The sequence below is a fragment of the Salvelinus alpinus genome, chromosome 31, assembly GCF_045679555.1.
Source record: "Salvelinus alpinus chromosome 31, SLU_Salpinus.1, whole genome shotgun sequence".
In the NCBI taxonomy this organism is placed as follows: Eukaryota; Metazoa; Chordata; class Actinopteri; order Salmoniformes; family Salmonidae; genus Salvelinus; species Salvelinus alpinus.
Window position 1 is genome coordinate 42995626 of NC_092116.1, and position 64388 is coordinate 43060013.

The 64388-nt window shown below is 43.5% G+C and overlaps 1 protein-coding gene across 1 annotated transcript; it reads left to right on the plus strand.

The window, feature by feature from the left end:
• Positions 1–19609: 19609 nt before the first annotated feature.
• LOC139561624 (low affinity immunoglobulin gamma Fc region receptor III-A-like) lies at positions 19610–60077 on the plus strand. The gene is made up of 6 exons (XM_071378844.1): positions 19610–19760; positions 40151–40411; positions 40749–40991; positions 51357–51503; positions 58575–58616; positions 59434–60077. Exons 1-6 carry the CDS (start codon positions 19610–19612, stop codon positions 59454–59456), a joined length of 867 nt encoding a protein of 288 aa, XP_071234945.1. The 3' UTR covers positions 59457–60077.
• Positions 60078–64388: the final 4311 nt, after the last annotated feature.

Below are 64388 nucleotides of genomic sequence, written 5' to 3' on the forward strand. Positions count from 1 at the left end.
GTCTCCAACTTCAGAGATTTTTGCAATTCGTTCCAGTCGCAGGCAGCAGAGAACTGGAAGGAAAGGCGTCCAAATGAGGTTTTGGCTTTAGGGATGATCAGTGAGATACACCTGCTGGAGCGCGTGCTGCGGGTGGGTGTAGCCATCGTGACCAGTGAACTGAGATAAGGCGGCACTTTACCTAGCATAGCCTTGTAGATGACCTGGAGCCAGTGGGTCTGACGACGAACATGTAGTGAGGGCCAGCCGACTAGGGCATACAGGTCGCAGTGGTGGGTCGTATAAGGTGCTTTAGTAACAAAACGAATGGCACTGTGATAAACTGCATCCAGTTTGCTGAGTAGAGTATTGGAAGCTATTTTGTAGATGACATCGCCGAAGTCGAGGATCGGTAGGATAGTCAGTTTTACTAGGGTAAGTTTGGCGGCGTGAGTGAAGGAGGCTTTGTTGCGGAATAGAAAGCCGATTCTTGATTTGATTTTGGATTGGAGATGTTTGATATGAGTCTGGAAGGAGAGTTTGCAGTCTAGCCAGACACCTAGGTACTTATAGATGTCCACATATTCTAGGTCGGAACCGTCCAGGGTGGTGATGCTAGTCGGGCGTGCGGGTGCAGGCAGCGAACGGTTGAAAAGCATGCATTTGGTTTTACTAGCGTTTAAGAGCAGTTGGAGGCCACGGAAGGAGTGTTGTATGGCATTGAAGCTCGTTTGGAGGTTAGATAGCACAGTGTCCAAGGAAGGGCCGGAAGTATATAGAATGGTGTCGTCTGCGTAGAGGTGGATCAGGGAATCGCCCGCAGCAAGAGCAACATCATTGATGTATACAGAGAAAAGAGTCGGCCCGAGAATTGAACCCTGTGGTACCCCCATAGAGACTGCCAGAGGACCTGACAACATGCCCTCCGATTTGACACACTGAACTCTGTCTGCAAAGTAGTTGGTGAACCAGGCAAGGCAGTCATTAGAAAAACCGAGGCTACTGAGTCTGCCGATAAGAATATGGTGATTGACAGAGTCGAAAGCCTTGGCCAGGTCGATGAAGACGGCTGCACAGTAATGTCTTTTATCGATGGCGGTTATGATATCGTTTAGTACCTTGAGCGTGGCTGAGGTGCACCCGTGACCGGCTCGGAAACCGGATTGCACAGCGGAGAAGGTACGGTGGGATTCGAGATGGTCAGTGATCTGTTTGTTGACTTGGCTTTCGAAGACCTTAGATAGGCAGGGCAGGATGGATATAGGTCTGTAACAGTTTGGGTCCAGGGTGTCTCCCCCTTTGAAGAGGGGGATGACCGCGGCAGCTTTCCAATCCTTGGGGATCTCAGATGATACGAAGGAGAGGTTGAACAGGCTGGTAATAGGGGGTGCGACAATGGCGGCGGACAGTTTCAGAAATAGGGGGTCCAGATTGTCAAGCCCAGCTGATTTGTATGGGTCCAGGTTTTCCAGCTCTTTCAGAACATCTGCTATCTGGATTTGGGTAAAGGAGAAGCTGGGGAGGCTTGGGCGAGTAGCAGCGGGGGGGGCGGGGCTGTTGGCCAAGGTTGGAGTCGCAAGGAGGAAGGCATGGCCAGCCATTGAGAAATGCTTGTTGAAGTCTTCGATTATCACGGATTTATCGGTGGTGACCGTGTTACCTAGCCTCAGTGCAGTGGGCAGCTGGGAGGAGGTGCTCTTGTTCTCCATGGACTTTACAGTATCCCAGAACTTTTTGGAGTTAGAGCTACAGGATGCAAATTTCTGCTTGAAAAAGCTGGCCTTTGCTTTCCTGACTGACTGCGTGTATTGGTTCCTGACTTCCCTGAACAGTTGCATATCGCGGGGGCTCTTCGATGCTATTGCAGTTCGCCACAGGATGTTTTTGTGCTGGTCGAGGGCAGTCAGGTCTGGAGTGAACCAAGGGCTATATCTGTTCTTGGTTCTGCATTCTTTGAACGGAGCATGCTTGTCTAATATGGTGAGGAAGTAACTTTTAAAGAATGACCAGGCATCCTCAACTGACGGGATGAGGTCAATATCCTTCCAGGGTACCCGGGCCAGGTCGATTAGAAAGGCCTGCTCGCAGAAGTGTTTTAGGGAGCGTTTGACAGTGATGAGGGGTGGTCGTTTGACCGCGGACCCGTGGCGGATACAGGCAATGAGGCAGTGATCGCTGAGATCTTGATTGAAGACAGCAGAGGTGTATTTGGAGGGCAGGTTGGTCAGGATAATGTCTATTAGGGTGCCCATGTTTACGGATTTAGGGTTGTACCTGGTGGGTTCCTTGATGATTTGTGTGAGATTGAGGGCATCAAGCTTGGATTGTAGGACTGCCGGGGTGTTAAGCATATCCCAGTTTAGGTCACCTAACAGAACAAACTCTGAAGCTAGATGGGGAGTGATCAATTCACAGATGGTGTCCAGGGCACAGCTGGGAGCTGAGGGGGGTCGGTAGCAGGCGGCAACAGTGAGAGACTTATTTCTGGAGAGATTAATTTTTAAAATTAGAAGTTCGAACTGTTTGGGCATAGACCTGGAAAGTATGACAGAACTTTGCAGGCTATCTCTGCATTAGATTGCAACTCCTCCCCCTTTGGCAGTTCTATCTTGACGGAAAGTGTTATAGTTGGGTATGGAAATCCCAGAATTTTTGGTGGCCTTCCTAAGCCAGGATTCGGACACGGCAAGGACATCAGGGTTGGCAGAGTGTGCTAAAGCGGTGAGTAAGGCAAACTTAGGGAGGAGGCTTCTGATGTTGACATGCATGAGGCCAAGGCTTTTTCGATCACAGAAGTCAACAAATGAGGGTGACTGGGGACATGCAGGGCCTGGGTTTACCTCCACATCACCCGAGGAACAGAGGAGTAGTAGGATGAGGGTGCGGCTAAAGGCTATCAAAACTGGTCGCCTAGAGCGTTGGGGACAAAGAATAAAAGGAGCAGATTTATGGGCGTGGTAGAATAGATTCTGGGCATAATGTGCAGACAGGGGTATGGTGGGGCACGGGTACAGCGGAGGCAAGCCCAGGCACTGGGTGATGATAAGAGAGGTTGTATCTCTGGACATGCTGGTCTCAATGGGTGAGGTCACCGCATGTGTGGGGGGTGGGACAAAGGAGGTATCAGAGGTACGGAGAGTGGAACTACAGGGTCCAATTGCAAACCAAAACAATGATAATGATAACTAGCCTGAACAACAGTATGCAAGGCATATTGATATTTGAGAGAGACATACAATAAGGCATAAAGTGATTGCAGGTCTTGATTGGGAGAGCTAGCTAAAACAACAGGTAAGATAACAGCAGCAATAACAGGGTGCTAGTCTAACACAGCAACAACAGGTAAAAATGGCGACGACTAGGCAGAGAGGGTCGGATTAACTACACACAAATCCTGAGTTAAAGCACAGAGCCGACAGATAAAACACAAATAAACAGAATGGAGTACCGTGAATTAATGGACAGTCAAGCAGGCATCAGCTATGTAGCCGAGTGATCATAGTGTCCAGGGGGCAGCCGTAGATGGAGCAGGGAGGCCTCCACTAAGCTAGCACGCGGCGTTTAAAGTTAGTAGCCCGGGGGTTGGTCTGCTCAGACGGAGGGGGTCTGCTCAGACGTGGTCGTGTCGACAGAGAATCCAAGCCGGATGGCGGTGGCGAAAGAGAGGTTGTGAATTGTAGAATTGTGTTTGCTAACTGGTGCTAGCTTCGTGGCAGTGGCGCTAGCTGCGCTAGCTGCAAGCTAGCTGTGAGGATCAGAAGTAGTGGCTCAGGGATTACGGCAGGAATCCGGCGTTGTTGTCGAGAGACAGTCCGATGCTGGTAAATTGGTGAGTAATATCCAGGCTAATAACAGGGCTGGTGTCTGTGCAGAAGGTAAAAGCTACTAGCAGCGGCAAAAAAATGGCTAAATTAGCTTGTAGCTGATTTAGACCAGTTGTGATGGATTGGCAGGGCTCTGTGTCGGCAAAAAAAGGTCCAGTCCAATTGGCAAAAGAGGTATTGTAGCCCAAGAATTCGCTGGTAGACCTCTTCGGCTAGCCGGCAGATGGGCCTAGCTCGAGGCTAGCTCAAGGCTAACTGGTGCTTGCTTCGGGACAGAGGTGTTAGCCAGTAGTAGCCACTCGGTTGCAGCTAGCTAGCTGTGATGATACGGTGTAATTGTCCAGAGCTTGCGTCAGGAATCCGGTGATGTGGTAGAGAAAAAGCAGTCCTATATGCTCTGGGTTGATATCGCGCTTGCAGACTGGCAGGTATTGGCCCGAGCTGAGGCTGGCTGTGTCCGAGTTAAGGGTGAAGACCGCAGCAGTGGCTAACTGACTACTAGCTAGTAGCTAGTTATCTGGCTAGCTTCTGATTGGGGTTACGGTTCTAAAGTATAAAAAATAGCAGGTCCGTACCACATTGGGTGAGGCGGAATGTAGGAATGTATATTCAGTTCCTAGATGGAAAGTGAAATTAAAATATATACGAAATGTATACGAAAAATACGAGGACTATTTACACGGGACAAGACAAGACAAAAACACGTCCGACTGCTACGCCATCTTGGATTCGAAGATCCTCAAGGCCCTGGGGGATGTAGAGGGAACCTGGAATGGAGCATTTAGAAGATACTCAAGGCCCTGGGGGCTGTAGGGGGAACCTGGAATGGAGTATTTAGAAGATACTCAAGGCCCTGGGGGCTGTAGGGGAAACCTGGAATGGAACATTTAGAAGATACTCAAGGCCCTGGGGGCTGTAGGGGAAACCTGGAATGGAGTATTTAGAAGATACTCAAGGCCCTGGGGGCTGTAGGGGGAACCTGGAATGGAGCATTTAGAAGATACTCAAGGACCTGGGGGATGTAGGGGAAACCTGGAATGGAGTATTTAGAAGATACTCAAGTCCCTGTGGGCTGTTTCTATAGAGACCAACATTGGAAAATAAAGTAGATAATTACAATAATTGAATTCTACTCTCCTGTATATTTTCTATCTCTGTAACATGTAACGGTATAACATTATACTGAACATGTAACAATAATGCCTGAACCACAACACCTATCAGTTGATCTGTATAGACATGAAAAGTTAAGGCATTTACAATGTATCAACCATAATGCTATACAGTATATGACCAGTATATGACTGATGTTAAAGGACAGCTGCTGAATGAATAATACAACACCCATTATATTAAAACACATTCCAATCAGAATAATACATGTATCAGTTAATAGATCACATTTGATCAAATGCCACTATTGTTCCAGCAGGTGGAGCTACAATGTAACAACATACAGCATTGTGACTCACAGTTCTATATTAGAATTCCATGAGTTCCATTCTGATGGTTGTTATGGTGATCAGGTGATCTCAGCCTCACTCTTCTTCAACATGATCACCTGTTCAACACAGAAGTAGTTCATCAGTGTGGCCATGTATTTACTTATCCAATACAGAACCACTTAGAAATGTAAATCATAGCAGATGATTTACTAGTCAATACTGTGCTACTTAGAATCCTATCAAATTACTTCCAATGAGGCTCCTGCTTATGTCCAGTTCTCCCTTATCAATACCAGGGCTACTTACTAATGATCAATACCAGGGCTATTTACCAATTATCAATACCAGGGCTATTTACAATTTATGAATAGATAAATAGCCAAAGTAGGTGTTGACATTGGGGACGACCAGTGAAATACACCTGCTGGAGCGCGTGCTACAGGTGGGTGTTGTTATCGTGACCAGTGAGCTGAGATAGGGCGGAGCTTTATCTAGCAAAGACTTATAGATGACCTGTAGCCAGTGGGTTTGGTGATGAATATGAAGTGAGGGCCAGCCAACGAGAGCATACAGGTCGCGGTGGTGGGTGGTATATGAGGCTTTGTTGAAAAAACGGATGGCACTGTGATAGTCTGCATCCAGTTTGCTGAGTAGAGTGTTGGAGGCTATTTTGTAAATGACATCGCCGAAGTCGAGGATCGGTAGGATAGTCAGTTTTACGAGGGTATGTTTGGCGGCGTGAGTGAAGGAGGCTTTGTTGTGAAATAGAAAGCCGATTCTAGATTTCATTTTGGATTGGAGATGTTTAATATGAGTCTGGAAGGAGAGTTTACAGTTTAGCCAGAAACCTAGGTATTTGTAGTTGTCCACATATTCTAAGTCAAAACCGTCTGGAGTAGTGATGCTAGCTGGGCGGGTGCGGGCAGCGAACGGTTTATGAGCATGCATTTGGTTTTACTAGCATTTAAGAGCAGTTGGAGGCCAGGAAGGAGTGTTGTATGGCATTGAAGCTCATCTGGAGGTTAGTTAACTTCTTTGGGCTAGGGGGCAGTATTTTGACGTCCGGATGTGACGTCAAAACGTGCCCAAAGTAAACTGCCTAGGCCTAGAAGCTAAGATTTGCATATAATTGGTAGATTTGGATAGAAAACACTCTAAAGTTTCTAAAACTGTTAAAATTATGTCTGTGAGTATAACATAACATATTTGGCAGGCGAAACCCCAAGGACAACCATCCAGGAGTGTTTTGTTGTTGAGGTGTTTCTATGTGTATCTAGATGTATATATATATATATATATATATATATATATATATATAGATGCAGTTCCTATCGCTTCCACTGGATGTCAACAGTCTTTAGGAATTGGTTGATGTTTTTCTTTAGAGAAAGTACGGCAGCTCAGAATGAGGGTCCAGCCTAGTGCTCTCTAATGTTTTGATGCACGCTCCAGGTCACGCACGTCACATTGTTTTTATCCGGTATTGAACACCGTTTATCCCATCTTAAATTTTATCGATTATTTACGTTAAAAAATACCTAAAGTTGTATTAGGAAAGTTGTTTCAAATGTTTGGACAGCGTTTGCAGGGAACTTATTAGATATTTTGTAGTCATGCTGGGCGAGTTGGAACCGGTGTTTTTCTGAATCAAACACGCCAAATAAATGGACATTTTGGAGATATAACGATGGAATTAATCGAACAAAAGGACCATTTGTGATGTTTATGGGACATATTGGAGTGCCAACAGAAGAAGTTCTTCAAAGGTAAGGCATGAATTAAATCGTTATTTCTGACTTTTGTGTTGCGCCTGGCAAGTTGAAATCTGATTTTCATGTGTTGGTATGCTGGGCGCTGTCCTAAGATAATCGCATGGTTTGCTTTCGCCGTAAAGCCTTTTTGAAATCTGACACGGTGGCTAGATTAACAAGAAGTTAAGCTTCAATTTGGAGTGATGCACTTGTGAATGTATGAAAGTTAAATATTTTTAATATTTCTTTTTGAATTTGGCGCTCTGCCATTTCACCGGATGTTGTCAAATCGATCCCGTTAACGGGAGTTGAGCCCAAAGAAGTTAACACAGTGTCCAAAGAAGGGTCAGATGTATACAGAATGGTGTCGTCTGCGTAGAGGTGGATCAGGGAATCACCCGCAGCCAGTGCGACATCGTTGATATATACAGAGAAAAGAGTCGGCCTGAGATTTGAACTCTGTGGTACCCCCATAGAGACTGCCAGATGTCCGGACAACAGGCCCTCTGATTTGACACACTGAACTCTGTCTGAGAAGTAGTTGGTGAACCAGCCGAGGCAGTCATTTGAGAACCAAGGCTGTTGAGTCTGCCGGTAAGAATACGGTGATTGACAGAATTGAAAGCCATGGCCAGGTCGATGAAGACGGCTGCACAGTACAATATTTTATCGATGGCGGATATGATATCGTTTGTACCTTGAGCGTGGCTGAGGTGCACCCGTGACCAGCTCGGAAACCGTATTGCACAGCGGAGAAGGTACGGTGGGATTCGAAATGGTCAGTGATCTTTTTATTAACTTGGCTTTCGAAGACTTTAGAAAGGTAGGGCAGGATGGATATAGGTCTAAAACAGTTTGGGTCTAGAGTGTCACCCCGTTTGAAGAGGGGGATGACCGCGGCAGCTTTCCAATCTTTAGGGATCTCAGACGATACGAAAGAGAGGTTGTACAGACTTGTAATAGCGGTTGCAACAATGGCGGCGGATAATTTTAGAAAGAGAGGGTCCAGATTGTCTAGCCCAGCTGATTTGCACAGGTCCAGGTTTTGCAGCTCTTTCAGAACATCTGCTATCTGGATTTGGGTGAAGGAGAAGCTGAGGAGGCTTGGGCAAGTAGCTGCGGGGGGTACGTAGCTGTTGGCCGGGGTTGGGTAGCCAGGAGGAAAGCATGGCCAGCCGTAGATAAATGCTTATTGAAATTCTCGAATATCGTGGATTTATCAGTGGTGACAGTGTGACCTAGCCTCAGTGCAGTGGGCAGCTGGAAGGAGGTGCTCTTGCTCTCCATGGACTTTACAGTGTCCTCAAACTTTTTGGAGTTAAAACTACAGGATGCAAATATCTGTTTGAAAAAGCTAGCCTTTGCTTTTCTGACTGACTGCGTGTATTGGTTCCTGACTTCCCTGAACAGTTGCATATCTCGGGGACTATTCGTTGCAATTGCAGTCCGCCACAGGATGTTTTTGTGATGGTCAAGGGCAGTCAGGTCTGGAGTGAACCAAGGGCTATATCTGTTCTTAGTTCTACATTTTATGAAAGGGGCATGCTTATTTAAGATGGTGAGGAAATTACTTTGAAAGAACGACCAGGCATCCTCGACTGACAGGATGAGGTCAAAATCCTTCCAGGATACCCAGGCCAGGTCGATTAGAAAGGCCTGCTCGCAGAAGTGTTTTAGGGAGCATTTGACAGTGATGAGGGGTGGTCGTTTGACCGCGGACCAATAGCGGATGCAATGAGGCAGTGATCGCTGAGATCCTGATTGAAAACAGCAGAGGTGTATTTGCAGGGCAAGTTGGTCAGGATAATATCTATGAGGGTGCCCATGGTTACGGATTTAGGGTTGTACCTGGTGGGTTTCCTTGATAATTTGTGTGAGATTGAGGGCATCAAGCTTAGATTGTAGGATGGCCGGGATGTTAAGCATATCCCAGTTTAGGTCACCTAACAGAATGATCTCTGAAGATAGATGGGGGGTCAATCAATTCACATATGGTGTCCAGGGCACAGCTGGGAGCTGAGGGGGGTCTATAACAGGCGGCAACAGATTGATGGAAAGTGTTGTCGGGGGATAAACATAGAACATTATAAAATCCATGTACACAAACAACAAGTGAAATTGGCAAAAAACACACACGTTTCTTTCCACAGGGCCTACAGGAGCACCTAGATGTTCTGCACAGATTCTGCGAGACCTGGGCCCTGACAGCAAATCTCAGTAAGACCAAAATAATGGTGTTCTAAAAAAGGTCCAGTTCGCACTAATTCCCTCTAGACACCGTTATCCTGGAGCACACAAAAAACTATACCTACCTCAGCCTAAACATCACCACCACAGGTAACTTCCACAAAGCTGTGAACGATCTGAGACACAAGGCAAAAAGGGCCTTCTATGCCATCAAAAGGAACATAACATTTGACATACCAATTAGGATCTGGCTAAAGATACTTGAATCAGTTACAGAACCCATTGCCCATTATGGTTGTGAGGTATGGGGTTCGCTCACCAACCAAGAATTCACAGAATGGGACAAACACCACAATGGGATTGCATGCAGAATTCTGCAAAAAGTATCCTCTGTTTACAACGTAAAACACCAAATAATGCATGCAGAGCAGAATTAGGACGAGACCCGTTAATGATCAAAATCCAGAAAAGAGCCATTAAATTCTACAACCACCTAAAAAGGTAGAATATCAGAAGGGGAGGAGGACATTCATAAGTCAATGTATCTGTTAAACCATGTGGTGCTAGGTAGAATATCAGAAGGGGAGGAGGACAGAATGGAACGTTGTTTTCTTATGGGAACGTGTCTGTAACTATTCCTAAACCATGTGACGGGATGGAGTTATTAATTGGGGAACCAGTTAGTTATCTCATACAATGTCTGTACGCCAGTCACTCCCTACTTTTCTCATAGGGGGAAAGAGTTTGGCAGTGTTTTGAACCATTGTATTTCCCCTCTGAGGTTGCCCTTATCTTGACCTAGTATTTGACCTAAGGGGCTCACTGTCTGATTTTGAGTTTGTCCAGGTTTGGGAATATCTAGAAATGACAATTGATATATGCCATTGGATGAGGTAATGTTTTGGTAGACAGTGAAGTATCAAGCATGAGATTGAAACCTTGTCTTGGGAGATCAAACTGAACGATGATTTATAGCTGATGCTGTCTAGCGATAGGATACTCCTCTTTCGGGTAAAGGATTCTTTGTAAGTTGAGAGGGGTGTATCTTGGCTATAAATGAAACTAAGAATTGTTTTGTAAGCACTCTCAGAGAATTCATTTATAGACACTGAATTGATCTGAGAGTCAAAAAAGGGCTTTTGTGAAGCTCATATATAATTAAAGATGGACTTTATAATATAACTCTGACTTGGGTGTGGTTGGCTCTCTCTCTCTCTCTCTTTATTGAGTAATACAGGAAATTACCACGACACTTGAGACAAGTAAGAATTAACAGAGCAAACTAGAATGCTATTTGGTCCTAAACAGAGTGTACACAGTGGCAGAATACCTGACCACTGTGACTGACCCAAACTTAAGGAAAGCTTTAACTATGTACATTCTCAGTGAGCATAGCCTTGCTATTGAGAAAGGCCACCGTAGGCAGACATGGCTCTCAAGAGAAGACAGGCTATGTGCTCACTGCCCACAAAATGAGGTGGAAACTGAGCTGCACTTCCTAACCTCCTGCCAAATGTATGACCATATTAGAGACACATATTTCCTTCAGATTACACAGACCCACAAATAATTTGATACAACACTAGCTAATATGGGGAGAAGTTTGTCCATAACAAAGCGCTGCTCTACCTTCTTAACAGCACTATCTGTTATGCTGATGAATGAGGACCCAAAAGCGACGTAATAGTAACAGAGTCTTTATTCCAGTATTAAACAAATAATGATTCTCCTGGATATAATCAATGGTAATCCAAAACAGGAAACTGAAATCCTCTCGTCAATAGAGAGGAACGCCTGGAGACGCGACCACAGACTGCAGGTCGCTTCGGGAAGGCACTGGCCGTAGCTGACATTGACACCTGCTCACACGCAGCATCTGAAGAAGGCAAAGAACACGACAGGGCGAAACAAGGACACAGGAACAGCAAACATCAAACAAGAATCCGACAAGGACAGGAGCGGAAAACAGAGGGAGAAATAGGGACTCTAATCAGAGGGCAAAATAGGGGACAGGTGTGAAAGAGTAAATGAGGTCGTAGGGAGAATGAGAAACAGCTGGGAGCAGGAACGGAACGATAGAGAGAGAGAAAGAGAAAGAACCTAATAAGACCAGCAGAGGGAAGCACAGGGACAAGACATGATCAAAGACAAAACATGACAGTACCCCCCCACTCACCGAGCGCCTCCTGGCGCACTCGAGGAGGAACCCTGGCGGCAACGAAGGAAATCATCAATCAACGAACGGTCCAGCACGTCCCGAGATGGAACCCAACTCCTCTCCTCAGGACCGTAACCCTCCCAATCCACAAGGTACTGGTGACCACGTCCCCGAGAACGCATGTCCATGATCTTCCGTACCTTGTAAATAGGAGCGCCCTCGACAAGGACGGGGGGGGGGGGGGGGGAAGACGAACGGGGGCGCGAAGAAAAGGCTTGACACAGGAGACATGGAAGACAGGGTGGACGCGACGAAGATGTTGCGGAAGAAGCAGTCGCACAGCGACAGGATTGACGACCTGAGAGACACGGAACGGACCAATGAACCGCGGAGTCAACTTGCGAGAAGCTGTCGTAAGGGGAAGGTTACGAGTGGAAAGCCACACTCTCTGACCGCGACAATACCTAGGACTCTTAATCCTACGTTTATTGGCGGCTCTCACAGTCCTCCCCGCAGACGAAGGCAGATCGGTAATAAAGTCTAAGGCGATCTGAGACCATGGTCGAGAAGGAATGGGAAGCGGTCTAAGACGACCGGCAGGAGGAGAGTTACCTGACTTAGTCTGCGCGCAGTCCGAACAAGCAGCCACGAAACGGCGCGTGTCCCGCTCCTGAGTAGGCCACCAAAACCGCTGGCGAATAGAAGCAAGCGTACCCCGAACACCGGGGTGACCAGCTAACTTGGCAGAATGAGCCCACTGAAGAACAGCCAGACGAATAGAGACAGGAGCGAACAGAAGGTTACTAGGACAAGCGCGCGGCGACGCAGTGTGAGTGAGTGCTTGCTTTACCTGTCTCTCAATTTCACAGACAGTCAACCCGACAACACGCCCTTCAGGGAGAATCCCCTCGGGTTCCGATGACGACAATCGATGAGAAAAGTAAGCGCAAGGATGGACCTTATCGTCAGACTGGAAGCGCTGGGACAGAATGGCTCCCACGCCCACCTCTGAAGCGTCAACCTCGACAATGAATTGTTTAGTGACGTCAGGAGTAACAAGGATAGGGGCGGATGTAAAACGCTTCTTGAGGAGATCAAAAGCTCCCTGGGCGGTACCAGACCACTTAAAACAAGACTTGACAGAAGTCAGAGCTGTGAGAGGGGCAGCCACTTGACCGAAATTACGAATGAAACGCCGATAGAAATTAGCGAAACCGAGAAAGCGCTGTAACTCGACACGTGACTTAGGAACAGGCCAATCGCTGACATCCTGGACCTTAGCGGGATCCATCTGAATGCCTTCAGCAGACAGATAATCATCGAGAGCCTTACGTTCGGGAGCCGACAGAGAGAATAATCTACCCCGAAGAGAAGTGGTCCCCGGATGGAGATCAACACAACAATCATACGACCGGTGAGGAGGAAGAGAGTTGGCTCTGGACCGACTGAAGACCGTGCGTAGATCATGATATTCCTCCGGCACTCCTGTCTCATCACCAGGCTCCTCCTGAGTAGAGGGGACAGAAGAAACAGGAGGGATAGCAGACATTAAACACTTCACATGACAAGAAACGTTCCAGGAAAGGATAGAATTACTAGCCCAATTAATAGAAGGATTATGACATACTAGCCAGGGATAACCCAAAACAACAGGTGTAACAGGTGAACAAAAAATCAAAAAAGAAATGGTCTCACTGTGGTTACCAGATACAGTGAGGGTTAAAGGTAGTGTCTCATATCTGATACTGGGGAGAGGACTACCATCTAAGGCGAACATGGGTGTGATCCTCCCTAACTCTCTGAGAGGAATGTCATGTTTCCGAGCCCATGCTTCGTCCATAAAACAACCCTCAGCCCCAGAGTCTATCAAGGCACTGCAGGAAGCAGCCGACCCGGTCCAGCGTAGATGGACCGACAAGGTAGTACAGGATCTTGATGGAGAGACCTGAGTAGTAGCGCTCACCCGTAGCCCTCCGCTTACTGATGAGCTCTGGCCTTTAACTGGACATGACATGACAAAATGTCCAGCAGAACCGCAATAGAAGCAAAGGCGGTTGGTGATTCTCCGTTCCCTCTCCTTAGTCGAGATGTGAACACCTCCCAGCTGCATGGGCTCAGTCTCTGAACCGATGGAAGGAGATGGTCGAGATGCGGAGAAGGGAAACCCCGTTAACGCGAGCTCTCTTCCACGAGCTCGGTGACGAAGATCTACCCGTCGTTCTATGCGGATGGCGAGTGCAATCAAAGAGTCCACGCTGGAAGGAACCTCCCGGGAGAGAATCTCATCCTTAACCTCAGCGTGGAGTCCCTCCAGAAAACGGGCGAGCAACGCCGGCTCGTTCCAGTCACTGGATGCAGCAAGAGTACGAAACTCTATAGAGTAATCCGTTATGGATCGATCACCTTGACATAGGGAAGCCAGACCCCTGGAAGCCTCCTTCCCAAAAACTGAACGATCAAAGACCCGTATCATCTCCTCCTTAAAGTTCTGATAAACGTCAGAACACTCAGCCCTTGCCTCCCAGATAGCTGTGCCCCACTCCCGAGCCCGCCCAGTAAGGAGTGATATGACGTAAGCGATCCGAGCTCTCTCTCCAGAGTATGTGTTGGGCTGGAGAGAGAACACAATATCACACTGGGTGAGAAAGGAGCGACACTCAGTGGGCTGTCCAGAGTAACATGGTGGATTATTAACCCTGGGTTCCGGAGACTCGGAAGACCAGGAAGTAGCTTGTGGTACGAGACGAAGACTCTGAAACTGTCCTGAGAGATCGGAGACCTGAGCGGCCAGGGTCTCAACGGCATGACGAGCAGCAGACAATTCCTGCTCGTGTCTGCCGAGCATTGCTCCCTGGAACTTGACGGTAGTGTTGAGAGAATCCATAGTCGCTGGGTCCATTCTTGGTCGGATTCTTCTGTTATGCTGATGAATGAGGACCCAAAAGCGACGTAATAGTAACAGAGTCTTTATTCCAGTATTAAACAAATAATGATTCTCCTGGATATAATCAATGGTAATCCAAAACAGGAAACTGAAATCCTCTCGTCAATAGAGAGGAACGCCTGGAGACGCGACCACAGACTGCAGGTCGCTTCGGGAAGGCACTGGCCGTAGCTGACATTGACACCTGCTCACACGCAGCATCTGAAGAAGGCAAAGAACACGACAGGGCGAAACAAGGACACAGGAACAGCAAACATCAAACAAGAATCCGACAAGGACAGGAGCGGAAAACAGAGGGAGAAATAGGGACTCTAATCAGAGGGCAAAATAGGGGACAGGTGTGAAAGAGTAAATGAGGTCGTAGGGAGAATGAGAAACAGCTGGGAGCAGGAACGGAACGATAGAGAGAGAGAAAGAGAAAGAACCTAATAAGACCAGCAGAGGGAAGCACAGGGACAAGACATGATCAAAGACAAAACATGACACTATCAACAAGGCAGGTCCTAAATGCCCAATTTTTGTTGCACCTTGACTACTGTTCAGTAGTGTGGTAAGGTGCCACAAAAAGGGACTTCGGAGAATTGCAATTGGTTCAGAACAGGGCAGCATGGCTGGCCCTTTGATGTACACAGAGAGCTAACATTAATAATATGCATGTCAATCTGTCCTGGCTCAAAGTGGAGGAGAGATGGACTTCATCACTTCTTGCATTTATGAGAGGTATTGACATGTGGAATGCACCGAGCTGTCTGTTTGAACTACTGGCTCACAGCTTGTATGCCACAAGAGGTCTCTTCACAGTCCCCAAGTCCAGAACAGACTATGGGAGGTGCACAGTACTACAAAGAGCCATGACTACATGGATCTCTATTCCACATCAGGTAACTGATGCAAGCAGTAGAATCAGATTTAAAAAGCAGGTTAAAAACACCTCATGGAACAGCGGGACTGTGAAGCAACACAAACATAGGCACAGACACATGAATACACACACGATAACATACGCACTATACACACGTACACATGGAATTTGTACTGTAGATATGTGGTAGTGGTGGAGTAGGAGCCTGAGGGCACACAGTGTGTTGTGAAATCTGTGAATGTATTGTATTTTTTTTTATTGTATAAACAGCCTTAATTTGCCTGGACCCCAGGAAGAGTAGCTGCTGCCTTGGCAGGAACTAATGGGGATACATAATTAACCCCAGGAAGAGTAGCTGCTGCCTTGGCAGGAACTAATGGGGATCCATAATAAACCCCAGGAAGAGTAGCTGCTGCCTTGGCAGGAACTAATTGGGATCCATAATAAACCCCAGGAAGAGTAGCTGCTGCCTTGGTAGGAACTAATGGGGATCCATAATAAACCCCAGGAAGAGTAGCTGCTGCCTTGGCAGGAACTAATGGGGATCCATAATATCAAGTTTATTTTATATAGCCCTTCGTACATCAGCTAATATCTCGAAGTGCTGTACAGAAACCCAGCCTAAAACCCCAAACAGCAAGCAATGCAGGTGTAGAAGCACGGTGGCTGGGAAAAACTCCCTAGAAAGGCCAAAACCTAGGAAGAAACCTAGAGAGGAACCAGGCTATGAGGGGTGGCCAGTCCTCTTCTGGCTGTGCCGGGTGAAGATTATAACAGAACATGGCCAAGATGTTCAAAATGTTCATAAATGACCAGCATGGTCAAATAATAATCAGGAATAAATGTCAGTTGGCTTTTCATAGCCGATCATTAAGAGTTGAAAACAGCAGGTCTGGGACAAGTAGCACATCCGGTGGACAGGTCAGGGTTGCATAACCGCAGGCAGAACAGTTGAAACTGGAACAGCAGCAAGGCCAGGTGGACTGGGGACAGCAAGGAGTCATCATGCCCGATAGTCCTGACGCATGGTCCTAGGGCTCAGGTCCTCCGAGAGAGAGAAAGAAAGAGAGAAGGAGAGAATTAGAGAGAGCATACTTAAATTCACACAGGACACTGGATAAGACAGGAGAAGTACTCCAGATATAACCAACTGACCCTAGCCCCCCGACACATAAACTACTGCAGCATAAATACTGGAGGCTGAGACAGGAGGGGTCAGGAGACACTGTGGCCCCATCCGATGATACCCCCGGACAGGGCCAAATAGAAAGGATATAACGCCACCCACTTTGCCAAAGCACAGCCCACGCACCACTAGAGGGATATCTTCAACCACCAACTTACAATCCTGAGACAAGGCCGAGTATAGCCCACAAAGATCTCCACCACAGCACAAACCAAGGGGGGGGGGGTGCCAACCCAGACAGGAAGATCACGTCAGTAATTCAACCCACTCAAGTGACGCACCCCTCCTAGGGACGGCATGAAAGAGCACCAGTAAGTCAGTGACTCAGCCCCTGTAGTAGGGTTAGAGGCAGAGAATCCCAGTGGAGAGAGGGGAACCGGCCAGGCAGAGACAGCAAGGGCGGTTCGTTGCTCCAGAGCCTTTCCGTTCACCTTCACACTCCTGGGCCAGACTATACTCAATCATATGACCTACTGAAGAGATAAGTCTTCAGTAAAGACTTAAAGGTTGAGACCGAGTCTGCGTCTCTCACATGGGTAGGCAGACCATTCCATAAAAATGGAGATATATAGAAGAAAGCCCTGCCTCCAGCTGTTTGCTTAGAAATTCTAGGGACAATTAGGAGGCCTGCGTCTTGTGACCGTAGCGTACGTGTAGGTATGTACGGCAGGACCAACTCGGAAAGATAGGTAGGAGCAAGCCCATGTAACGCTTTATAGGTTAACAGTAAAACCTTGAAATCAGCCCTTGCCTTAACAGGAAGCCAGTGTAGGGAAGCTAGCACTGGAGTAATATGATCAAATTTCTTGGTTCTAGTCAGGATTCTAGCAGCCGTATTTAGCACTAACTGAAGTTTATTTAGTGCTTTATCCAGGTAGCCGGAAAGTAGAGCATTGCAGTAGTCTAACCTAGAAGTAACAAATGCATGGATTCATCTTTCTGCATCATTTTTGGACAGAAAATTTCAGATTTTTACAATGTTACGTAGATGGAAAAAAGCTGTCCTTGAAACAGTCTTGATATGTTCGTAAAAAGAGAGATCAGGGTCCAGAGTAACGCCGAGGTCCTTCACAGTTTTATTTGAGACGACTTTACAACCATCAAGATTAATTGTCAGATTTAACAGAAGATCTCTTTGTTTCTTGGGACCTAGAACTGCATCTCTGTTTTGTCCGAGTTTAAAAGTAAAACGTTTTCAGCCATCCACTTCCTCATGTCTGAAACACAGGCTTCTAGCGAGGGCAATTTTGGTGCTTCACCATGTTTCATTGAAATGTACTGTGTGTGATGCTGTAATGTAATGCTGTGTGTCATCCGCATAGCAGTGAAAGTTAACATTATGTTTTCGAGTAACATCCCCAGAGGTAAAATATATAGTGAAAACAATAGTGGTCCTAAAACGGAACCTTGAGGAACACCGAAATGTACAGTTGATTTGTCAGAGCACAGCTATCCTCGCCGTAAGGCGATCGTTCTCCTGTATATTATGAGTACAGCGACTGCAATTAGAAGACATCATGTTAATGTTACTACTTAGCTTCGGCTGTTGAAGGTGCTGACGAACCACGTCCAGATAAAGCGTCCAGAGTGAAAAAGTTGAATGAGGGAAAAAAGTTGTGAGGGAAAAACTAAAACTATAAACGGTAATTAAAAAGTAAAAGAAAAAAACGTAAAGTTGTCAGCTAGCAAAGTAAGGTTGGCAACAAAACGCACAGCAACAAAACGCACAGCAACACATCTGCAAGTTCAAGAGGAAGTGACTTCTGCAATACCAGGACATCAACCACCCGAGCCACTGCCTGGTGCATCAAAGCTGGTTAAGCATACAACATCAATGATGTTATGGAAGATGAGAGGCTGCTGTGCAGGGGAGGCGCTCCCTTCTTTGAATGGGTTACAAGGGCCTTTCCCAGCTGCTCTAGGAACACCCTCCTCTTGTTACGCTTATCAGGTATCCAGGTAGGGTTGATCTTGTTCCATATCATGAAGGCATTGTATGAGGACACATCAATGATGTTATGGAAGATGACCAGGGGCCAGCGGGCAGTCATCCTCCTGCAGCTGTACATTCCAATCACCTTGTCCAGGTTGTCCACGCCTCCTTTGTTGTGGTTGTAGTCCAGGATGATGGCTGGTTTCCTGTCCTCACGATCACTGATCTCAGCCGTTTTGTGCAGTGTGCTCAGGAGGACCACATTCTTGTTCCTCTTTGGGAGGTAAGAAACTAGAGTGGTAGTGGGCGGTGGGGGTGAAGGCAAACTTTGTACCGTTTCTCATTTTCTAATGTTGGAGAGAAGTCATCAAAAGTCATCAAGTTGAAAAAACATAATTTAGGGGTTTTTCTCTGCTGTTAAACACAGTGGCAGGTCATGTTTAACCCTTAAGACAACACAAGGGTTAAGCACACTGTGTTTGTCTATTGTTGTGACTTAGATGAATATCAGATCGAATGACCAATTTATGCAGAAATCCAGGTATTTCCAAAGGGTTCACATACTTTTTCTTTCCACTGTAGATAGATAGATAGATAGATAGATAGATAGATAGATAGATAGATAGATAGATAGATAGATAGATAGATAGATAGATAGATAGATAGATAGATAGATAGACACACACAATAAATATATAAAATATATACAGTACCAGTCATAAGTTTGGACACACCGACACATTCAATGGTTTATCTTTATATGTACTATTTTCTACATTGTAGAATAAAAGTGAAGACATCAAAACTATGAAACAACACATATGGAATCATGTAGTAACCAAAAAAGTGTAAAACAAATCAAAATATATTTTAGATTTGAGATTCTTCAAAGTATCCACCCTTTTGTCCCACCTGGAAAAAAGTAACAGCTATCTGAGAATACTGTTCATTGACTACAGCTCAGCATTCAACACCATAGTGCCCACAAAGCTCATCACTAAGCTAAGGATCCTGGGACTAAATACCTCCCTCTGCAACTGGACCCTGGACTAACTGACGGGCCGCCCCGAGGTGGTGAGGGGAGGCAACAACACATCCGCCACGCTGATCCTCATTACTGGGGCCACTCAGGGGTGCTTAGTCCCCTACTGTACTCCCTGTTCACCCACGACTGTGTGGCCAAGCATGACTCCAACACCATCATTAAGTTTGCTGACGACACAACAGTGGTAGGCCTGATCACCGACAACGATGAGACAGCTTATAGGAAGGAGGTCAGTGACCTGGCAGTGTTGTGCCAGGACAACAACCTATCCCTCAATGTGAGCAAGACAAAGGAGATGATCGTGGACTATGAGAAAAGGAGGGCCAAACAGGCCCCCATTAACATCGATGGAGCTGAAGTGGAACGGGTCAAGATCTTCAAGTTCTTTGGTGTCCACATCACCAACAAACTATCATGGTCCAAACACACCAAGACAGTTGACAGTTGTGAAGAAGGCACGACAACACCTTTTCCCTTTCAGGAGACTGACAAGATTTGGCATGGGTCCCCAGATCCTCAAAAGGTTCTACAGCTGCACCATCGAGAGCATCCTATCCGGTTGCATCACCGCCTGGTACGGCAACTGCTCGGCATCTGACCGTAAGGCGCTACAGAGGGTAGTGCGTACGGACCAGTACATCACTGGGGCCAACCTTCCTGCCATCCAGGACCTATATACTAGCTGGTGTCAGAGGAAAGCCCATAAAATTGTTAAAGACTCCTGTCACCCAAGTCATAGACTGTTCTCTCTGCTACCACACGGCAAGCGGTACCAGAGCGCCAAGTCTAGGAAGAAAAGGCTCCTTGACAGCTTCTACCCCCAAGCCATAAGAACAGTTAATCAAATGGCCACCCGGACAATTTACCCCCTCTTTGTTTTTACACTGCCGCTACTCGCTGTTTATTATCTGTGCATAGTCACTTTACAAATTACCTCAAATAACCTGTACCCCCGCACATTGACTCGGTACCGGTACCCCCTGTATATAGCCTCGTTATTGTTATGTCATTTTCTTGTGTTACTTTTTGATTCGATTTTTTTTCACTTTAGTTTTTTTGTAAATATTTTCTTAACTCTATTTCTTGAACTGCATTGTTGGTTAAGTTCTTGTCAGTAAGCATTTCATGGTAAGGTCTACAACTATTGTATTCAGCGCATGTGACAAATAACATTTGATTTGATTTGATTTTGCCTTGATGACAGCTTTGCACACTCTTGGCATTCTCTCAACCAGCTTCACCTGGAATGCTTTTCACTCTGCGGTCCAACTCATCCCAAACCATCTCAATTGGGTTGAGGTCAGGTGATTATGGAGGACAGGTCATCTGATGGAGCACTCCATCACTCTCCTTCTTGGTCAAATAGCCCTTACACAGCCTGTAGGTGTGTAGGGTCATTGTCCTGTTGAAAACAAATGATTGTCCCACTAAGTGCAAACCAGATGGGATGGCGTATCACTGCAGAATGCTGTGGTAGCCATGCTGGTTAAGTGTGCCTTGAATTCTCAATAAATCACAGACACTGTCACCAGCACAGCACCCCCACACCATCACACCTCCTCCTCCATGCTTCACTGTGGGAACCACACATACGGAGTAGAGGTTAGAGGTCAATCCTCTCAGTTCTACAGTAGTTAATGATAGTAGGGGATAGAGGTCAAACCTTTCAGACCTACAGTAGTGACTGATAGTAGGGGTTAGAGGTCAATTCTCTCAGTTCTACAGTAGTTACTGATAGTATTGGTTAGAGGTCAGTCCTCTCAGAATAATACAGTTGAGCACATGGGAATGGTTGGCTTTAACGGATATGACCCTAGTCCAGGGGTGGGAGGAGCGGCAATGAAGAAATATACAGTGGTAGAGGAAGGATAGACAAAATAATCTACTCTCTCTTCCTCTGTTTCATCACGTCGTCAGCAGGGCCTTGTGTGTGTGGTCAAAACAGGAAGGAGGAGGAGGGTCTATAAGTCTATAACTGGAGATCAGTCTCACTGAGCAGCAAGACAGGATGGAACTCACACCACTCTACTGGCAGCTCTGTAAGTACTCTCTCTCTCGCTCTCTCTCTCTCTCTCTCTCTCAATTCAATTCAATTCAAGGGGCTTTATTGGCATGGGAAACATGTGTTAACATTGCCAAAGCAAGTGACTCTCTCTCTGTCTCTCTCTCTGTCTCTCTCTCTCTGTCTCTCTCTCTCTGTCTCTCTCTCAATTCAAGGGTGTAACGCTCGTCTTCCTCCTCGTCTGAGGATGAGCAAGGATCGGACCAAAATGCAGCGTGGAGCGTCTACATCTCTGTCTCTCTCCCCTTCTCTCTCTCATCTCTCTCTCCCCTTCTCTCTCTCTGTCTCTGTCTCTCTCTGTCTCTCTCTCTCTCTCTGTCTGTGTCTCTCTCTGTGTCTCTCTCTCTCTCTCTCTCTCTCAATTCAATTCAATTCAAGGGTGTAACGCTCGTCTTCCTCCTCGTCTGAGGATGAGCAAGGATCGGACCAAAATGCAGCGTGGTTTGAATACATACTTTTTTAATAATGCAACGAAGACGAAAAACACTTGAAAAACTACAAAACAACAAAACGACGTGAACAGACCTGAACATGAGAACATAAAACATGAACGCACGAACAGGAACAAATGAACGAACAAAACGAAACAGTACCGTGTGGTGAACAAACACAGACACAGCAACAATCAGTGAAACAAAGGAAATTAAGGTCAGGAACGTGACAGTACCCCCCCCCCTGTCTGGCGGGCGACTCTGGGGGCTCCTGTCTGGCGGGCGACTCTGGGGGCTCCTGTCTGGCGGGCGACTCTGGGGGCTCCTGTCTGGCGGACGGCTCTAGCGGCTCCTGACTGACGGACGGCTCTGGAGGCTCAGGACAGATGGGCGGCTTTGAAGGCTCAGGACAGACGGGCGGCTTTGAAGGCTCAGGACAGACGGGCGGCTTTGAAGGCTCAGGACAGACGGGCGGCTTTGAAGGCTCAGGACAGACGGGCAGCTCAGACGGCGCTGGACAGACGGACAGCTCAGACGGCGTTGGGCAGACGGGCAGCTCAGACGGCGCTGGGCAGACGGACAGTGCAGGCGGCGCTGGGCAGACGGGCACACCTGTAGGGAGGAGACGGAGAGACAGCCTGGTGCGTGGGGCTGCCACAGGACCCACCAGGCTGGGGAGACCTACAGGAGGCTTGGTGTTAGGAGGTTGCACCTGAAGGACCGGGCTGTGGGGGAGCACTGGAGCTGGTGCGCAGCCTTGGCACCACTCCCCCAGGCTGGAATACTACTCCAGCCCGGACCCTCCAGAGTGCAGGCATAGGTTGAACCGGGCTGTGGATGAGCACTGGAGATCTAGTGCCTACTACTCGCACCTCTCCCTTAGGCTCCACTCCCACATTTGCCCGGTACGAGCAGAGCGCAGGCATAGGACGCACTGCACCCTCCCAGCGCCCCGGAGACACAGCACGCAGAGCCTGCGCAGGATACCCTGGACCGAAACTGCGTACTGGAGACCAGACTCGCTGAGCAGGCACAATACGCCCCGGCTGGATGCCCACACTCACATGACACTTTCGGGGGGCTGCCCTATAGCGCACCGGGCTATGGGCACGCACTGGCGACACCGTGTGCATAACCGCATAACACGGTGCCTGACCAGTAACGCGCTGCTTATGATAAGCACAAGGAGTGAGCTCAGGTCTGCTACCTGGCTTAGCCACACTCCTCTTTAGCCACCCCCCCCCCAAAAAAAATGTTCTGGGGCTGACTCTCGTACCTGTCGCGCTGCCGTGCTGCCTCCTCATATCGCCGCCGCTCAGCTTTCGCTCCCTCCGGCTCAGCTTTGGGGCGACGATATTCCCCAGCCTGTGCCCAGGGTCCTTCTCCGTTTAAAATCTCCTCCCATGTCCAGGAGTCCTGAGATTTTGGCCGCTGCTGCTGCTGCTGTTGCTGCCCGTTACCACGCTGCTTGGTCCATGGTTGGTGGGTGATTCTGTAACGCTCGTCTTCCTCCTCGTCTGAGGATGAGCAAGGATCGGACCAAAATGCAGCGTGGTTTGAATACATACTTTTTTAATAAAGCAACGAAGACGAAAAACACTTGATAAAGTACAAAACAACAAAACGACGTGAACAGACCTGAACTTGAGAACATAAAACATGAACGCACGAACAGGAACAAACGAACGAACGAAACGAAACAGTACCGTGTGGTGAACAAACATCACAGCAACAATCACCCACAAACAAACAGTGAGAACAGCCTACTTAATATGGTTCTCAATCAGAGGAAACGTAAAACACCTGCCCCTGATTGAGAACCATATCAGGCTAGTTGAATGAACCCAACATAGAAACACATAACATAGAATGCCCACCCAGCTCACGTCCTGACCAACTAAACAAGACTAAACAAAGGAAATTAAGGTCAGGAACGTGACAAAGGGGCTTTATTGTATTGGCATGGGAAACATGTGTTAACATTGCCAAAGCAAGTGAGGTAGATAATATACAAAAGTGAAATAAACAATAAAAATTAACAGTAAACATTACACATACAGAAGTTTCAAAACAATAAAGACATTACAAATGTCATATTATATATATATACAGTGTTGTAACAATGTACAAATGGTTAAAGTACACAAGGGAAAATAAATAAGCATAAATATGGGTCTCTCTCTCTCTCTCTCTCTCTCTCTCTCTCTCTCTCTCTCACTCTTTCTCTCTGTGTGTGTGTGTGTGTGTGTGTGTGTGTGTGTGTGTGTGTGTGTGTGTGTGTGTGTGTGTGTGTGTGTGTGTGTGTGTGTGTGTGTGTGTGTGTGTGTGTGTGTGTGTGTCGGCAGGTGAGATGGAACACATCTATTTTATGATTATCTGTACGGTTTAATAGAGCGGGAAGGTTGAGCTATAATCTGTATGGTTTAATAGAGCGGGAAGGTTGAGCTATAATCTGTATGGTTTAATAGAGCGGGAAGGTTGAGCTATAATCTGTACGGTTTAATACAGCAGGAAGGTTGAGCTATAATCTGTATGGTTTAATACAGCAGGAAGGTTGAGCTATAATCTGTATGGTTTAATAGAGCGGGAAGGTTGAGCTATAATCTGTATGGTTTAATACAGCAGGAAGGTTGAGCTATAATCTGTATGGTTTAATACAGTGGGAAGGTTGAGCTATAATCTGTACGGTTTAATACAGCGGGAAGGTTGAGGGTAGGTAGTTTAATATGTATATAGTTTAAAATCTGTATGGTTTAATATCTATATATAGTTTAATATCTATATAGTTTAATATGTACATAGTTCAATATCTATATGGTTTAATATCTGTAGTCTTGTCTCAGCCAGGTCAGCAGGGGGGGTAATGGGACTGTAGTCCTGTCTCAGCCAGGTCAGCAGGGGGAGTAATGGGATGGTAGTCTTGTCTCAGCTAGGTCAGCAGGGGGAGTAATGGGACTGTAGTCTTGTCTCAGCCAGGTCAGCATGGGGGGTAATGGGACTGTAGTCTTGTCTCAGCCAGGTCAGCAGGGTAATGGGACTGTAGTCTTGTCTCAGCCAGGTCAGCAGGGTAATGGGACTGTAGTCTTGTCTCAGGGGGGGGGGGGGATTGCCTGCTGTGGTAGCAGGATTAAAACCTCTACCGCCTCTCTCTCCCGGATCCGGGATCCTCCTCATCAAAAAAGCTGACTAGCATAGCCTAGCCTAACGGGACAGGGATATCATATAATATAATTTTCATGAAATCACAAGTCCAATACAGCAAATGAAAGATAAACATCTTGTGAATCCAGCCATCATTTCCGATTTTTTAAATGTTTTACAGTGAAAACACAATATGTATTTCTATTAGCTAACCACAATAGCCAAACACACAACCGCATATTTTCACCATGTTTCCACCGCATAGGTAGCTTTCACAAAACCGACAAAATAGAGATAAAATTAGTCACTAACCTTGAACAACTTCATCAAATGACAGTCTTATAACATGTTATACAATACATTTATGTTTTGTTCGAAAATGTGCATATTCACTCACTACCGAGTTCCAAACTCAATTTTAGGACCGCTGTCTGTATATTTTTTATAAATAACAATGATTTGATGAAATATTAAATTTAGCCTTTTCTACTATAGCCCTTGGAAAGACATTGAATACCACATTCATAAATGGCAAAAAAGACAGTCAAGAAATAAATGATAAGGAATAATGTTTTGATGTGTCTGTCCTATATCTATGAGATATGTGACTCACCACCTGGATTCAGTCTTATGTAGCAACATTTGAAATGTTGTTTTTTACAGAGGCTCTTTGTCTACACCCAATTCAGCATTGTTCACACTCTCTTAAGCTTTAGCCCCATCCATCTCGTTTCGGTCTCGGAACACTTAACACTCTGGCCGATGATTTGTTTACCTCTAGATAACATGAAAACAGCCTAACTAGCTCTGCTGTCAGCAATTTCATTACGCTTTTTTGCCGACGTTTACTGACACCGGCCTTAATCAACGGGTGTTGTACACACATCACGTAATGTTAACTAATGAGCCAGCCAGCTAACGTTAGCTAGTTAAACAACAATGAACAAAGTGCCAACAATGCCACAGTGCTGGGAGCTAACCAACCAAGTTCAATGTTAGCTAGCTAACATTAGGCTCTAATTAGAAAAGCAAACAGCTCTGGGAAATTAATAATAACATCACCTAGGGAGCCAGCCAGCTAACGTTAGCTAGCTAGCTAACAATACACTTTAGCTTAAGACATATAGCTAGCTAGCTAACAGTACACTTTAGCTTAAGACATATAGCTAGCTAGCTAGCTAGGTAAACAACGTTTAAGATCTTACACATCACATAACGTTAGATAATGAGCCAGCCAGCTAATGTTAGCTAGTTAAACAACAATGAACACATTGCCAACAATGCCACAGTGCTGGGAGCTAACCAATGTCCAGCCCACTCATTATCCCAACCAATCATGGCTAGTGGGAAGGTTGCTAACTTGTTTCTGTGGCTTAACCATCAAAGCTCGTAATTTAACCATTGTATTCGTATTTTTCCTGCTCTTGTTCGAATAATACACTTTTGTTACCTCTGCCTGTCCTTGACCTGTCCTTTTTCCTGCGCTTGTTCCTGTTTACTAGATTTCACAGTTTTGACCATTCTGCCTGCCCTGACCCTGACCCTGAACCTGAACCTGAACCTGAACCTGCCTGCCTGCCTTCCTGTATCTTTGCCCCACCGCTCTGGATTACTGACCTCTGCCTGCCTGCCGTCCTGTACCTTTGCCCCACTACTCTGGATTACTGACCTCTGCCTGCCTGCCGTCCTGTACCTTTGCCCCACCACTCTGGATTACTGACCTCTGCCTGTCCTTGACCTGTCCTTTTTCCTGCTCTTGTTCGAATAATACACTTTTGTTACTTCGACACTGTCTGCACCTGGGTCTTACCTTAAAACGTGATAATAGTTAGCTAACAATCTTTTGTACATCGCACTGTAACGTAAAATGTACCTTACTTTAGAGCCCAAAAACGTAATACTTCCAGGTCAACTGTAATACGAATACCATTGTAAAGCACAATTTCTCCCCTTTCCAGCAAAATCAATGACGAGAACCTTCGTGCTGCCTGTCTTTGCATGATTGAATAAGGCAATGAGCTCCGTCGGGTCTTTAAAAATGGCAGGTGTGGAAGTGAAACCTACTGTGTTATAGGGAAAGGGAGAGATAAGCCGTGTGGGGAAACAGCTTTTTTCACCCGATCTGTCCAACTTATCACCTCTAAAATGTGTCCGGTTGCCCTTAGTTTGAAGATATAATCCAGAGACAGGTGTTTTCTCCATCTCCTCAGTTATCATACTCGAATTACACTGATTTCAAAACTTGATCCTCCAGAAAGTGGAGAGCAACACAGCTCCACTCCCCCCCAAAAAATGTAAAGCCGCGTTCGACAGGATTACCAACACAGACTGACCAGCTCAAACAGACAGAAGCCTTCTATATAGCAGACCAATCTGAACTCATCTCTCGGCATGTCCAGCCCACTCATTATCCCAACCAATCATGGCTAGTGGGAAGGTTGCTAACTTGTTTCTGTGGCTTAACCATCAAAGCTCGTAATTTAACCATTGTATTCGTATTTTACATACACATTTGTTATTAAGGCACATGAATGTTCACATGTTTGACAAGGCATTTCTGCCAAAAAACGCATTTTCATCAAAATAATATTTTTTTACGTTCAAACGTCTCTCCGACGACATACGTTAGTTTATCTGAATCGGGTCTCATATAAAAAGCTCAGAAAACATTTTTTGTTTTTTGGACACAAAAACGATATCCATACTTCCATTAATTTGTATGGGTTACCTTCAGATGGTTTAATATCTATATATATCTCCATACTACCATTCATTTGTATGGGTTACCATCAGATGGTTTAATATCTATATATATCTCCATACTACCATTCATTTGTGTGGGTTACCTTCAGATGAATGTATAATATCTATATATATCTCCATACTACCATTCATTTGTATGGGTTACCTTCAGATGGTTTAATATCTATATATATATATCTCCATACTACCATTAATTTGTATGGGTTACCTTCAGACATGGTTAATATCTATATATATCTCCATACTACCATTCATTTGTATGGGTTACCTTCAGACGAAGGTTTAATATCTATATATATCTCCATACTACCATTCATTTGTATGGGTTACCTTCAGATGGTTTAATATCTATATATATATCTCCATACTACCATTCATTTGTATGGGTTACCTTCAGACGAAGGGTTAACCTGTTGAGGCCACGTTTAATATCTATATAGTTTAATATCTACATAGTTTAGTATCTATATAGTTTAATATCTATATAGTTTAATATCTATATAGTTTAATATCTATATAGTTTAATATCTATATAGTTTAATATCTATATAGTTTAATATCTACATAGTATAATATCTATATAGTTTAATATCTATATGGTTTAATATCTATATAGTTTAATATCTACATAGTTTAGTATCTATATACAGTGGGGAGAACAAGTATTTGATACACTGCCGATTTTGCAGGTTTTCCTACTTACAAAGCATGTAGAGGTCTGTCATTTTTATCATAGGTACACTTCAACTGTGAGAGACGGAATCTAAAACAAAAATCCAGAAAATCACATTGTATGATTTTTAAGTAATTAATTTGCATTTTATTGCATGACATAAGTATTTGATCACCTACCAACCAGTAAGAATTCCGGCTCTCACAGACCTGTTAGTTTTTCTTTAAGAAGCCCTCCTGTTCTCCACTCATTACCTGTATTAACTGCACCTGTTTGAACTTGTTACCTGTATAAAAGACACCTGTCCACACACTCAATCAAACAGACTCCAACCTCTCCACAATGGCCAAGACCAGAGAGCTGTGTAAGGACATCAGGGATAAAATTGTAGACCTGCACAAGGCTGGGATGGGCTACAGGACAATAGGCAAGCAGCTTGGTGAGAATGCAACAACTGTTGGCGCAATTATTAGAAAATGGAAGAAGTTCAAGATGACGGTCAATCACCCTCGGTCTGGGGCTCCATGCAAGATCTCACCTCGTGGGGCATCAATGATCATGAGGAATGTGAGGGATCAGCCCAGAACTACACGGCAGGACCTGGTCAATGACCTGAAGAGAGCTGGGACCACAGTCTCAAAGAAAACCATTAGTAACACACTACGCCGTCATGGATTAAAATCCTGCAGCGCACGCAAGGTCCCCCTGCTCAAGCCAGCGCATGTCCAGGCCCGTCTGAAGTTTGCCAATGACCATCTGGATGATCCAGAGGAGGAATGGGAGAAGGTCATGTGGTCTGATGAGACAAAAATAGAGCTTTTTGGTCTAAACTCCACTCGCCGTGTTTGGAGGAAGAAGAAGGATGAGTACAACCCCAAGAACACCATCCCAACCGTGAAGCATGGAGGTGGAAACATCATTCTTTGGGGATGCTTTTCTGCAAAGGGGACAGGACGACTGCACCGTATTGAGGGGAGGATGGATGGGGCCATGTATCGCGAGATCTTGACCAACAACTTCCTTCCCTCAGTAAGAGCATTGAAGATGGGTCGTGGCTGGGTCTTCCAGCATGACAACGACCCGAAACACACAGCCAGGGCAACTAAGGAGTGGCTCCGTAAGAAGCATCTCAAGGTCCTGGAGTGGCCTAGCCAGTCTCCAGACCTGAACCCAATAGAAAATCTTTGGAGGGAGCCGAAAGTCCGTATTGCCCAGCGACAGCCCCGAAACCTGAAGGATCTGGAGAAGGTCTGTATGGAGGAGTGGGCCAAAATCCCTGCTGCAGTGTGTGCAAACCTGGTCAAGAACTACAGGAAACGTACGATCTCTGTAATTGCAAACTAAGGTTTCTGTACCAAATATTAAGTTCTGCTTTTCTGATGTATCAAATACTTATGTCATGCAATAAAATGCAAATGAATTACTTAAAAATCATACAATGTGATTCTCTGGATTTTTGTTTTAGATTCCTTCACTCACAGTTGAAGTGTACCTATGATAAAAATTACAGACCTCTACATGCTTTGTAAGTAGGGAAACCTGCAAAATCGTCAGTGTATCAAATACTTGTTCTCCCCACTGTAGTTTAATATCTATATATATCTCCATACTACCATTCATTTGTATGGGTTACCTTCAGATGGTTTAATATCTATATATATCTCCACACTACCATTCATTTGTATGGGTTACCTTCAGATGGTTTAATATCTATATATATCTCCATACTACCATTCATTTGTATGGGTTACCTTCAGATGGTTTAATATCTATATATATCTCCATACTTCCATTCATTTGTATGGGTTACCTTCAGATGAAGGTTTAATATCTATATATATCTCCATACTACCATTCATTTGTATGGGTTACCTTCAGATGGTTTAATATCTATATATATCTCCATACTACCATTCAGATGTATGGGTTACCTTCAGATGGTTTAATATCTATATATATCTCCATACTACCATTCATTTGTATGGGTTACCTTCAGATGGTTTAATGTCTATATATATCTCCACACTACCATTCATTTGTATGGGTTACCTTCAGATGGTTTAATATCTATATATATCTCCATACTACCATTCATTTGTATGGGTTACCTTCAGATGAAGGGTTAATATCTATATATATCTCCACACTACCATTCATTTGTATGGGTTACCTTCAGATGGTTTAATATCTATATATATCTCCATACTACCATTCATTTGTATGGGTTACCTTCAGATGGTTTAATATCTATATATATCTCCACACTACCATTCATTTGTATGGGTTACCTTCAGATGGTTTAATATCTATATATATCTCCACACTACCATTCATTTGTATGGGTTACCTTCAGATGAAGGTTTAATATCTATATATATCTCCATACTACCATTCATTTGTATGGGTTACCTTCAGATGGTTTAATGTCTATATATATCTCCACACTACCATTCATTTGTATGGGTTACCTTCAGATGGTTTAATATCTATATATATCTCCATACTACCATTCATTTGTATGGGTTACCTTCAGACGGTTTAATATCTATATATATCTCCACACTACCATTCATTTGTATGGGTTACCCTCAGATGTATGGGTTACCTTCAGACGGTTTAATATCTATATATATCTCCATACTACCATTCATTTGTATGGGTTACCTTCAGACGGTTTAATATCTATATATATCTCCACACTACCATTCATTTGTATGGGTTACCCTCAGATGTATGGGTTACCTTCAGACGGTTTAATATCTATATATATCTCCATACTACCATTCATTTGTATGGGTTACCTTCAGATGGTTTAATATCTATATATATCTCCATACTACCATTCATTTGTATGGGTTACCTTCAGACGAGTCCCATGACACTTATGAGAGTCGTAGAGCACCATTGTGTTTGTCTCCTTTCCATAATGGCGTCATTTCAGTTTGTTGCTGAGAGTCTACCCTTTCCATAGTGGGGTCAAATTAGCATGTAGCCCAAATGGTTTGGACACATCAGCTGTACTGACTTCAGATGAATCCGTTGACCCTTGTGGGGGTCGTAGAGCAAGACACACTTTCCATCACAGAAATGAATATCTGTGGTACAGCCCTGTGTTTACATCATGTACCAGAGTGATAGTTCTCTCTGTGTGTTTCAGTGTTTCCATCATGTACCATAGTGATAGTTCTCTCTGTGTGTTTCAGTGTTTACATCATGTACCATAGTGATAGTTCTCTCTGTGTGTTTCAGTGTTTACATCATGTACCATAGTGATAGTTCTCTCTGTGTTTCAGTGTTTACATCATGTACCATAGTGATAGTTCTCTCTGTGTGTTTCAGTGTTTACATCATGTACCATAGTGATAGTTCTCTCTGTGTGTTTCAGTGTTTACATCATGTACCATAGTGATAGTTCCCTCTGTGTGTTTCAGTGTTTACATCATGTACCATAGTGATAGTTCTCTCTGTGTGTTTCAGTGTTTACATCATGTACCATAGTGATAGTTCTCTCTGTGTGTTTCAGTGTTTACATCATGTACCATAGTGATAGTTCACTCTGTGTGTTTCAGTGTTTCCATCATGTACCATAGTGATAGTTCTCTCTGTGTGTTTCAGTGTTTACATCATGTACCATAGTGATAGTTCCCTCTGTGTGTTTCAGTGTTTACATCATGTACCATAGTGATAGTTCTCTCTGTGTGTTTCAGTGTTTACATCATGTACCATAGTGATAGTTCTCTCTGTGTGTTTCAGTGTTTACATCATGTACCATAGTGATAGTTTTCTCCGTGTGTTTCAGTGTTTCCATCATGTACCATAGTGATAGTTCTCTCTGTGTGTTTCAGTGTTTACATCATGTACCATAGTGATAGTTCTCTCTGTGTGTTTCAGTGTTTACATCATGTACCATAGTGATAGTTCTCTCTGTGTGTTTCAGTGTTTACATCATGTACCATAGTGATAGTTCTCTCTGTGTGTTTCAGTGTTTACATCATGTACCATAGTGATAGTTCTCTCCGTGTGTTTCAGTGTTTCCATCATGTACCATAGTGATAGTTCTCTCTGTGTGTTTCAGTGTTTACATCATGTACCATAGTGATAGTTCTCTCTGTGTGTTTCAGTGTTTACATCATGTACCATAGTGATAGTTCTCTCTGTGTGTTTCAGTGCTGTTGAGTACACTGGTATACTGTACCCTCGGACAAGGTGGAGGTGAGTACATTTCTCTATATTCATCACCTGTTCTATAATAGTAACATTTCTCTATATTCATCACCTGTTCTATAATAGTAACATTTCTCTATATTCATCACCTGTTCTATAATAGTAACATTTCTCTATATTCATCACCTGTTCTATAATAGTAACATTTCTCTATATTCATCACCTGTTCTATAATAGTAACATTTCTCCCTGGTCTCTTCATTGGTTTTGACAAGATGTCAGTCTGCAGTCCTTATTCTACTCTCCTACCTACCCTACACTAACCCTACCTACCCTACACTAACCCTACCTACCCTACACTAACCCTACCTACCCTACACTAACCCTACCAACCCCTACACTAACCCTACCTACCCCTACACTAACCCTACCTACCCCTACACTAACCCTACCTACCCTACACTAACCCAACCTACCATACACTAACCCTACCTACCTACCCTACACTAACCCTATCTACCCTACACTAACCCTACCTACCCTACACTAACCCTACCTACCCTACACTAACCCTACCTACCCTACACTAACCCTACCTACCCCTACACTAACCCTACCTACCCTACACTAACCCTACCTACCCTACACTAACCCTACCTACCCTACACTAACCCTACCTACCCTACACTAACCCTACCTACCATACACTAACCCTACCTACCCTGCACTAACCCTACCTACCCTACACTAACCCTACCTACCCTACACTAACCCTACCTACCCTACACTAACCCTACCTACCCCCACCCTACACTAACCCTACCTACCCTACACTAACCCTACCTGCCCGACACTAACACTACCTACCCTACACTAACTCTACTTACCCGAACACTAACCCTACCTACCCCTACACTAACCCTACCTAGCCTACATTAACCCTACCTACCCCTACACTAACCCTACCTACCCTACACTAACCCTACCTACCAACCTACACTAACCCTACCTACCCTACACTAACCCTACCTACCAACCTACACTAACCCTACCTACCCTACACTAACCCTACCTACACCACACTAACCCTACCTACCCTACACTAACCCTACCTACCCTACACTAACCCTACCTACCCTACACTAACCCTACCTACCCTACACTAACCCTACCTACCCTACACTAACCCTACCTACCCTACACTAACCCTACCTACCCCTACACTAACCCTACCTACCCCTACACTAACCCTACCTACCCTACACTAACCTTACCTACCCTACACTAACCATACCTACCCCTACACTAACCCTACCTACACTACACTAACCCTACCTACCCTACACTAACCCTACCTACCAACCTAAACTAACCCTACCTACCCCTACACTAACCCTACCTACCCTACACTAACCTTACCTACCCTACACTAACCATACCTACCCCTACACTAACCCTACCTACCCTACACTAACCCTACCTACCCTACACTAACCCTACCTACCCTACACTAACCCTACCTACCCCTACCCTACACTAACCCTACCTACCCTACACTAACCCTACCTGCCCTACACTAACACTACCTACCCTACACTAACTCTACTTACCCGAACACTAACCCTACCTACCCCTACACTAACCCTACCTAGCCTACATGAACCCTACCTACCCCTACACTAACCCTACCTACCCTACACTAACCCTACCTACCAACCTACACTAACCCTACCTACCCTACACTAACCCTACCTACCAACCTACACTAACCCTACCTACCCTACACTAACCCTACCTACACCACACTAACCCTACCTACCCTACACTAACCCTACCTACCCTACACTAACCCTACCTACCCTACACTAACCCTACCTACCCTACACTAACCCTACCTACCCTACACTAACCCTACCTACCCTACACTAACCCTACCTACCCCTACACTAACCCTACCTACCCCTACACTAACCCTACCTACCCTACACTAACCTTACCTACCCTACACTAACCATACCTACCCCTACACTAACCCTACCTACACTACACTAACCCTACCTACCCTACACTAACCCTACCTACCAACCTAAACTAACCCTACCTACCCTACACTAACCCTACCTACACAACACTAACCCTACCTACCCTACACTAACCCTACCTACCCTACACTAACCCTACCTACCCTACACTAACCCTACCTACCCTACACTAACCCTACCTACCCTACACTAACCCTACCTACCCTACACTAACCCTACCTACCCTACACTAACCTTACCTACCCTACACTAACCATACCTACCCCTACACAAACCCTACCTACCCTACACTAACCCTACCTACCCTACACTAACCCTACCTACACTACACTAACCCTACCTACACCACACTAACCCTACCTCCCCCACACTAACCCTACCTACCCTACACTAACCCTACCTATCCTACACTAACCCTACCTACCCCCCACACTAACCCTACCTACCCTACACTAACCCTACCTACCCCACACTAACCCTACCTACCCTACACTAACCCTACCTACCCTACAGTAGGTAGGATAGTATCCTACCCTCATCACCAGGTTAAACAGCTAGAGAATAGCCTCTCTGCTGTGTTTCAGCATCTCTGTTAGAATATAAAGCCTTGTCTCCAGATCTCAGGATAGTATCCTACCCTCATCACTAGGTTAAACAGCTAGAGAATAGCCTCTCTCTGCTGTGTTTCAGTATCTCTGTTAGAATATAAAGCCTTGTCTCAGGATAGTATCCTACCCTCATCACCAGGTTAAACAGCTAGAGAATAGCCTCTCTGCTGTGTTTCAGCATCTCTGTTAGAATATAAAGCCTTGTCTCAGGATAGTATCCTACCCTCATCACCAGGTTAAACAGCTAGAGAATAGCCTCTCTGCTGTGTTTCAGCATCTCTGTTAGAATATAAAGCCTTGTCTCAGGATAGTATCCTACCCTCATCACCAGGTTAAACAGCTAGAGAATAGCCTCTCTGCTGTGTTTCAGTGTCTCTGTTAGAATATAAAGCCTTGTCTCAGGATAGTATCCTACCCTCATCACTAGGTTAAACAGCTAGAGAATAGCCTCTCTCTGCTGTGTTTCAGTATCTCTGTTAGAATATAAAGCCTTGTCTCCAGATCTCAGGATAGTATCCTACCCTCATCACCAGGTTAAACAGCTAGAGAATAGCCTCTCTCTGCTGTGTTTCAGCATCTCTGTTAGAATATAAAGCCTTGTCTCCAGATCTCAGGATAGTATCCTACCCTCATCACCAGGTTAAACAGCTAGAGAATAGCCTCTCTGCTGTGTTTCAGTATCTCTGTTAGAATATAAAGCCTTGTCTCCAGATCTCAGGATAGTATCCTACCCTCATCACCAGGTTAAACAGCTAGAGAATAGCCTCTCTGCTGTGTTTCAGCATCTCTGTTAGAATATAAAGCCTTGTCTCAGGATAGTATCCTACCCTCATCACCAGGTTAAACAGCTAGAGAATAGCCTCTCTGCTGTGTTTCAGTATCTCTGTTAAAATATAAAGCCTTGTCTCAGGATAGTAGCCTACCCTCATCACCAGGTTAAACAGCTAGAGAATAGCCTCTCTGCTGTGTTTCAGCATCTCTGTTAGAATATAAAGCCTTGTCTCAGGATAATATCCTACCCTCATCACCAGGTTAAACAGCTAGAGAATAGCCTCTCTGCTGTGTTTCAGTGTCTCTGTTAGAATATAAAGCCTTGTCTCAGGATAGTATCCTACCCTCATCACTAGGTTAAACAGCTAGAGAATAGCCTCTCTGCTGTGTTTCACCATCTCTGTTAGAATATAAAGCCTTGTCTCCAGATCTCAGCATAGTATCCTACCCTCATCACTAGGTTAAACAGCTAGAGAATAGCCTCTCTCTGCTGTGTTTCAGTATCTCTGTTAGAATATAAAGCCTTGTCTCAGGATAGTATCCTACCCTCATCACCAGGTTAAACAGCTAGAGAATAGCCTCTCTGCTGTGTTTCAGTATCTCTGTTAGAATATAAAGCCTTGTCTCAGGATAGTATCCTACCCTCATCACCAGGTTAAACAGCTAGAGAATAGCCTCTCTCTGCTGTGTTTCAGTATCTCTGTTAGAATATAAAGCCTTGTCTCCAGATCTCAGGATAGTATCCTACCCTCATCACTAGGTTAAACAGCTAGAGAATAGCCTCTCTGCTGTGTTTCAGTATCTCTGTTAGAATATAAAGCCTTGTCTCAGGATAGTATCCTACCCTCATCACCAGGTTAAACAGCTAGAGAATAGCCTCTCTGCTGTGTTTCAGTGTCTCTGTTAGAATATAAAGCCTTGTCTCAGGATAGTATCCTACCCTCATCACTAGGTTAAACAGCTAGAGAATAGCCTCTCTGCTGTGTTTCAGTATCTCTGTTAGAATATAAAGCCTTGTCTCAGGATAGTATCCTACCCTCATCACCAGGTTAAACAGCTAGAGAATAGCCTCTCTGCTGTGTTTCAGTATCTCTGTTAGAATATAAAGCCTTGTCTCCAGATCTCAGGATAGTATCCTACCCTCATCACTAGGTTAAACAGCTAGAGAATAGCCTCTCTGCTGTGTTTCAGTATCTCTGTTAGAATATAAAGCCTTGTCTCCAGATCTCAGGATAGTATCCTACCCTCATCACCAGGTTAAACAGCTAGAGAATAGCCTCTCTCTGCTGTGTTTCAGTATCTCTGTTAGAATATAAAGCCTTGTCTCCAGATCTCAGGATAGTATCCTACCCTCATCACCAGGTTAAACAGCTAGAGAATAGCCTCTCTCTGCTGTGTTTCAGTATCTCTGTTAGAATATAAAGCCTTGTCTCAGGATAGTATCCTACCCTCATCACCAGGTTAAACAGCTAGAGAATAGACTCTCTGCTGTGTTTCAGTATCTCTGTTAGAATATAAAGCCTTGTCTCAGGATAGTATCCTACCCTCATCACTAGGTTAAACAGCTAGAGAATAGCCTCTCTGCTGTGTTTCAGTATCTCTGTTAGAATATAAAGCCTTGTCTCCAGATCTCAGGATAGGATCCTACCCTCATCACCAGGTTAAACAGCTAGAGAATAGCCTCTCTGCTGTGTTTCAGTGTCTCTGTTAGAATATAAAGCCTTGTCTCCAGATCTCAGGATAGTATCCTACCCTCATCACTAGGTTAAACAGCTAGAGAATAGCCTCTCTCTGCTGTGTTTCAGTATCTCTGTTAGAATATAAAGCCTTGTCTCCAGATCTCAGGATAGTATCCTACCCTCATCACCAGGTTAAACAGCTAGAGAATAGCCTCTCTCTGCTGTGTTTCAGTATCTCTGTTAGAATATAAAGCCTTGTCTCCAGATCTCAGGATAGTATCCTACCCTCATCACCAGGTTAAACAGCTAGAGAATAGCCTCTCTGCTGTGTTTCAGCATCTCTGTTAGAATATAAAGCCTTGTCTCAGGATAGTATCCTACCCTCATCACCAGGTTAAACAGCTAGAGAATAGCCTCTCTCTGCTGTGTTTCAGCATCTCTGTAAGAATATAAAGCCTTGTCTCAGGATAGGATCCTACCCTCATCACCAGGTTAAACAGCTAGAGAATAGCCTCTCTGCTGTGTTTCAGTATCTCTGTTAGAATATAAAGCCTTGTCTCAGGATAGTATCCTACCCTCATCACCAGGTTAAACAGCTAGAGAATATCCTCTCTGCTGTGTTTCAGTATCTCTGTTAGAATATAAAGCCTTGTCTCCAGATCTCAGGATAGTATCCTACCCTCATCACCAGGTTAAACAGCTAGAGAATAGCCTCTCTCTGCTGTGTTTCAGTATCTCTGTTAGAATATAAAGCCTTGTCTCAGGATAGTATCCTACCCTCATCACTAGGTTAAACAGCTAGAGAATAGCCTCTCTGCTGTGTTTCAGTATCTCTGTTAGAATATAAAGCCTTGTCTCAGGATAGTATCCTACCCTCATCACCAGGATAAACAGCTAGAGAATAGCCTCTCTCTGCTGTGTTTCAGTATCTCTGTTAGAATATAAAGCCTTGTCTCCAGATCTCAGGATAGTATCCTACCCTCATCACCAGGTTAAACAGCTAGCGAATAGCCTCTCTGCTGTGTTTCAGCATCTCTGTTAGAATATAAAGCCTTGTCTCAGGATAGTATCCTACCCTCATCACCAGGTTAAACAGCTAGAGAATAGCCTCTCTGCTGTGTTTCAGTATCTCTGTTAGAATATAAAGCCTTGTCTCCAGATCTCAGGATAGTATCCTACCCTCATCACCAGGTTAAACAGCTAGAGAATATCCTCTCTGCTGTGTTTCAGTATCCCTGTTAGAATATAAAGCCTTGTCTCCAGATCTCAGGATAGTATCCTACCCTCATCACTAGGTTAACCAGCTAGAGAATAGCCTCTCTCTGCTGTGTTTCAGTATCTCTGTTAGAATATAAAGCCTTGTCTCCAGATCTCAGGATAGTATCCTACCCTCATCACCAGGTTAAACAGCTAGAGAATGGCCTCTCTCTGCTGTGTTTCAGCATCTCTGTTAGAATATAAAGCCTTGTCTCAGGATAGTATCCTACCCTCATCACCAGGTTAAACAGCTAGAGAATGGACTCTCTCTGCTGTGTTTCAGCATCTCTGTTAGAATATAAAGCCTTGTCTCAGGATAGTATCCTACCCTCATCACTAGGTTAAACAGCTAGAGAATAGCCTCTCTGCTGTGTTTCAGTATCTCTGTTAGAATATAAAGCCTTGTCTCCAGATCTCAGGATAGTATCCTACCCTCATCACTAGGTTAAACAGCTAGAGAATGGCCTCTCTGCTGTGTTTCAGTATCTCTGTTAGAATATGAAGCCTTGTCTCAGGATAGTATCCTACCCTCATCACCAGGTTAAACAGCTAGAGAATAGCCTCTCTGCTGTGTTTCAGTATCTCTGTTAGAATATGAAGCCTTGTCTCAGGATAGTATCCTACCCTCATCACCAGGTTAAACAGCTAGAGAATAGCCTCTCTGCTGTGTTTCAGGATCTCTGTTAGAATATAAAGCCTTGTCTCAGGATAGTATCCTACCCTCATCACCAGGTTAAACAGCTAGAGAATAGCCTCTCTCTGCTGTGTTTCACCATCTCTGTTAGAATATAAAGCCTTGTCTCAGGATAGTATCCTACCCTCATCACCAGGTTAAACAGCTAGAGAATAGCCTCTCTGCTGTGTTTCAGTATCTCTGTTAGAATATAAAGCCTTGTCTCAGGATAGTATCCTACCCTCATCACCAGGTTAAACAGCTAGAGAATAGCCTCTCTCTGCTGTGTTTCAGTATCTCTGTTAGAATATAAAGCCTTGTCTCCAGATCTCAGGATAGTATCCTACCCTCATCACTTGGTTAAACAGCTAGAGAATAGCCTCTCTGCTGTGTTTCAGTATCTCTGTTAGAATATAAAGCCTTGTCTCCAGATCTCAGGATAGTATCCTACCCTCATCACCAGGTTAAACAGCTAGAGAATAGCCTCTCTGCTGTGTTTCAGTATCTCTGTTAGAATATTTTATAATTTACTTTAGACAATGAAACTCTCTCTCTCTCTCTCTCTTATCCAGCCTCTCTGAGTGTCAATCCTGAAAGATGTCAGTTCTTTGAATTCGAGTCTGTCTCTCTGAGCTGTGAGGTTCAGGGGAACTCTGCTGGATGGAGACTGAAGAGATACACAGTCTCTGGGGAGCGGTCAGATTGTGGAGGAAACTGGGGAAAACCAGAAGGGTCTTCATGCATCGTGTCACTAATACCATCATACAGTGGAGTGTACTGGTGTGAGTCTGGGTCTGGAGAACACAGCAATGCTGTCAACATCACAGTACATGGTATGTCCCCAAACACAATCTACTAACATTATAGTGTTTAGTGGTTCATCTGGTTTCAGATAGCTGATGTTATGTTTATATATGATGTTTATATATTATATACAGCTGGAGCTGTGATCCTGGAGAGACCTGTTTATATATGATGTTTATATATTATATACAGATGGAGCTGTGATCCTGGAGAGACCTGTTTATATATGATGTTTATATATTATATACAGCTGGAGCTGTGATCCTGGAGAGACCTGTTTATATATGATGTTTATATATTATATACAGATGGAGCTGTGATCCTGGAGAGACCTGTTTATATATGATGTTTATATATTATATACAGATGGAGCTGTGATCCTGGAGAGCCCTGCCCTTCCTGTGACTGAGGGAGATTCTGTGACTCTGCGCTGCAGATATCAGGGAATTCCCTCTGGCCTCACAGCTGTTTTCTACAAAGATGGATCCATCATCAGGGCTGAGTCTTCAGGAGAGATAACCATCCCTGCAGTGTCCAAGTCAGATGAAGGACTCTACAAGTGTGCCACATCGAAAGGAGAGTCACCAGAGAGCTGGATGACAGTGACAGGTGAGAACATGACAAACCATAAGAAAAGCCCTTAGCCGTGGTATATTGGCCATATACCACACCCCCTCAGGGCTTATTACTTAAATGGTTACTGACGTGGTCGTTAAATGTATTTACAATGTATTTGCTGTAACTAACCATGAAAATATCAAATTGTATTAGTCACATGTGCTGAATACAACAGGTGTAGGTAGACCTTACAGTGAAATGCTGAATACAACAGGTGTAGTAGACCTTACAGTGAAATGCTGAATACAACAGGTGTAGTAGACCTCACAGTGAAATGCTGAATACAACAGGTGTAGTAGACCTCACAGTGAAATGCTGAATACAACAGGTGTAGTAGACCTTACAGTGAAATGCTGAATACAACCGGTGTAGGTAGACCTTACAGTGAAATGCTGAATACAACAGGTGTAGGTAGACCTTACAGTGAAATGCTGAATACAACAGGTGTAGTAGACCTTACAGTGAAATGCTGAATACAACAGGTGTAGTAGACCTTACAGTGAAATGCTGAATACAACCGGTGTAGGTAGACCTTACAGTGAAATGCTGAATACAACAGGTGTAGGTAGACCTTACAGTGAAATGCTGAATACAACAGGTGTAGTAGACCTTACAGTGAAATGATGAATACAACAGGTGTAGTAGACCTTACAGTGAAATGCTGAATACAACAGGTGTAGTAGACCTTACAGTGAAATGCTGAATACAACAGGTGTAGGTAGACCTTACAGTGAAATGCTGAATACAACAGGTGTAGGTAGACCTTACAGTGAAATGCTGAATACAACAGGTGTAGTAGACCTTACAGTGAAATGCTGAATACAACAGGTGTAGTAGACCTCACAGTGAAATGCTGAATACAACAGGTGTAGTAGACCTTACAGTGAAATGCTGAATACAACAGGGTGTAGTAGACCTTACAGTGAAATGCTGAATACAACAGGTGTAGTAGACCTTACAGTGAAATGCTGAATACAACAGGTGTAGTAGACCTTACAGTGAAATGCTGAATACAACAGGTGTAGTAGACCTCACAGTGAAATGCTGAATACAACAGGTGTAGTAGTCCTCACAGTGAAATGCTGAATACAACAGGTGTAGTAGACCTTACAGTGAAATGCTGAATACAACAGGTGTAGTAGACCTCACAGTGAAATGCTGAATACAACAGGTGTAGTAGACCTCAGTGAAATGCTGAATACAACAGGTGTAGTAGACCTTACAGTGAAATGCTGAATATAACAGGTGTAGTATACCTCAGTGAAATGCTGAATACAACAGGTGTAGTAGACCTTACAGTGAAATGCTGAATACAACAGGTGTAGTAGACCTCACAGTGAAATGCTGAATACAACAGGTGTAGACCTCACAGTGTAATGCTGAATACAACAGGTGTAGTAGACCTCACAGTGAAATGCTGAATACAACAGGTGTAGTAGACCTCACAGTGAAATGTTGAATACAACAGGTGTAGTAGACCTCACAGTGAAATGCTGAATACAACAGGTGTAGTAGACCTCACAGTGAAATGCTGAATACAACAGGTGTAGTAAACCTCACAGTGAAATGCTGAATACAACAGGTGTAGTAGACCTCACAGTGAAATGCTGAATACATCAGGTGTAGTAGACCTCACAGTGAAATGCTGAATACAACAGGTGTAGTAGACCTCACAGTGAAATGCTGAATACAACAGGTGTAGTAGACCTCACAGTGAAATGCTGAATACATCAGGTGTAGTAGACCTCACAGTGAAATGCTGAATACAACAGGTGTAGTAGACCTCACAGTGAAATGCTGAATACAACAGGTGTAGTATACCTCACAGTGAAATGCTGAATACAACAGGTGTAGTAGACCTCACAGTGAAATGCTGAATACAACAGGTGTAGTAGACCTTACAGTGAAATGCTGAATACAACAGGTGTAGTAGACCTTACAGTGAAATGCTGAATACAACAGGTGTAGTAGATCTCACAGTGAAATGCTGAATACAACAGGTGTAGTAGACCTCACAGTGAAATGCTGAATACAACGGGTGTAGGTAGACCTTACAGTGAAATGCTGAATACAACAGGTGTAGTAGACCTCACAGTGAAATGCTGAATACAACAGGTGTAGTAGACCTTACAGTGAAATGCTGAATACAACAGGTGTAGACCTCACAGTGAAATGCTGAATACAACAGGTGTAGTAGACCTCACAGTGAAATGCTGAATACAACAGGTGTAGTAGACCTTACAGTGAAATGCTGAATACAACAGGTGTAGTAGACCTCACAGTGAAATGCTGAATACAACAGGTGTAGGTAGACCTCACAGTGAAATGCTGAATACAACAGGTGTAGTAAACCTCACAGTGAAATGCTGAATACAACAGGTGTAGTAGACCTCACAGTGAAATGCTGAATACAACAGGTGTAGTAGACCTCACAGTGAAATGCTGAATACAACAGGTGTAGTAAACCTCACAGTGAAATGCTGAATACAACAGGTGTAGTAAACCTCACAGTGAAATGCTGAATACATCAGGTGTAGTAGACCTCACAGTGAAATGCTGAATACAACAGGTGTAGTAGACCTCACAGTGAAATGCTGAATACAACAGGTGTAGTAGACCTTACAGTGAAATGCTGAATACAACAGGTGTAGTAGACCTCACAGTGAAATGCTGAATACAACAGGTGTAGTAGACCTTACAGTGAAATGCTGAATACAACAGGGTGTAGTAGACCTTACAGTGAAATGCTGAATACAACAGGTGTAGTAGACCTCACAGTGAAATGCCGAATACAACAGGGTGTAGTAGACCTTACAGTGAAATGCCGAATACAACAGGTGTAGTAGACCTCACAGTGAAATGCTGAATACAACAGGTGTAGTAGACCTCACAGTGAAATGCTGAATACAACATGTGTAGGTAGACCTCACACTGAAATGCTGAATACAACAGGTGTAGTAGACCTCACAGTGAAATGCTGAATACAACAGGTGTAGGTAGACCTCATAGTGAAATGTTGAATACAACAGGTGTAGTAGACCTCACAGTGAAATGCTGAATACAACAGGTGTAGTAGACCTCACAGTGAAATGCTGAATACAACAGGTGTAGGTAGACCTTACATTGAAATGCTGAATACAACAGGTGTAGGTAGACCTCACAGTGAAATGCTGAATACAACAGGTGTAGGTAGACCTTACATTGAAATGCTGAATACAACAGGTGTAGTAGACCTCACAGTGAAATGCTGAATACAACAGGTGTAGGTAGACCTCATAGTGAAATGCTGAATACAACAGGTGTAGTAGACCTTATAGTGAAATGTTGAATACAACAGGTGTAGTAGACCTCACAGTGAAATGCTGAATACAACAGGTGTAGGTAGACCTTACATTGAAATGCTGAATACAACAGGTGTAGGTAGACCTCATAGTGAAATGCTGAATACAACAGGTGTAGTAGACCTTATAGTGAACCTCGCGAACACTAGCCATGTGGCGCGAACATGCCCATCTTCTCTTGACGCAAATAACGGAAAATTCCAAAAGTTCCGATAAACGTTGAATAAACTGATAAAACTCGGTTGAAAAAAATTACTTTATGATGTTAATATCACAATAGTATCAAATACAATCAGAGCCGGAGATATTTGCCGTGTATACGTAACGCTTTTCAGAAGCCAATGTCGAGCTCCGTCGCGGCGCGCATTGGTAGATAAAGAAAATTCCTGACCTGCCACTCCAAAGGCTCTTGTTCGGCCTCAGATCAAGCTAGACACCCCATTCCACCTTCCGCTGCCTGTTGACATCTAGTGGAAGGCGTATGAAGTGCATGCATATCGATAAATATAAGGCAATGGAATAGGCAGGCCCTGAAACAGAGCCTCGTTTTCAGATTTTTAGCTGTTAGCTGCAAAATGAGTTCTGTTTTACTCACAGACATAATTCAAACAGTTTTAGAAACTTCTGCGTGTTTTCTATCCAATAGTAATAATAATATGCATATTGTATGATCTAGAAAAGAGTACGAGGCCGTTTCATTTGGACACGATTTTTTCCAAAGTGAAAACAGCGCTCCCTATTGACAAGAAGTTAATCTACCCATCATGTCCGATTTAAAAAATGCTTTACAGCGAAAACACAACATATGATTATGTTAGATCACCACCAAGTTCAAAAAACACACAGCCGTTTTCCCAGCAAAAGATAGTAATCACAAAAAGCAGAAATAGAGATAAAATTAATCACTAACCTTTGATGATTTTCATCAGATGACACTCATAGGACATCATGTTACACAATACATTTATGTTTTGTTCGATAATGTGCATATTTATATCCACAAATCTCGGTTTACATTGGCGCCATGTTCAGAAATGCCTCCAAAATATCCGGAGAAATTGCAGAGCCATGTCAAATAACAGAAATACTCATCATAAACTTTGATGAAAGATACATGTTTTACATATAATTAAAGATACACTTGTTCTTAATGCAACCGCTGTGTTAGATTTCAAAAAAACTTTACGTAAAAAGCACACCATGCAATAATCTGAGACGGCGCACAAACAAAACAACATTTCTCCGCCATGTTGGAGTCAACAGAAATACGAAATTACATCATAATTATTCCCTTACCTTTGATCATCTTCATCAGAATGCACTCCCAGGAATCCTAGTTCCACAATAAATCGTTGTTTTGTTCGATAATGTCCATTACTTATGTCTAAGTAGCTACTTTTGCTAGCATGTTTAGTGCACATGTCCAAACACTCGCGCAAATGCAGGCGATCTCGGACGAAAACTTCAAAAAGTTATATAACAGGTCGAATAAACTGGTCAAACTAAGTAGAGAATCAATCTTCAGGATGTTGTTATCATATATATCCAATAACGTTCCAACCGGAGCATTCCTTCATGTCTGTATAAGTTGCAAGGCAATATCATGAGGAAAGCGCATGACCAGGAACTGGCATTCTGCCAGACAAATGACTGAAACAACTCTCATCCGGCCCCACATCACACTAGAGGCGTCATTCCACGTTCTACAGACTGTTGACATCTAGTGGAAGATGTAGGAAGTGCAAACAGATCCATATCTTACAGGGAATTGAATCGGCGATGAGTTGAACATTGACCAGTCTCAGAATTCTCACTTCCTGTTTGGATTTTTTCTCAGCTTTTTTGCCTGCCATATGAGTTCTGTTATACTCACAGACATCATTCAAACAGTTTTAGAAACGTCAGAGTGTTTTATATCCAATAGTAATAATAATATGCATATATTAGCATCTGGGACAGAGTAGGAGGCAGTTCAATTTGGGCACGCTATTAATCTAAAGTGAAAATGCTGCCCCCTATCCATAAAAAGTTAACTTCTTATGGCTGCAGGGCGGTGTCGGGCTCAATATGACAACAGCCCGTCCAAGTGCAGGGCGCGAAATTCAAAATATATTTTTTGGAAATATTTAACTTTCACACATTAACAAGTCCAATACAGCAAATGAAAGATACACATCTTGTGAATCCAGCCAACATGTCCGATTTTTAAAAATGTTTTACAGCGAAAACACCACGTATATTTATGTTAGCTCACCACCAAATACAAAAAAGCACAGACATTTTTCACAGCACAGGTAGCTTGCACAAAACCAAACTAACTAACCAAGAACCAACCAAACTAACCAAGAAACAACTTCATCAGATGACAGTCTTATAACAAGTTATACAATAAATCTATGTTTTGTTCGAAAGATTTGCATATTTGAGGTATAAATCATAGTTTTACATTGCAGCTACAATCGGAAATAGCACCGAAGCAGCTAGAATAATTACAGAGACCAAATTGAAATACCTAAATACTCATCATAAAACATTCATGAAAAATACATGGTGTACAGCAAATTAAAGACAAACATCTGGTGAATCCAGCCAATATTTCCGATTCTTTAAGTGTTTTACAGCGAAAACACAATATAGCATTATATTAGCTTACTACAATAGCCAACCACACAACAGCATTGATTCGTTAGGCACGTTAGCGATAGCGAATAAAAAAGATATACATTTTTTCACTAACCTTCTCAAACTTCATCAGATGACAGTCCTATAATATCATATTACACAATACATATATGGTTTGTTCAAAAATGTGCATATTTAGCGGCACAAATCGTGGTTATACATTGGGAAAACTTAGCATCTTTTTCCCAGAATGTCCGGATATATTTCTGACACTCACCTATTCTAATCAAATAACTATTCATAGACTTTACTAAAAAATACATGTTGGACAGCAAATTAAAGATAGCTTAGTTCTTAATGCAATCGCCGTGTTAGAATTCTAAAAATAACTTCATTACGACATGCAGCTTACGTTATGGCGAGAGAGCCCCCAAAATCTGGGCGCAAACTAATAGTACACATGTTCGACAGATATATGAAATAGCATCATACAATGGGTCCTACTTTTGATGATCTTCCATCAGAATGTTGTACAAGGGGTCCTTCGTCCAGAAAAATTGTTGTTTGGTTTTAGAACGGCCTTTTTCCCTCTCGATTTAGCAAGCAAAAGCTCTCCATCGTCAACAAACTCAGAGAACGGAACATGCCAAAACTCCCGAAAGAATTTCAATAATCTGATTAAACTATATTGAAAAAACATACTTTACGATGATATTGTCACATTTATCAAATAAAATCAAAGCCGGAGATAGTAGCCGTCTATAACGACAGCTCTTCAGAAGGCAATCCCCGGTTCCTTCTCGCGCCTTCCTGAAAACAGGAAATTGGTGTCACGTCATGCCAAGAGCTCTTATTCGACCTCAGATCAAGATATACACTCCATTTCTTCTCTCACTGCCTATTGACAACTAGTGGAAGGAGTATGAAGTGCATGTATACTAATACATATCAAGCACATTTATAGGCAGGCCCTGGAACAGAGCCTCGAATTCAGATTTTTCACTTTCTGACAGGAAGTTTGCTGCAAAATGAGTTCTGTTTCACTCACAGATATAATTCAAGCGGTTTTAGAAACTAGAGAGTGTTTTCTATCCAATAGTAATAATAATATGCATATTGTACGGGCAAAATGTATTTGCATCCGATACACGTGACGTTTTCAAATGTTCCACATCTTTTACATTTTTTTTAATTGCCCTGACAGTGCTCAATGGTATATTAAATTGTTTGTGGATCTTCTTGTAGCCATTACCAGATTTATGAAGGTCTACGACCATCTGTCCCTTTTTAACTGCCAGTTCTTTTCTTTTCTTCATGGTGTTGGATGACAAAGGGATATTGCATGCATGTTACCAAATTTTTATACCCTAGTGAAACAGGAAGTGATGTAATGGCTCAATATAGTTCCTTAACACTTAGATAAAATTAAATAAGTTTCTGGAATTTAATTCCTGGTTTAATGTTGATAGATGTTATTTACAATAATATTTAAGGGTGCCATTAATTGTGAAACCTTGATTTGGAGGACATTGATTTTTAATTAAATCAATAAATGATTTTGTTGGGTTCCATTGAAACATTAATAAAAGTACAGTATTTTTCACATGTTGGTATTTTGAGTTTGTCTCTATAATTATATTGTTTATATTTTTTTAAGTATGGTTTGTGCATTGCCAGTCAGGGGTGCAAGTAATTTTGGAGCCCACTGTACATGGGGGTGCCAGTACAGAGTCAATGTGCGGGGGCACCGGTTAGTTGAGGTAGTATGTACATGTAGGTAGAGTTATTAAAGAGACTATGCATAGATAACAGCAGAGAGTGGCAGTGGTGAGGGGAGGTAGGTGGGGGGGGGGGGGGGGGGGGGTGCAAATAGTCTGGGTAGCCATTTGACTAGATGTTCAGGAGTCTTATGGCTTGGGGGTAGAAGCTGTTTAGAAACCTCTTGGACCTAGACTTGGCGCTCCGGTACCACTTGCCGTGCGGTAGCAGAGAGAACAGTCTATGACTAGGGTGGCTGGAGTCTTTGACAATTTTTAGGGCCTTCCTCTGACACCACCTAGTAGAGAGGTCCTGGATGGCAGGAAGCTTGGCCACAGGAATGTACTGGGCAGTACGCACTACCCTCACTAGTGCCTTGTGGTCGGAGGCCGAGCAGTTGTCATACCAGAAAGTGATGCAACCAGTCAGGATGCTCTCAATGTAGAACCTTTTGAGGATCTGAGGACCCATGCCAAATATTTTCAGTCTCCAGTATAAATATACTGCACATTTTACATTTATGAACACAATTATGAATCTATGTGTGTGTGTGTGTGTGTGTGTGTGTGTGTGTGTGTGTGTGTGTGTGTGTGTGTGTGTGTGTGTGTGTGTGTGTGTGTGTGTGTGTGTGTGTGTGTGTGTGTGTGTGTGTGTGTGTGTGTGTGGGTGGGTGGGCGTGTGGTCGGGTTGGTGTGGGTGGGTGTGTGTGTGTGTGTGTATATACAGTGGGGAGAACAAGTATTTGATACACTGCCGATTTTGCAGGTTTTCCTACTTACAAAGCATGTAGAGGTCTGTAATTTTTATCATAGGTACACTTCAACTGTGAGACACGGAATCTAAAACAAAAATCCAGAAAATCACATTGTATGATTTTTAAGTAATTAATTTGCATTTTATTGCATGACATAAGTATTTGATACATCAGAAAAGCAGAACTTAATATTTGGTACAGAAACCTTTGTTTGCAATTACAGAGATCATACGTTTCCTGGAGTTCTTGACCAGGTTTGCACACACTGCAGCAGGGATTTTGTCCCACTCCTCCATACAGACCTTCTCCAGATCCTTCAGGTTTCGGGGCTGTCGCTGGGCAATACGGACTTTCAGCGCCCTCCAAAGATTTTCTATTGGGTTCAGGTCTGGAGACTGGCTAGGCCACTCCAGGACCTTGAGATGCTTCTTACGGAGCCACTCCTTAGTTTCCCTGGCTGTGTGTTTCGGGTCGTTGTCATAATGGAAGACCCAGCCACGACCCATCTTCAATGCTCTTACTGAGGGAAGGAGGTCGTTGGCCAAGATCTCGCGATACATGGCCCCATCCATCCTCCCCTCAATACGGTGCAGTCGTCCTGTCCCCTTTGCAGAAAAGCATCCCCAAAGAATGATGTTTCCACCTCCACGCTTCACGGTTGGGATGGTGTTCTTGGGGTTGTACTCATCCTTCTTCTTCCTCCAAACACGTCGAGTGGAGTTTAGACCAAAAAGCTCAATTTTTGTCTCATCAGACCACATGACCTTCTCCCATTCTTCCTCTGGATCATCCAGATGGTCATTGGCAAACTTCAGACGGGCCTGGACATGCCCTGGCTTGAGCAGGGGGACCTTGCGTGCGCTGCAGTATTTTAATCCATGACGGCATAGTGTGTTACTAATGGTTTTCTTTGAGACTGTGGTCCCAGCTCTCTTCAGGTCATTGACCAGGTCCTGCCGTGTAGTTCTGGGCTGATCCCTCACCTTCCTCATGATCATTGATGCCCCACGAGGTGAGATCTTGCATGGAGCCCCAGACCGAGGATGATTGACCGTCATCTTGAACTTCTTCCATTTTCTAATAATTGCGCCAACAGTTGTTGCCTTCTCACCAAGCTGCTTGCCTATTGTCCTGTAGCCCATCCCAGCCTTGTGCAGGTCTACAATTTTATCCCTGATGTCCTTACACAGCTCTCTGGTCTTGGCCATTGTGGAGAGGTTGGAGTCTGTTTGATTGAGCGTGTGGACAGGTGTCTTTTATACAGGTAACGAGTTCAAACAGGTGCAGTTAATACAGGTAATGAGTGGAGAACAGGAGGGCTTCTTAAAGAAAAACTAACAGGTCTGTGAGAGCCGGAATTCTTACTGGTTGGAAGGTGATCAAATACTTATGTCTTGCAATAAAATGCAAATTAATTACTTAAAAATCATACAATGTGATTTTCTGGATTTTTGTTTTAGATTCCGTCTCTCACAGTTGAAGTGTACCTATGATAAAAATTACAGACCTCTACATGCTTTGTAAGTAGGAAAACCTGCAAAATCGGCAGTGTATCAAATACTTGTTCTCCCCACTGTATGTGTATGGGTGTGTATTTTCATGTCTCTGTCAGCACCATCTCCAGTGTTGTCCATGACTCTACCCAGGCTGCGGTGTAGTCTACTGGTGGGGTCCCCCTACCCATTCCATCTCCAGCAGTCCCAGTGTTGTCCATGTCTCTACCCAGGCTGCTGTGTAGTCTACTGGTGGGGTCTCCCTACCCATTCCATCTCCAGCAGTCCCAGTGTTATCCATGACTCTACCCAGGCTGCTGTGTAGTCTACTGGTGGGGTCTCCCTACCCATAAATGTGCTCAAAATACAGGTCTCATTCTTTCTCCAGATGCAGGTTCATCTCCCATTCCATCTCCAGCAGTCCCAGTGTTGTCCATGTCTCTACCCAGGCTGCTGTGTAGTCTACTGGTGGGGTCTCCCTACCTGCTGGTGACCATCATACTGCTGGTGAAATGCTGCAGGAGCAGGACTCAAGGTGAGAACCTGAGTTTATACAGGATCACCTCATTCAACAGAATACCTGTTGTAAATCAGAATAATATCAAAAATACTCACAATTCTGCAGTATTGCAATACTGACTGAGATATGTTGTAAAGTGCTGATAACTGTAGCTCTGATTGAACCATGTTGTAAAGTGCTGATAACTGTATCTCTGATTGTACCATGTTGTAAAGCGTTAATAACTGTATCTCTGATTGAACCATGTTGTAAAGTGTTGATAACTGTAGCTCTGATTGAACCATGTTGTAAAGTGTTGATAACTGTATCTCTGATTGAACCATGTTGTAAAGTGTTGATAACTGTAGCTCTGATTGAACCATGTTGTAAAGTGTTGATAGCTGTATGTCTGATTGAACCATGTTGTAAATCAATCAATTTTCAATCAATTTTATTTTATATAGCCCTTCGTACATCAGCTAATATCTCGAAGTGCTGTACAGACACCCAGCCTAAAACCCCAAACAGCTAGTAATGCAGGTGTAGAAGCACGGTGGCTAGGAAAAACTCCCTAGAAAGGCCAAAACCTAGGAAGAAACCTAGAGAGGAACCAGGCTATGAGGGGTGGCAAGTCCTCTTCTGGCTGTGCCGGGTGGAGATTATAACAGAACTATGCCAAGATGTTCAAAAATGTTCATAAGTGACAAGCATGGTCAAATAATAATCATGAATCATTTTCAGTTGGCTTTTCATAGCCGATCATCAAGAGTTGAAAAACAACAGGTCTGGGACAGGTGGCGGTTCCATAACCGCAGGCAGAACAGCTGAAACTGGAATAGCAGCAAGGCCAGGCGGACTGGGGACAGCAAGGAGTCACCACGGGCGGCAGTCCCGACGCATGGTCCTAGGGCCCAGGTCCTCCGAGAGAAAGAAAGAGAGAAGGAGAAAATTAGAGAGAGCCAAGATTTTCAAAATTTCCATAAATGACAAGCATGGTCAAATAATAATCAGGAATAAATCTCAGTTGGCTTTTCATAGCCGATCATCAAGAGTTGAAAACAGCAGGTCTGGGACAGGTAAGGGTTCCATAACCGCAGGCAGAACTGTTGAAACTGGAATAGCAGCAAGGCCAGGCGGACTGGGGACAGCAAGGAGTCACCACGGCCGGTAGTCCCGACGTATGGTCCTAGGGCTCAGGTCCTCCGAGAGAAAGAAAGAGAGAAGGAGAAAATTAGAGAGAGCCAAGATTTTCAAAATGTTCATAAATGACAAGCATGGTCAAATAATAATCAGGAATAAATCTCAGTTGGCTTTTCATAGCAGATCATTAAGAGTTGAAAACAGCAGGTCTGGGACAGGTAGGGGTTCCGTAACCGCAGGCAGAACAGTTGAAACTGGAATAGCAGCAAGGCCAGGCGGACTGGGGACAGCAAGGTGTCATCATGCCCGGTAGTCCTGACGTATGGTCCTAGGGCTCAGGTTCTCAGAGAGAAAGAGAGAACGAGAGAATTAGAGAGAGCATACTTAAATTCACACAGGACACTGGATAAGACAGGAGAAGTACTCCAGGTAACCAACTGACCCTAGCCCCCCGACACAAACTACTGCAGCATAAATACTGGAGGCTGAGACAGGAGCGGTCAGGAGACACTGTGGCCCCATCCGAAGAAACCCCCGGACAGGGCCAAATAGGAAGGATATAACCCCACCCACTTTGCCAAAGCACAGCCCCCGCACCACTAGAGGGAAATCCTCAACCACCAACTTACAATCCTGAGACAAGGCCGAGTATAGCCCACAAAGGTCTCCACCACAGCACAAACCAAGGGGGGGCGCCAACCCAGACAGGAAGATCACGTCAGTAACTCAACCCACTCAAGTGACGCACCCCTCCTAGGGACGGCATGAAAGAGCACCAGCAAGCCAGTGACTCAGCCCCTGTAACAGGGTTAGAGGCAGAGAATCCCAGTGGAGAGAGGGGAACCGGCCTGGCAGAGACAGCAAGGGCGGTTCGTTGCTCCAGAGCCTTTCCGTTCACCTTCACACTCCTGGGCCAGACTACACTCAATCATATGACCTACTGAAGAGATAAGTCTTCAGTAAAGACTTAAAGGTTGAGACCGAGTCTGCGTCTCTCACATGGGTAGGCAGACTGTTCCATAAAAATGGAGATCTATAGGAGAAAGCCCTGCCTCCCGCTGTTTGCTTAGAAATTCTAGGGACAATTAGGAGGCCTGCGTCTTGTGACCGTAGCGTACGTATTGGTATGTACGGCAGGACCAACTCGGAAAGATAGGTAGGAGCAAGCCCATGTAACGCTTTATAGGTTAACAGTAAAACCTTGAAATCAGCCCTTGCCTTAACAGGAAGCCAGTGTAGGGAAGCTAGCACTGGAGTAATATGATCAAATTTCTTGGTTCTAGTCAGGATTCTAGCAGCCGTATTTAGCACTAACTGAAGTTTATTTAGTGCTTTATCCGGGTAGCCGGAAAGTAGAGCATTGCAGTAGTCTAACCTAGAAGTAACAAATGCATGGATTAATTTTTCTGCATCATTTTTGGACAGAAAATTTCTGATTTTTGCAATGTTACGTAGATGGAAAAAAGCTGTCCTTGAAACAGTCTTGATATGTTCGTCAAAAGAGAGATCAGGGTCAAGAGTAACGCCGAGGTCCTTCACAGTTTTATTTGAGACGACTTTACAACCATCAAGATGAATTGTCAGATTTAACAGAAGATCTCTTTGTTTCTTGGGACCTAGAACAAGCATCTCTGTTTTGTCCGAGTTTAAAAGTAGAAAGTTTGCAGCCATCCACTTCCTTATGTCTGAAACACAGGCTTCTAGCGAGGGCAATTTTGAGGCTTCACCATGTTTCATTGAAATGTACAGCTGTGTGTCATCCGCATAGCAGTGAAAGTTAACATTATGTTTTCGAATAACATCCCCAAGAGGTAAAATATATAGTGAAAACAATAGTGGTCCTAAAACGGAACCTTGAGGAACACCGAAATGTACAGTTGATTTGTCAGAGGACAGACCATTCACAGAGACAAACTGATATCTTTCCGACAGGTAAGATCTAAACCAGGCCAGAACTTGTCCGTGTAGACCAATTTGGGTTTCCAGTCTCTCCAAAAGAATGTGGTGATCGATGGTGTCAAAGGCAGCACTAAGGTCTAGTAGCACGAGGACAGATGCAGAGCCTCGGTCTGACGCCATTAAAAGGTCATTTACCACCTTCACAAGTGCAGTCTCAGTGCTATGATGGGGTCTAAAACCAGACTGAAGCATTTCGTATACATTATTTGTCTTCAGAAAGGCAGTGAGTTGCTGCGCAACAGCTTTTTCTAAAATCTTTGAGAGGAATGGAAGATTCGATATAGGCCGATAGTTTTTTATATTTTCCGGGTCAAGGTTTGGCTTTTTCAAGAGAGGCTTTATCACTGCCACTTTTAGTGAGTTTGGTACACATCCGGTGGATAGAGAGCTGTTTATTATGTTCAACATAGGAGGGCCAAGCACAGGAAGCAGCTCCTTCAGCAGTTTAGTAGGAATAGGATCCAGTATGCAGCTTGAAGGTTTAGAGGCCATGATTATTTTCATCATTGTGTCAAGAGATATAGTACTAAAACACTTAAGTGTCTCTCCCGATCCCAGGCCCTCGCAGAGCTGTGCAGATCCAGGACAGCTAAGCCCTGGAGGAATACGCAGATTTAAAGAGGAGTCCGTAATTTGCTTTCTAATGGTCATGATCTTTTCCTCAAAGAAGTTCATGAATTTATTACTGCTGAAGTGAAAGCCATCCTCTCTTGGGGAATGCTGCTTTTTAGTTAGTTTCGCAACAGTATCAAAAAGAAATTTTGGATTGTTCTTATTTTCCTCGATTAAGTTGGAAAAGTAGGATGATCGAGCAGCAGTGAGGGCTCTTCGGTACTGCACGGTACTGTCTTTCCAAGCTAGTCGGAAGACTTCCAGTTTGGTGTGGCGCCATTTCCGTTCCAATTTCCTGGAAGCTTGCTTCAAAGCTCGGGTATTTTCTGTATACCAGGGAGCTAGTTTCTTATGACAAATGTTTTTCGTTTTTAGGGGTGCAACTGCATCTAGGGTATTGCGCAAGGTTAAATTGAGTTCCTCAGTTAGGTGGTTAACTGATTTTTGTCCTCTGACGTCCTTGGGTAGGCAGAAGGAGTCTGGAAGGGCATCAAGGAATTTTTGTGTTGTCTGAGAATTTATAGCACGACTTTTGATGCTCCTTGGTTGGGGTCTGAGCAGATTATTTGTTGCGATTGCAAACGTAATAAAATGGTGGTCCGATAGTCCAGGATTATGTGGAAAAACATTAAGATCTACAACATTTATTCCATGGGACAAAACTAGGTCCAGAGTATGACTGTGGCAGTGAGTAGGTCCAGAGACATGTTGGACAAAACCCACTGAGTCGATAATGGCTCCGAAAGACTTTTGGAGTGGGTCTGTGGACTTCTCCATGTGAATATTAAAATCACCAAAAATTAGAATATGATCTGCTATGACTACAAGGTCTGATAGGAATTCAGGAAACTCAGAGAGGAACGCTGTATATGGCCCAGGAGGCCTGTAAACAGTAGCTATAAAAAGTGATTGAGTAGGCTGCATAGATTTCATGACTAGAAGCTCAAAAGACGAAAACGCCATTTTTTTTTTTGTAAATTGAAATTTGCTATCGTAAATGTTAGCAACACCTCCGCCTTTGCGGGATGCACGGGGGATATGGTCACTAGTGTAACCAGGAGGTGAGGCCTCATTTAACACAGTAAATTCATCAGACTTAAGCCATGTTTCAGTCAGGCCAATCACATCAAGATTATGATCAGTGATTAGTTCATTGACTATGACTGCCTTTGAAGTGAGGGATCTAACATTAAGTAACCCTATTTTGAGATGTGAGGTATCACGATCTCTTTCAATAATGGCAGGAATGGAGGAGGTCTTTATCCTAATAAGATTGCTAAGGCGAACACCGCCATGTTTAGTTTTGCCCAACCTAGGTCGAGGCACAGACACAGTCTCAATGGGTATGGCTGAGCTGACTACACTGACTGTGCTATTGGCAGACTCCACTAAGCTGGCAGGTTGGCTAACAGCCTGCTGCCTGGCCTGCACCCTATTTCATTGTGGGGCTAGAGGAGTTAGAGCCCTATCTATGTTGGTAGATAAGATGAGAGCACCCCTCCAGCTAGGATGGAGTCCGTCACTCCTCAGCAGGTCAGGCTTGGTCCTGTTTGTGGGTGAGTCCCAGAAAGAGGGCCAATTATCTACAAATTCTATCTTTTGGGAGGGGCAGAAAACAGTTTTCAACCAGCGATTGAGTGCTGAGACTCTGCTGTAGAGCTCGTCACTCCCCCTAACTGGGAGGGGGCCAGAGACAATTACTCGATGCCGACACATCTTTCTAGCTGATTTACACGCTGAAGCTATGTTGCACTTGGTGACCTCTGACTGTTTCATCCTAACATCGTTGGTGCCGACGTCGATAACAATATCTCTATACTCTCTACACTCGCCAGATTTAGCTTTAGCCAGCACCATCTTTAGATTAGCCTTAACGTCGGTAGCCCTGCCCCCTGGTAAACAGTGTATGATCGCTGGGTGATTCGCTTTAAGTCTAATACTGCGGGTAATGGAGTCGCCAATGACTAGGGTTTTCAATTTGTCAGAGCTAATGGTGGGAGCCTTCGGCGTCTCAGACCCCGTAACGGGAGGAGTAGAGACAAGCGAAGACTCAGACTCAGACTCCGACTCGCTACATAATGGGGAGAACCGGTTGAAAGTTTCTGTCGGCTGAATAAGCGACACCGGTTGAGCATTCCAACAGCATTTCCCTCCAGAAGCCATGAGAAAGTTGTCCGGCTGCGGGGACTGTGCGGGGGGATTTATACTAACGTTACTATCTGTACTTACTGGTGGCACAGACGCTGTTTCTTCCTTTCCTACACTGAAATTACCCTTGCCTAACGATTGCATCTGAAGCTGGGCTTGTAGCACAGCTATTCTCGCCGTAAGGCGATCGTTCTCCTGTATATTATGAGTACAGCGACTGCAATTAGAAGACATCATGTTAATGTTACTACTTAGCTTCGGCTGTTGAAGGTGTTGACGAACCATGTCCAGATAAAGCGTCCGGAGTGAAAGAGTTGAATGAGGGAAAAAAGTTGCGATGGAAAAAACTAAAAATATAAACGGTAATTAAAAACAAAACAAAAAGACCTGACCTAAATCAAATATGAATCAATATTAGCCAAAATATGAGAAGCATATAGATTTTCTTTACTTACAAAAGGGCAGTCAATAAATCGATGCTCATGTCTAAAATAACTGCCTTCATTGTCAGATAGGTAGCTAGGCCAAAAAGCGTAGGCCTAATAAATTGGAAAAGGCTATAAGGACACATCTGACGCCCCAAACCGATATTTCATTTCTGAATGTATAAAAAATAGTTTACGACACAAATATCCATTAAATTGATCAGATACTCTAGTGGCCACTCTAAGCATGAAAATAAATGTCTTCAAAAATGGAACGCAGTCGGGAGAATGTAAGACCGGAAGGTACCCAAGTTTTTGTATGGAGGTCAATGAGTGTTTAATTTGGTTAACAAAACATTGAATAGCTTATTTGATACGTGGGCTTATTTGATCAAATAGACGTTTTGTAATATGATTAGGTTGTAAAGTGTACCGATATAAGTAGTTATCCCGCCAACCTTGAGAAAAAAACACTATATCGGTGTTGTGCCTGGTCGTCACTAGTTATTACAGCCACAAAGTCATAAACCCGCCTATTTCTACAATTTATTTTTCTTAAAATGTGATTTTAAACATAAACCTAACCACACTGCTAACATTATATTTGGGCCCTGTTGTCCCTCTCGCTTCGCCTCTTCCTGTCTGGTTAGGGTCAGCTGTCCAATTCATTTCTCGTCTCGCGATACTCCGGAACTCCTCTCCAGCAGCAGTGTAAAGTGTAAAGTGTTGATAACTGTAGCTCTGATTGAACCATGTTGTAAAGTGTTGATAACTGTAGCTCTGATTGAACCATGTTGTAAAGTGTTGATAACTGTCTGTTTAGGAGAAACCAGATTACCCAGGAAGACACACCAAGACCAATTAGGTGAGTTTCTACCTTACAACACAACAGCTGCAGTGGCACAATATGGTATTCTGAACACAGTGTGTACTATATTATGTACCTCTTAGTAGAAGTAGAAAGTAGGATGGATTAACTACCACAATATGTAAGGGAACTGATATGAACTGATACGTGATAAGGTGTAAATAGCCATGGTATTGAAAAAGAGTAAATACCCTTCGTATTGGTGCGAAGTAAATATCCTGGGTATTGAAAAGGAGTAAATATCCTGGGTATTGATAAGAAGTAAATATCCTGGGTATTGATGAGCAGTAAATAGCCCACATACCGATAAGAGGTAAATATTCAAGGTAGTGATAAGGAGTAAATATCTCAAGTATTGCTAAGGAGTAAATTGCCACGTACTGATAATAAGTAAATAGCCCTGGTATTGATAATGAGTAAATTGCCCTGGTATTGATAAGGAGTAAATAACCCTGGTATTGACAATTAGTAAATAGCCCTGGTATTGATAAGGAGTAAATAACCCTGGTATTGATAAATGGTAAATAGCCCTGGTATTGATAAGGAGTAAATAACCCTGGTATTCATAAATTGTAAATAGCCCTGGTATTGATAAATGGTAAATAGCCCTGCTATTGATAATTGGTAAATAGCCCTGGTATTGATAAGGGAGAACTGGACATAAGCAGGAACCTCATTGGAAGTAATTTGATAGGATTCTAAGTAGCACAGTATTGACTAGTAAATCTTCTGATATGATTTACATTTCTAAGTGGTTCTGTATTGGATAAGTAAATACATGGCCACACTGATGAACTACTTCTGTGTTGAACAGGTGATCATGTTGAAGAAGAGTGAGGCTGAGATCACCTGATCACCATAACAACCATCAGAATGGAACTCATGGAATTCTAATATAGAACTGTGAGTCACAATGCTGTATGTTGTTACATTGTAGCTCCACCTGCTGGAACAATAGTGGCATTTGATCAAATGTGATCTATTAACTGATACATGTATTATTCTGATTGGAATGTGTTTTAATATAATGTGTGTTGTATTATTCATTCAGCAGCTTTAACATCAGTCATATACTGGTCATATACTGTATAGCATTATGGTTGATACATTGTAAATGCCTTAACTTTTCATGTCTATACAGATCAACTAGGTTGATAGGTGTTGTGGTTCAGGCATTATTGTTACAGGTTCAGTATAATGTTATACCATTACATGTTACAGAGATAGAAAACATACAGGACAGGAGAATTCAATTATTATTATTTTCTTTATTTTTCCACTTTGGTCTCTATAGTAGTAGAGACAAATTATTATTTGATTTTTAACATGAAACTAATGTAGTCCAATTGTTTTATTGTGGTTGTTTTGTGCAAAACCATTATTTTTCATTTAATCATCTAGCTAAGATATTGCTTTTGTCTTTGTATCATATAGAATTAAATAAATTATTTTCCTCAACCATGTAGCCTGTTTTTTAATCTGTTCTGAATGACATCAAAACAACTCAGTTCCCCTAGGGGCCTTGGGTATCTTCTACATACTCCATTCCAGGTTCCCCCTACAGCCCCCAGGGCCTTGAGTATCTTCTACATACTCCATTCCAGGTTCCCCCTACAGCCCCCAGGGCCTTGAGTATCTTCTAAATGCTCCATTCCAGGTTTCCCCTACAGCTCCCAGGGCCTTGAGTGTCTTCTAAATGCTCCATTCCAGGTTTCCCCTACAGCCCCCAGGGCCTTGAGTATCTTCTAAATGATCCATTCCAGGTTCCCCCTATAACCCCCAGGGCCTTGAGTATCTTCTAAATACTCCATTCCAGGTTCCCCCTACAGCCCCCAGGGCCTTGAGTATCTTCTAAATGTTCCATTCCATGTTCCCCCTACAGCCCCCAGTCATTTCTGCCATACTGCTCACAACTATCTAGTCAACAACTGACAGTGAAAGTCACATTTATTTTATATGATCAATGTTCTTGGCACATCCCAAGCTGTTGTAAAATGAAATATTTACTACAACCTAGTTGTTTTCCAGTGGTGATTTTAGCAGTAAATCTTGGTGGGGCAAGGACATTTTTTTTCGATTCATGCCAACAAAGCCACTACACAACACAACACTAAACAATACATTAATTGCACTATAACGGTGACAAACTTTGCACACAAACTGTTAGGGCTACATAAAGCTGTCCCAACAGCAGAGCCTTCTTTTCAGCACCATGGAGTGAATCCTTACCACCGCTACCCCTGAGCCTCAGTGGAATGGTAAGCGGGTGAGAGGCAATCCGTCATAGGCATAAGGGAACAATGAAAGCTCTTACTATATTTGATGATGGCATTTCTCTAAAACAGGCTATAGGCTACATGTGCACCACTAAGTCAGAACAGTAGGCTAAATTATGAGGGGGAAAGAGACCAAATTGTTTGGGTGAGGAACATGGGCTACTAACAGCTTACTACCCAACATACACGTAGGATTACTTTCTTAGCTACAGTATACAGCATTCAAAACCTTTTGGAGGTGGCACGGCGGTCCTTCTTGTGGGCAAATGTTCTCATTAACTTTGTCATCAAAGTCTGTCCATCGAGAGCATCCTGACCGGTTGCATCACTGCCTGGTATGGCAGCTGATTGGCCTGCGACCACAAGGCATTACAGAGGGAAGTGCGTACGGCCCAGTACATCACTGGGTTCAAGCTTCCTGCCATCCAGGACCTCTATACCAGCCGCTGTCAGAGGAAGGCCCAAAAAATGGTCAGAGACTCCAGTCATCAAGTCATAGACTGTTCACCCTGCTACCACACGGCAAGCAGTACCGGAGCGCCAAGTCTGGGTCCAAAAGGCTACTTAACTTCTCTAGGATAGGGGGCAGCATTTTCACGTTTGGATGAAAAGCGTGCCCAGAGTAAACTGCCTCCTACTCAGTCCTAGATGCTAATATATGCATTAGAAAACACTCTGAAGTTTCTAAAACTGTTTGAATCATGTCTGTGACTATAACAGAACTTATTTGGCAGGCAAAACCCTGAGGACAAACCATTCAGATTTTATTATTTTAAGTTTCATTGGGACTCCAGATTTCTAAGGGTCATTCCTGCAGTTCCTATCGCTTCCACTGGATGTCAACAGTCTTTAGATATTGGTTGAGGTTTTTCCTTTGAGAAATGAAGAAGTAGCCATGTTCAGAATGAGGCTCCAGTGAAGTGTACTGTTTGTTAGAGGCGCGTTACCAGAAAGCATGCTACACATTGTTTTCGTCTGGTATTGAACACAGATCATCCCGTCTTCAATTTTATTGATTATTTACGTAAAAAAATACCTAAAGTTGTATTACAAAAGTAGTTTGAAATCTTTGGACAAAGCTTACAGGTAACTTTTGAGATATTTTGTAGTCACGTTGTGCAATTTGGAACCCGTGTTTTTCTGGATCAAACGCGCCAAATAAATGGACATTTTGGATATATATCGACGGAATTAATCGAACAAAAGGACCATTTGTGATGTTTATAGGACATATTGGAGTGCTAACAGAAGAAGCTCGTCAAAGGTATGAATTATATCTATATTTCTGCGTTTTGTGTCCCACCGGGAGTGTTGAAATATGATGGTCTGTGATTGTTAGCTGGGGTGCTATCCTCAGATAATAGCATTGTTTGCTTTCGCCGTAAAGCATTTTTTAAATCTGACACGTTGGCTGGATTCACAACAAGTGTAGCTTAAATTTCAATTTGGTATATTGAATATGAGATTTCATGAAAGTTTAATTTTTAAAGTAATTTATTTGAATTTGGCGCTTTGCATTTTCACTGGATGTTGGCCAGGTGGGAAGCTACCGTCCCACATATCCCAGAGAGGAAACTTCTACTTGGTCCCAATCCCGGATCCGGGAGCATCCTCATCAGTAAAAAAAGCTGACTAGCATAGCCTAGCATAGCGCCACAAGTAAATACTAGCATATAAATATCATGAAATCACAAGTCCAAGACACCAAATGAAAGATACACATCTTGTGAATCCAGCCATCATTTCCGATTTTTAAAATGTTTTACAGCGAAAACACAATATGTATTTCTATTAGCTAACCACGATAGCAAAAGACTCAACCGCATATTTTCACAATTTTTTTACCGCATAGGGAGCTATCACAAATTCGACCAAATAAAGATATATTTAGTCACTAACCAAGAAACAACTTCATCAGATGACAGTCTTATAACATGTTATACAATAAATCTATGTTTTGTTCGAAAAATGTGCATATTTCAGGTATAAATCATAGTTTTACATTGCAGCTACAATCACAAATATCACCAAAGCAGCTAGAATAACTACAGAGAGCAATGTGAAATACCTAAATACTCATCATAAAACATTTATGAAAAATACATGGTGTACAGCAAATGAAAGACAAACATCTTGTGAATCCAGCCAATATTTCAGATTTTTTAAGTGTTTTACAGCGAAAACACAATATAGCATTATATTAGCTTACTACAATAGCCAACCACACAACCGCATTCATTCACCGCAAAGGTAGCGATAGCGAAAAAACCAGCAAAATATATACATTTATTTACTAACCTTGACAAACTTCATCAGATGACAGTCCTATAACATCATATTACACAATACATATATGGTTTGTTCGAAAATGTGCATATTTAGAGGTACCAATCGTGGTTTTACAATGTGAATACGTAGTCAAAATGTACAAAATTGTCCGGAGAAATCTTGGAGAGTCACCTAATCTAATCAAATAACTCATCATAAACTTACTAAAAAATACATGTTGTACAGCAAATGAAAGATACACTAGTTCTTAATGCAACCGCTGTGTTAGATTTTTTAAAATACCTTTAGTACGACATACAGCTTACGTTATAGCGAGACAGCGCCTGCCATGAGGGCGGAAAATATGACTAAACATTTTCAACAGAAATACGAAATAACATCATAAATGGTTCCTACTTTTGATGAGCTTCCATCAGAATGTTGTACAAGTTGTCCTTTGTCCAGAATAATCGTTGATTGGTTGTAGAATGTCCTCTTCTCCTGTCGAATTAGCAACCAAAGCTAGCCATGTGGCGCAAACGTGCCCAACATCACATAACGCAAAGAAAAGAAAATGCCGAAAATCGCAATAAACTTTCAATAAACTGATATAACTCGGTTTAAAATAACTACTTTATGATGTTTTTAACACATATATCAAATAAAATCAGAGCCGGAGATATCTAACGTCTATACCGAAAGCTTTTCAGAACGCAATCTGGGGTCCCTTCTCGCGCCCTCCATGACAAGACAATGAAAATTCTGGTCACGTCATTCCAAAAGCTCTTGTTCGGCCTCAGATCAAGCTAGACACCCCATTCCACCTCTCACTGCCTGTTGACATCTAGTGGAAGGCGTATGCAGTGCATGTAGATCCATAGATTTCAGGCAAATTAATAGGAAGGCCCTGGAACAGAGCCTCGATTTCAGATTTTTCACTTCCTGACAGGAAGTTTGCTGCAAAATAAGTTCTGTTTTACTCAAAGATATAATTCAAACGGTTTTAGAAACTAGAGTGTTTTCTATCCAATAGTAATAATAATATGCATATTGTACCAGCAAGAATTGAGTTTAAATTGGGCACGATTTTTTACAAAGTGAAAATAGCGCCCCCCTATTGAGAAAAGGTTAACAGCTTTTACCGGCAACCTATAAGACTGCTGAAAAATGTATAAAATGTCCACCCGGACAATTACATTTGTTTTTGCACTGCTGCTATTCACTG

What these genes read in the sequence shown, in the direction of transcription:
- LOC139561624 (XM_071378844.1), top strand. Translation starts at nt 19,610, where the DNA reads ATGATCGTGGACTATGAGAAAAGGAGGGCCAAACAGGCCCCCATTAAC. An exon ending in CACCAAGACAGTTGACAGTT is followed by an intron (nt 19,761 to 40,150) that starts GTGAAGAAGGCA and finishes TCTCTTATCCAG; the next exon opens with CCTCTCTGAGTGTCAATCCT. An exon ending in TGTCAACATCACAGTACATG is followed by an intron (nt 40,412 to 40,748) that starts GTATGTCCCCAA and finishes TATTATATACAG; the next exon opens with ATGGAGCTGTGATCCTGGAG.